Source organism: Thalassophryne amazonica, chromosome 10, assembly GCF_902500255.1.
Source record: "Thalassophryne amazonica chromosome 10, fThaAma1.1, whole genome shotgun sequence".
NCBI lineage: Eukaryota > Metazoa > Chordata > Actinopteri > Batrachoidiformes > Batrachoididae > Thalassophryne > Thalassophryne amazonica.
This window is the reverse complement of record NC_047112.1, coordinates 74,369,454-74,430,401: the sequence shown is the minus strand read 5'-3', so window position 1 is coordinate 74,430,401 and position 60,948 is coordinate 74,369,454. Positions and strand designations below refer to the sequence as shown.

At 40.7% G+C, this 60,948-nt stretch overlaps 1 protein-coding gene across 1 annotated transcript; it reads right to left on the bottom strand.

Annotated features, from left to right (window-relative positions):
- Positions 1-302: 302 nt before the first annotated feature.
- si:ch211-212d10.2 (uncharacterized protein LOC557710 homolog) lies at positions 303-12,988 on the bottom strand. Its single transcript, XM_034180281.1, has 3 exons — positions 12,710-12,988; positions 10,340-10,455; positions 303-3,848 (listed from the first exon to the last, which is right to left on the bottom strand). Exons 1-3 carry the CDS (start codon positions 12,897-12,899, stop codon positions 3,750-3,752), a joined length of 405 nt encoding a protein of 134 aa, XP_034036172.1. The 5' UTR covers positions 12,900-12,988; the 3' UTR covers positions 303-3,749.
- Positions 12,989-60,948: the final 47,960 nt, after the last annotated feature.

Below are 60,948 nucleotides of genomic sequence, written 5' to 3'. Positions count from 1 at the left end.
TGGTCTAAAAAAGTACCCCTTACTGACTGCCACAATTTTTTTTTTCCTGATTTCTTATAGTGTTTCTTAAATCCAGAAAGTTGTCATCTGAAATGCCTTTAGTTTTGTGTCATGTCTGTAATCTGCTTTTTTTCTACTAAATTAAACAACTGAATGAACATCCTCCGAAGCCGGTGATTCCATAATTTTTGCCAGGGGTTGTATTTCCACCCCCACAGTCTAACTGGCTTGTATTTCAGTCTGACATTTGCAATGAAATTCGAATATGGATTCTACGATGCTAATTTCTTTAAAAAAAAAAAAAAAAAAACACCAAACTATTTAAAGAATTCTTTCCTTTACCACAGAAGTGCAGTAGGTGTAAATAACACGAACCAGCTTGTTTTAACATCAGCAGAAAAGTTCTGAAATGCAACCCAGAACACACAAAGAAGTTACAGATTTCTTTTTTTCTATATACCGCAGCTGGTCTCAGAGAGATCATAATTTATTTAAGAGGTCATCCTTCATCTTTTCTACCACTTTCTGGAATGGAAGAACATTCATGCTGTATTAAAGGAATTACCTCGGTTTTTCCACTGTTGGTTAATAGAAGTAAAAAAAAAAAAAAAAAAGTACTGTTAATGCTTTGTAAACACTTTATTATTACAGTAATTAATGCATGGTGATCGATGCTTCTCTCTGTATTATTTTATGTGTAAATGGTGCAAAATCTATAACTGGACATGAAAGTGTAAATAAATGATTTGTATAAGATTTTGCAAATGTCATTCTCATTTGACTTTTGTATAAATGTGCAAATAAAAATGTATTTCTAATGCTAAGAAAATACACTTTTATGATTGAATAACTATATAACAGCAATACTGGAACAAAATATAATACATACAGAAAATAAAATGACAGTCAACAAAATGCAGGAAGTTTCAATGAAATGGTCCCAGTGTATAAAGTTTGCATTCTGCAGAATGATAAATATAGCATAGAAATTAAAATGGGTTGTAAACACAAAAGTACATTAAGAAAGCATTAGAGTAAGCCGATTATAGGAAAACACTCGACACGCAGTTGAAATTTAAAATGTAAAAACTTTCATTGCCCAAGCACAAATACTGTGTACTTTTCTGCGTGTCAGTGATGTGTGCATGTCATCCTGATGACTCCTAAAGCACACAGCAAGACATCTGAGGTGCACAACTGACACTTGCAGCCAATGAAAATTTTACTGTAATAAAGTTACACAACAGGGGGCAGCGCAGGAAGGAAAATGAAAGTGTTGAGCCTCACCGTCACCGACACCTCGACGGCCAAACTCTGCGTGTGCCAGAATGGCACACACCAAGTTACCGCTGTCACCAGTGAGGAACAAAGAAACACATACGTCAGCGGACACGTATAGAAAGCTACAAAAACACATTGAGCTGGTGGTGCATTTCAGGTCATGAACCATTCCACGGCGCCTCACTACACTGCCCTTTTCAGTCATTTGCATCAAAAGTAGACAAACGTGTCTCTGCACAAGCCAGGAATGGAGCGAGAGAGCCTGATGGATGCGGAGGCTGCCACCAATTACCAGCTGGAACTCACTCTGGGTTAAAACGGTCTGTAAGTACAGACGGTGAAAGGGCGTTTCTATTACGTGATGTCACTGGAATAAGTGCCTAAATTTATCCAAGGCCACAACTCAACAAATGTGACTGTGACTTTAACATTTTGAAGTTAACATTTGGAGGAACTGTATCATAATTTGCACATGCTTACATAAAGTTCTACCTTTGAAGATCAGTCAATGTTCAATGGACAAACAGAGGCTGGAATTCAGTTTGGTTTGTTCCAGGTTGCATCTGAATGAATCAGACTGTTGCAAGAGCTTTTACAAATAACCACGTTTTACTGAAAGGGCAAGTTCAGTTTTTAAGAAAGAAAGAAAAAACTTCAGTCATATTAAGACACTGTTACAAATCAAGCCTCTCAATCGAGTGTTGTACTTGTATTCAGCGATTGTGTTATTACATATTTCTTAAAGGTTTGAGTGAGAGTCAACTGGCATCCGTCTTACAGCTCCAAATAAACCCCCCCCAAGCACATTTTGTTCTGAACCTTCCACCTGCATGGTGTACTTAACATGTCCTAGTATTTTTCCTATAGGCTTTGGAAAAGTCTGGGCATGGACCTTGCAAATGGGTAAACCTTAAAACATGCAATACCACAATAATTTTATGGTGTTATTAAACATGGAAAATCTAACTGCAAAAAAGTCTTAAATTAACAAATTAAAAACTCCGTCTCTATGATTTTGGATAATAAATCAATAAATAAATAAAATGAAAATGCACTGCAAAACAAAACCTTCTTTGTCATCGGCTCTGCCCGTTTCCCTTCCTGGTCAGCGATGTGTGCTATGACCACTGTCACTTCATGCACAGTACGCACTAGAAAGGCTGCTAGGGCCCCTCAATCAAGTCCTCTGCTGATGTAGTTGTAAATTTCTGTGAAGGACCTTCAAACTCTTATCAGAAGTAACATCATCTGGAGGCACAGTGCCTACTTAACAGACTGGAAGGAATCTGCTGCTTTATTTCCATTTATATTGAGACTGCTGCATCATAAAATCATTTTGTTAGTGAAGGAATGCTTTTCATTAATATCTATTCAGTGTATTGCATTTTGTTGAGAAATAGTGACTATAAAACACTGCAACTGATACTTACTGGGCACAGAGCCTCCTCTGTTTTTACAGAAATAAGTTGACAGTGATTTTAGGCTGTGACATACTTTATTTTTGATTACAAACTTCAAAGGTGCTATGAACTCTTTTTTTTTTTTTGTAACTAGATATCTTACTTGCCCTGGACGTTACACCGCAAACAAAATTTCTCTCCTTGTCCACTCCTCCTCAAACTTCCATCCTCCACACAGAGCAGAACAATTGGCAGTTAAGAGCATTTTCACAGGTTTAACAGTGTTCTATATGGGACAGACGTATGTGAACTCAAGCCTGCCTGTGGTCTTAGTCAGGGGCAATTTTACACTATAAATGTTATTTTTGGATGTACTTGGTGAAAAGTAGCTTTAATAAGCCATCTAAAAAGGTTCAACAGCTATGTGTGACTACTCAGAGTACTGCTGGCTCTTTATTAATAGGGAGGAACAATAGTTGCACTAAAAGAGTGCATGTATAGCAAGACCGAGAATGTAAATGGGATGGAAAATCTCACAGCACAGAGGGAGTGTTGCTTCACTCTCTGTATAAGACACCATTAAGCTACGAAATATGATGGAAAATAGTTGTTGGCTCCTTCAATAATGTTTAAAATTCCATTCCTTACACCTTTACTATATTTTTATGACACCTGGTGACACAGTGTATGTTATAACCCATTTGAAATAAAACATGCTACCGGTTAGTTCAGTAACATGAGCTGAAAGTAAAATTTTGCGTAGATGGCAACAGCCTTGTATTTTATCGTGGTCAAGAGCACATCTGGAACTCGCTGTGAGGATCGTCTACCTGATAAGACACCAAGTCAAACCATCTGATGGTGTCATTTCCTCTTCAGACATCTCTCTTGATAACACCCTGGATTTGCAGTCGCCAAGGTGGAAAATGGTCTGTGAAAATGGCAGATAAGGCTTAGGAATGTTTCAGATGGCTTGGATTTGTGGAATAATGTTTTAAAAAAGCCCAAGTGAGGCAGGAGGCCCCATCACCAATCGGTCATCGCCCTCACGTAGGCTCTGGAGGATGTTCAGCTCTTCTTATCCACAAGAAAAGGCTGCAAGGAGAGACGACTGGAGTGCTTCACGTACACATTGCCGTCTTCCAGCTTAACTTCATACACCTGTTGCTAAAACAAAACAAAGAATGCAAAAGCAAAACAGTGAGATGATTCAAAACCCAGAGGAGTCCAACACAGCAGGTGAATGCATCAAAACATAACATTAACTTTTTAACCATACTATAAATTTCAGTTTTCACAAGACAACAATTAAACTAATTTTTCTGCTGAGCTTGATGTGAAACAGTAATGAGCACAGGTTTTTTTCCTCCTGATAATTCCCCTTTTGTTTGATCACTGACATCATCGTGCAGAACGGATTATAACAATGAGTAATGGAACAGGAGATGTTTATGAAAATTGAAACAGATTTTTCTTTTGAAAGAGTGAGACACTTGAATGTGTTTTTTGGTTCTTCCCTCTAAACAACACAACAGAAAATCAGATATGAACAAACAGAACACAGCATGATGACAATAAATCAAAGTGATGAGCTTTTATTTCTCTTTGTGCGCAAATCATTTGAACTTTTTGACAGAAATGAAAGTGGACAGTCCGCGATGTTGACATTAAAGTGTTCAGGTCAAACTTTATGAGAGGAAGTAACATAAATTAAACAATAAAAATGAAGATGACTGCGTAGACAGTGATAAATTATGTCTACTATCATATTCACATTATACAACCCCTGGCAAAAATTATGGAATAACCGGCTTCGGAGGATGTTCATTCAGTTGTTTAATGTTGTAGAAAAAAAAGCATATCACAGACATGACACAAAACTAAAGTCATTTCAAATGGCAACTTTCTGGCTTTAAGAAACACTAAGAAAAATCAGGAAAAAAAATTGTGGCAATCAGTAACTGTTACTTTTTTAAACCAAGCAGAGGGAAAAAAAATATGGAATCATGAAAAACAAAAGAACGCTCCAACACATCACTAGTATTTTGTTGCACCACCTCTGGCTTTTATAACAGCTTGCAGTCTCTGAGGCATGGACTTAATGAGTGACAAGCAGTACTCTTCATCAATCTGGCTCCAGCTTTCTCTGATTGCTGTTGCCAGATCAGCTTTGCAGGTTGGAGCCTTGTCATGGACCATTTTCTTCAACTTCCACCAAAGATTTTCAATTGGATTAAGATCCGGACTATTTGCAGGCCATGACATTGACCCTATGTGTCTTTTTGCAAGGAATGTTTTCACAGTTTTGCTCTATGGCAAGATGCATTATCATCTTGAAAAATGATGTCATCATCCCCAAACATCCTTTCAATTGATGGGATAAGAAAAGTGTCCAAAATATCAAAGTAAACTTGTGCATTTATTGATGATGTAATGACAGCCATCTCCCCAGTGCCTTTACCTGACACGCAGCCCCATATCATCAATGACTATGGAAATTTACATGTTCTCTTCAGGCAGTCATCTTTATAAATCTCATTGGAACGGCACCAAACAAAAGTTCCAGCATCATCACGTTGCCCAATGCAGATTCGAGATTCATCACTGAATATGACTTTCATTCAGTCATCCACAGTCCATGATTGCTTTTCCTTAGCCCATTGTAACCTTGTTTTTTCTGTTTAGGTGTTAATGATGGCTTTCGTTTAGCTTTTCTGTATGTAAATCCCATTTTCTTTAGGCGGTTTCTTACAGTTCGGTCACAGATGTTGACTCCAGTTTCCTCCCATTCGTTCCTGATTTGTTTTGTTGTGCATTTTCGATTTTTGAGACATATTGCTTTAAATTTTCTGTCTTGACGCTTTGATGTCTTCCTTGGTCTACCAGTATGTTTGCCTTTAACAACCTTCCCATGTTGTTTGTGGGTGATTCTTTAACTACGGGCACTATTCAAGGATTCAAAGGAATTTTATTGTCATATCAAATCAATTTTATTTATATAGCGCCAAATCACAACAAACAGTTGCCCCAAGGCGCTTTATATTGTAAGGCAAGGCCATACAATAATTACAGAAAAACCCCAACGGTCAAAACGACCCCCTGTGAGCAAGCACTTGGCAACAGTGGGAAGAAAAACTCCCTTTTAATAGGAAGAAACCTCCAGCAGAACCAGGCTCAGGGAGGGGCAGTCTTCTGCTGGGACTGGTTGGGACTGAGGGAGAGAACCAGGAAAAAGACATGCTGTGGAGGGCAGCAGAGATCAATCACTAATGATTAAATGCAGAGTGGTGCATACAGAGCAAAAAAAGAAACACTCAGTGCATCATGGGAACCCCCCAGCAGTCTACGTCTATAGCAGCATAACTAAGGGATGGTTCAGGGTCACCTGATCCAGCCCTAACTATAAGCTTTAGCAAAAAGGAAAGTTTTAAGCCTAATCTTAAAAGTAGAGAGGGTGTCTGTCTCCCTGATCTGAATTGGGAGCTGGTTCCACAGGAGAGGAGCCTGAAAGCTGAAGGCTCTGCCTCCCATTCGACTCTTACAAACCCTAGGAACTACAAGTAAGCCTGTAATCTGAGAGCGAAGCGCTCTATTGGGGTGATATGGTACTATGAGGTCCCTAAGATAAGATGGGACCTGATTATTCAAAACCTTATAAGTAAGAAGAAGAATTTTAAATTCTATTCTAGAATTAACAGGAAGCCCATGAAGAGAGGCCAATATGGGTGAGATATGCTCTCTCCCTCTAGTCCCTGTTAGTACTCTAGCTGCAGCATTTTGAATTAACTGAAGGCTTTTCAGGGAACTTTTAGGACAACCTGATAATAATGAATTACAATAGTCCAGCCTAGAGGAAATAAATGCATGAATTAGTTGCACAGAAGAACATGTTCCCTGCACAATGAAATGTGTCTACTGCATTTAACCCATCCTAATTGCCAGTAGGAGCAGAAGTCACCATTAGGCGCCCGGGGACCAGCTCCAGATGTACATCCCTGCCTTGGTCAACAGCAGGGCTGAGCAAACCAACACGACCCATAACAAACAACACACACACACAACACATAGGCCGGCCCGGTACATAAACATATATATGAAAAGCAAAACACGAAGGAAAAGGAGAAAAAAAAAACCCTCATAGCTGCTGCATTACACAGCAGCAATGAGGAAAAAAATCCCCATCAGCACAGAAAAACAATAATCACACAGACAAAAACAAGGACACAGGACGACAACCGAGATTTGAAAAGGTCCAGTTTATCAGAACACTCCGGAGGCAGCCTGTTTGGTGCCGTCAACGGCCTTGTCCGACAATCCTGGAGGGGGAGGGGCAGCCCTGAGCAGTCCTGAGCACAGTCAACGTCAGAGCTGGAGAAGCTAAGGGGAGGGGGGAAGACCAGGGAGCGAGGCTTAAGTGTTGATCTTCTGAGGAGGTTTTATCACAGCGACCTTGAAGTGCAGCTGTATTTGGGGAAGCCAAATGAATAGCCAGATTAGCAGACGCCTGAAAGATTCCACAGTTCTAAGAACAGAGTGGCTCTCAATGCATCTGAATGTAGAATGTGGTCTTCACAGACGGTCAGAGCGGGTTTCCAGGGCTGCGATTCTATTCGAGATGTTTTCCAATGCGCGGTTAACCCCCGCCGACTGCACAGCCACTGCCTTCCCAATCGAATCAATCATGTAGGACAGCCTGGAAGGACCAATCAAAGCTGCTTCCACTTTCTTGATTTCCTGTAAACCAGCATAGAGCCCGCTCCACACAGCAGAAAGCCGGTCACCACCAAGCCGAATATGTACACATCTTCGACGTCCTCCACAGAAAGCATGTAAAGGCACATGACCTGCCATCTCCTCCACGAGTCCATCACGTAACCCATCACATGCATCCCTGCAGGACAGGTCGGGTCCTCCGCCCCCGAATGTCTTGTAGAAAAAATAGTGTCAATTGCGTTCAGAGACCACTTTAACAGATCCATTTTTGGCGTTTTCTAGAAGAGCAAAGCTGCAGCCTCACAGACAACACGCCACAGAAGCAGGAAAGATAAGGAGGGAGGGAGAAAAGTGCGTCCGTCTCGGCCGAGTGCAAGCTGGCAAAAAAAAAAAAAAAAAAAAAAAAAAATTGGCCTTGTAAATGTAATTTCCACCACACCATTGCCTTACAATATAAAGCGCCTTGGGGCAACTGTTTGTTGTGATTTGGCGCTATATACATGTGCTCTGATGTCACTGTTTATCTCCATAGAAACTACCCAAACAATCTTTCATACAAACTGTTTAAAGGGACATTACAGTGTTGTGGTGGAAATTACGGCAATAGTGTGGGACAACTACATTTTGTTTAAAAAAATCACAACAGTTGTATGACACTGAATACCCCAATTATGTTTTGATTATTTTACTGATATTTTATTCAGAGATATTTTAAAACATTAGAAAAAAACGTTTCTTTACCATTTATTTTTATCATTGAAGATCAAAGGTCTGGGTGTGGGACAAGCACAAAACGGCAATATTTGCATATAATGATGCTGAAAAAAGGTGAAAAAGTCATCATAGACTACTAGAACAAATTTCATAACATACTTTCATTGTAAAGATAACTATAAAAGTGTGAAATTTCCCTTTTTCTGTTTTTCATACAATATGATCAAAGGACATAAGTGCCCGTAGTCTAAGAATCACCCTTGTATTTGGTCCAGAGTTTAGACACAGCTGACTGTGAACAACCAACATCTTTTGCAACATTGCCTGATGATTTACCCTCTTAAGAGTTTGATAATCCCCTCCTTTGTTTCAACTGACATCTCTCGTGTTGGAGCCATGATTCATGTCAGTCCACTTGGTGCAACAGCAATCCAAGGTGTGATCACTCCTTTTTAGATGCAGACTAATGAGCAGATCTGATTTGATGCAGGTGTTAGTTTTGGGGATGAAAATTTACAGGGTGATTCCATAATTTTTTCCTCAGAATTGAGCGAGTCCATATTTTTTCCCTATGCTTGGTCTAAAAAAGTAACAGTTACTGACTGCCACAATTATTTTTCCTGATTTCTTATAGTCTTTCTTAAAGCCAGAAAGTTGCCATTTGAAATGACTTTAGTTTTGTGTCATGTCTGTGATCTGCTTTTTTTCTACAAAATTAAACAACTGAATGAACATCCTCTGAGGCCGGTGATTCCATAATTTTTGCCAGGTCAGTCGGGTAATGTTAACGATAAATGGTAAACAGTATTTATCACTCCATTTTTCATTTCACATGCATTTTCATCTCCTCCATTGTTATCCTTTATTTTTTGTTACTTTCACCCCTCATAAACATCGAGATGCAATTAGCAAATGAAAATTCAGAACCACAGGGGAAATAAGATAGCAAGATATATTAAAAAAGGCAATCTCAGCAAAATTAAATGGTGGGTGTTTGCAGGAGCAACAAACAAGACAATATAGGTTCAGAATGACTTTGAATGAGAGGATTACTCATCCTGGGCAGAGGAATGGACCCTGAGGGCTCTTTAGTTTTATCATCGGTTTTATGTAGACCCCCGCCGATAAATCAGCAAGCCCATATCAATATTGTCAATATGAGCTACTTAAGGATAAATCTGTATCTGCATTGATAATGGCCAATAAATGACAAAAAGAAACAGAGAGACAGAACATCAACTACGGCATGTAGTGATTTATACTTTAGCGCAGCCCATGTCACTGATGCATTAATTATTAAAAGAGCTCTGAAACATGATAACGTACCTGTTTATTCCACAATATTAACCTAAAAGCATACCAATCCACATTTGTATGGAAATGCTGTACCCATATCCAGGCTGCCTTAGTGTCACCAGCAGCAGCACGTGATGCCTAAAGCCTCAGTCCCACTGAATAATAAGCCATAAATGAGTCACGCATGAGTGTGTAGTGATTATTCGAAGAATGACCCACGTTTTCATCTATCACATATCCACTAGTAAGGTGCCTCTATGTGCCTCTCTGCACCCCGCATGTGCCACGTAGCAACCTCTAGTGAGCCACGACCGACCGGTCATTAGAGCCTCGAATGGCTCTTATCAGCCACACTAAGCCACGTAGAGCCACGCAGTGCCATGTAGTGTGACATCGGTGCACAAACGCACGTTTGGTCCTACCCTCCGCCCCTCCCACACTTGTTTCCTCATGGAGCAGGAAAGAGAAAAAAAGTGTCCAGATGAAACAGTCTTCTGTGATTCCAGAAGCGATTAGAGGTGTTTTCAGCATCAAAGGTTTGGCAGAAAATGATTATAATCCACTAAAAAAATAATTATTTTATATACAGTGTCCTGAGCACAGAGCAGGAGGAATTGTGTGCACAAGAGGGCAGTTGCTCCAAAAATAGGCTCTCAGGTCCTGCGTAGCTGCCAGGCGCTCGGACAATGGGCTTTCAGCAGCCTTGTAAGCACCACGCGCATGCCTCAAAAATCCTTGTTAGTTTTTTGGGGCTGATCATGTCATCAGAAACATTAAGAAATCTCATCAAATCTCTATGTAAAGGACAAGCGGCATGGTTTTGGACCAACATTGTCCTACTTTTGTATATTTGACATCAATCTGAAGGTCTTCTGATAGCACAAAGGACAAAAAATTGCCTACAATCTTCAGCCTTATGAAATAAAATCACTTACCTGGAAAGAGGATCCTGACCTCCCAGTTTGAAGGTCAAAGTTGTAGTCATGCCAAGGACAAAAGACCTGGAGAACACCATCAGCCTCCTCAATGTCCCCCTCACAGAGGGGGCCACCTGCAGAACAAAAGATGAACTTGCATGTACTGTAGACCAAGATGTTGAGGAAGACTAACACCTGAAACAGAACATTAATTCTGTCCACTGATGCCCAGTAAAATTGTGTTTTCGATAGGAAACGGTGTGCAAGGAAACAGTGGAATCCTCATCACACCCACACTGTTTAAAAAATACAAAGCCGCAAAGGCGGCAGATTTTGAACTTGGATCGTCCTGAAACATACCTGGTGAAAACAGTTTTAAAGCTGTTTTTTATTTTATTTTTTTCTGCTGGCACAAAAAAATGCTGGCGCCCGCCTGTAGTAAATGCTGAGAGTCTTGATCAGGTCAAGTCCCAGCTGGCAGGGGTGATCATCCCAAACTAGTTCCAGAGATCTCCTTTGTACATAGTTCGTACAGTATTTGTGTTCTCGTTCAGTTGATGCTGTCACGATGCTGCAGCTATACTCTTAAAGGGTCCAGCACATAAACCGGAAGAAGAAAAAGAAGAAGAAGAGGTTGTAGTTTCCTCAGTTTATTTACAGCTGTTGTGGACGGCTTTTGATGTTTACATTAGCAGTAAGTTCTCAAAAATTTCAGCACAGTCTGACAACACCATGGTCGGGAACATGCTGTGATTGGTAGAGCGCAATGATGCCATCACGTGACCCACTTTAGCAGGTCACTGGGTTTTAATATTTTCGTGATGAGTTTTTTTTTTTTTTTGCTATTCTAACCCTGTCAACTCTATCCATAACTCCCCTCACCCTGTCACTCTTTCCTGCTCCCGTCACAGCGTGTCCCGGACAAATAGCGAAAGTAAGTCTTCTTCCAGTCCGGGAGAGGACTTATTTTGGCTATGTGTCCGGAACATGCTGTGATTGGTCGAGCGCGATGATGCCATCACGTGATCCACTGTAGCAGGTCTCTGGGTTTGAATATTTTCGTGATTTTTTTTTTTTTTTTGCCATTTCTAACCCTGTCAACTCTATCCATAACTCCCCTCACCCCGTCACTCTCTCCTCCTGCTCCCGTCACAGCGTGTTCCGGACAAATAGCCAAAGTAAGTCTTCTTCCAGTCCGGGAGAGGACTTATTTTGGCTATTTGTCCGGAACATGCTGTGATTAGTGAAACGCTTTTGGATGTTTACATTAGCAGTAAGTTCTCAAAAATTTCAGCACAGTCTGACAACACCACGATAATACTGAGAAAACCAGTCGCTATAACCGTGATATGAAATTTCCATACCGTTTGGGCAGTGGCTATTCTTCCATGACTGAAAGAGGATTTGCTTTGGATATCTGTCTGGAAGAAACTGTGATTAGTCTGGAACACACGGTGAATGGTCGGGAACATGCTGTGATTGGTCGAGCGTGATGATGCCATCATGTGACCCACTTTAGCAGGTCACTGGGTTTTAATGAGTGATGATGTGATGAGGTTTTTTTTTTTTGCCATTTCTAACCCTGTCAACTATATCCATAACTCCCCTCATCCCCCATCGCTCTCTCCTGCTCCTGTCACAGCGTGTCCCGGACAAATAGCCAAAGTAAGTCTTCTTCCAATCCGGGAGAGGACTTACTTTGACTATTTGCCCGGAACATGCTGTGATTGGTTGAACGCGATGATGTCATCATGTGACCCTCTTTATCAGGTCACTGGATTTTTAATATTTTTGTGATGCGTTTTTTTTTTTTTGCCATTTCTAGTAACTCTATCCATAACTCCCCTCATCCCCCATCGCTCTCTCCTGCTCCCGTCACAGCGTGTTCTGGACAAATAGCCAAAGTCTTCTTCCACACCGAGAGAGGACTTATTTTGACTATTTGTCCGGAACACATTCTGATTTGTCCAGAACATGTTGTGATTGGTTGAGTGCGATGATGTCATGTCATGCAATGTTTTTAATATTTTCCTGACTGTTTATATATATATATATATATATATATTGCTATTTCTAACCCTACCATGCATAAGCCCCCCCCTCCCCCCGTCACTTTATCCTGCTCCCGTCACAGCGTTTTCCGGACAAATAGCCAAATTAAATCCTCTTCCAGTGACGGAAGAATAACCACTTCCTACTGTTTTATGTCTCGAAAGCACAGGACGGGGTCAAAAGTGAAAATGAGAAGCGCTGTTTGATGTGTTTTCATTCGGTTCAAAGAACCACAGACGGGCAAAAAAACAAACAAAAAAACACAGATAGATAACGCGGTTGTTGTCGTCCTCTTGAGAAAACAAGGTGTTAATGCTGATAAAATGAGGTTTTTACCGGAGTGCGAACAGCGAGCGTCCATAGCGAAGAACTGTCCCTGCACGTAGAACAGGCAGACGTCAGAGTCGTAGCCGCGGGAGGAGAACATCAGGCGGCAGCGCTTCTGGGAAAGCTCCGAGGCCGCGCCGATCAGGCTCCACGAGCCTCCGGCCGCCTTTTCCTTTTCGTGCCCGCCGCCAGAAGCCATAAAGACGGCGAACGGCCACACACGCTGGCGCTGCTACATGGCTGTTTGTCCGCTGAAAAGTGTTTGTTCTGTGAGCGTCATCCAGGCTGCAGCCGGAATCAGACACGCTACTCCTAAATGATGCTGATTTTTAAGCCAGAAATCATAATACCGTGTAAAAGCCTACATTTTTCAGTGGCGGTGCAAACATTGGTCCAGGTAGGGCCGGTGCCCCCTTTGCACTTGCGCACCCCTTAAATTCTGAAAATTACAGTGATTGGATCTGTGTAGATATGAAATAATTTACTGCACTGTTAAAGGGTTGTAAATAATATCCTCACCAATTCAATCGTAATTCTACAGTTCCAATAAATTCATGCAGTAATTTAGCTGAAAACAGCTGGGAGAGGTGTGCACAACCTAAACACAATTCATATAGACACAATACTGTGCAAAAGATAAAGCAAAAATATTTTAAAGCTAATACTCGTATGAAAATTCAGTATATCTTCTATTATACATTCCAAATATAAGGTGGGACTCTACTAGTGTATACTAAGGTACTCCTAAATATAAAAAAAGAAAAAAGAGGAAGAAAGAAGAAGGGAGTCCAAAAATATGTTTAGCACACATGCCTTCGAAATTGAATATTTCATTTTAAATTTCTCCATTAATGAGACAAATGATTAATTTTACACACAAAAAGAAAAAGTTGCATATCACGAAAACTGCATTTTTCGTCTCATAACATTCAATGGTAAGAAGTCCTTTCAGCTTCTCCCTTGTTTCACTCAGGGTCGGTGCCGGTGTCCACCTTATTTTCAAAAGGTCCATTTAATCAGAAGGCCTGGTAGTTAGAAAATCAGCTGGGTTTCAGTAGGAAAATGCAACGGCGTTTAGGGCCACATAGAATTTTTTTTTTACTTCGAGAATAAATTCGTAATATTATGAGAAAAAAGTTGGAATATTAGGAGAATATAGTTGTAATTTTAAGACTTCGAGAAAAAAGTCATAATTTTACGAGAAAAAAGTCATAATATTATGAGGATAAAGTCGTAATATTACGAGAATAAAGTCTGAATTTTACAAGAACACAGTCGTAATATAAAGAGAATAAAGTCCTAATATAATATTTTGACTTTTTTCTTGTAATTTCCGACTTTTTTCTCGTAAAATTACAACTTTATTCTCATAATATTACGAGAAAAAAAGTCATAATATTACAACTTTATTCTTGAAGTACAAAAAAAAAAAAAAAGAAAAAAGAAATTCAATGTGGCCCTAAAACTCTGTCGTAGGAAAACCTCTGAGCAACAATGGTGAAAAGTAGAAAATATCTTCAGCTTTATTTAAAATATAATTCAAAAATAAAATGAATCACCAGCCTGCATGAATAGTATGCATATGAATACTTATCTCAACATTGCAAGCAGAGGAACTGCACAGATGTCTACAAACAAACTGTGAACACCAGCTACAGGATTTTAGGATTTTGGAACAGAAAGTGGAAGTGTTTAGGATTTCAAGCAATGCAAAAGAGCGAGGACGTGTACCCCCCAGTAAAAAGAAAATGTGTCTTTTGGGGTATTCCATACTGACTACTGGGCTTTCACAAACCAGGGCAGACCCCCTTGGGGTCACCATATTAGATCTGGCATGGATCTGCGTGTTGATTTGGCACAAGTTTTGCACCGAATGCTCTTTCGGACAGATCTCATTACATGGAGAATGGGAAGGGTTGGGCTTGACTCGCGAGCTTTGCGCCCTGCAAACAAGCACGCTTCACCGCTTGGCTGCCACCCTTCTTATAACTTTACTAAATTATCTCCATAACTGTTCCAGTAATCATGCTATGAGTCAAACAATGTGATTAATGAAGCAAGAATATAATTTTGCAAAAATGAAGTAAAAGGTACACACAGCAGCCAGAACAAACTTTCACAAAGCAGATTTGTCATTTTAAGATTTAGTTAAAAGCCCATAACAGAGGCGTTCGCCATTCATAAATGCAGATGTTTCATGATGTTTTCTCTAAGACTATAAACCTTCTGGCTGCTCTTTGATGAAGGTCGTGCTTGACATTACCTCATTCTGCTGCTTGTCAGAATCTGCAAATATGATTTTTCTGTGCTCTTTGTTGGTGGCCTGTTCATTTTATGGAACACACTTAAAAAAAAACACCCCCACAAAAGGACTGAAAATGTTGGCAAATTGCTTGATAAATGTGAAGTATTATATTTTATATTCTGGGCAAAGCCTTCGAAAGCATTTATTAAGCATCATTTCTGCTGCCTGTTACTGTTCTTTCCGTGCAGACTCCACCACGGTGGAACCCAGTGTGCTCCTTTCAGGTATTTGGCAGCATTTTCTTTTTCTGGTTGTTTTTTTTTTGTCTGGTGAAGTATCTTCATTACAAAATATTTGTGAAATTTAAGTCTCAGCCAGCTCTTTAGCTGTCACGCTTTCAAGTCATGTGCTGAATGTTGTCACTCACTGTGAAGACTGTGCTTTGTCTCCAGGACTTTCTTGGCTTGCTCAGATAATAGATAATACAGGTTTTACATCATAAAACAGAGTGAGGATAACTTTTGTGAACGCCTGGAAGTTTGACCTTGCCTTTTGCATGCATGAATAACTAACATTTCTAAGATAAATTAATTATCACCAGTGCATAAAATGTACTTTGTCAGAACCATTAGCATTATAGATTAAGTACATCATATTGCCAAGTGACAGACTGCAAAGATAGTAAAAAAAAGAGCATATCTCACATTGTTTCTTTCTTATTATCACTGTATTATTATTATTATTATTATTATTATTATTATTATTATTATTATTATTATTATTGTTGTCGTTGCTATTATTATTATTAGTATGCAGGGCTGGGCACTTAATTGAGTTGAATTTATGATTTTTGGCTTCCTGCAAGCAGTTCGGTGGCTTAGCGGTTTGCACTGTTGCCTCACAGCATGGGTTCAGTTCCCACCTGCGGCCTTTGCATGTGTGGAGTTTGCATGTTCTCCCCATGTTTGCATGGGTTCCATCCGGGTGCTCCAGCTTCCTCCCACATCCAAAGACATGCAGGTTAGGTGAATTGGAAACTTTAAATTGTCCATCTAGGTAGGTGTGAATGTGTTTGTCTATATTTGGTACTGTGATAGCCTGGCGTCCTGTCAGGGTGCACCCCACTGATCACCCTGTGACTGCTGGTATAGGCATCAGTTGTGAATTACAAATTCTGAGGTAAATGGAACACAGCATAACTATGTCCATAACTATTTAGACGGTGAAACAATTATGTGTAATTTGACCTCTGGACACCACCACTGTGGAGTTCAAATAAAGCTATCAAGATGTGCATGTGGTGTTGACTTTCAGCATTTAGGAATTAACGTGATATTTTTGCGAAATCCCTCCATTTTCACAGCCCATAAGTATTTGAACAAACTAAATTATGAAATGAGAAAAAGCAGTTCTGTGGCATCTTGTGAGTTTTTGGTTCTATCCTCATGAAGTTGTGGGATCCAACCCAGTGTGATAGTCGCAATTCCCAACAATGCCAAAATAAATTCCCTTTAAATATGAAAAACTAGTGTGTTGTCCATGGGCTTTAGATAGGGTAGTGTTTATAAAATAGGTAGTTGATATTTTTCAAGGGTGGTAATAAATTAAGCAAAGTTTGTATAATTATAACTTTTTTTTCATGCTCCCGTCACGAAATGATTCAAATTTTTGTGACTGTTTTTTTTAAACTCACTATTACTAACCCTACTCCTTCCCCCAACCCTAGCCCTGACCCCCCCCCCCCCCACTTCACTTTTAATTTTGTGCAGCAATCACGCAATGTATTAGAATGAATTTGTGCTGCCGTGATGAACATGAGGCGTTTTTGTCACAATATCACAAACCAATAGATTAATATATATTTCGTGCTGCTGAATCACGACTTGCCGTGAGACTGGGATGGATTTACCGCCTCCTGCTGGAATGTGAGTCCAGAATGTAGTTAGCAACATCTATTGTTCACTGTTGTTATCTAATAGCCATAGTTTCTCCAAAAATATTAGTCCTATCAATGTTCCGTTTTCGCAGCGTTTATCCTTGACCCAAAATACATAAGCATATGAAATGGCTCTCCCATTTGTCTATGATTGAAGTTATATGCATGCAGGCACGTATGCAGAGGTTTTTCTCTTTTCTGCATTCTCCCGCAAGCAGGTGCTTCTACTTTTACACACGCACAAACAGAGACGGTGGCAGAAGACATCAAACGCAGTACAGTTTTCACTCATGGTATCGACATGACACTTAACTCAGTGATGTAACGGAAACACGACACTCAACTAAACTGACTAAACCAACTGAACTGCAAAAACAGAATAAATCAATAACACTAACAACACTGTTGAAACAACATGAACCACAATAACAACATTTAAAACCCCCAAACCCCAAACTCCCATGGTACATTGCAGCACAATGTCCATTGTTCACTGTTGTTAGCTAATATCACCAATTTCTCCAAAAATATCAACTTTCTGTTTTTGCAGCATTCAGCTCTCCCCAGTTTGTGCATGATCGAAGCCATACGCACGCATGCACACACAGAGGCCACTTGTCTATTATAATATAGATACACTTTGAGATGTCATAAAGTAATGCTGCAGGTGCCAGAAACTCTTTTAAAGAGCTATTACTTTAACACAGTCAGAAGTGAATCACGTGAATTATATAATCTCAGGAATATTGTTCATTTGGACACTGTGGGCTGAATTAACAGAACATTTTACAGTGGACTCCAGTGTCAAATTGGAAAAATCACAAGATTTTATTTTTAACAGTGCTACCAGGGTCACAAGGGTCTTAAATGCGTTAGACAAGAACATCCTCGTGTGTCACCCATAATGTGTCAAACTGTACAACTCTCCCCACAAATCTGCTTTATCATGTGGAATGGTGAGAAATGGTGTGCTTTAATTTATTCAAATATGATCGAAATGATTTTAGTTTATAGAGAACAAAAACAGTTACATACATGAGAATGAGGTACTGTGGAAAAACAGAATCAGGCCGGATGGAAAAAAATAAACATCATTGCAGACAGCAAGAAACAGTCTAAAATGATCACATGCGTATAGCAGCGTCCGTAAATTTCATTTTTGCAGTGCTCCTACCATTGGACACTGTAGTTCCTTTGGACAAAACAAATTTTGATGTAGAAATGTTTGGCCGCCTCAGATGACAGACTGAGAGTAGAGCCCAAAAACATTCATCATTAGTCCTCTTTTGTTCACAACCCAGCAAGTACCCTCAAAAGTCTCTTAACTCATCTGCTCAGGACGGACAAGCTGTCCAAGCAACATGGTTTTCATTAGGTAAGCAAATTCACATGCCAGAACACACCAGGACATGTTGGCTTTGCTCCTTGCTCTTACTGATGTTGCACGTGAGTCCACCTTGGTGCAGTCTGTAATACGAGGACATCGCACACAGTACGTTAAGGGTGACATTGATGTTTGAATGGTATTTACTGTCTCGTAAAACAACAGCACATAAACAGATGTGTGATTGGTACAAAAAAGCCGGACTCAATTTTGATGTTCCTTTTTTATTGATTTATTTAATTATTTGAAACAGATATAACTGAAAAAATGCATACAGATGGACTCAGACCAAGAAGCTTTTGGATTTTTAGTCTTGTTTCACAGTGAAACCAGTAAGCACACAAGAGCTCTATGGACCCTTTTCCTAAGTACTGAATGCTGCAGATTTGTCTTGATTGTAATTATTAGTCACATTATTATAAAGGAATTGTAATAACAAAGGCATTCTCTAGCAGAGTTACTATTGTCAGAGTGCTGTTTAAATATAAAGTTCATCTATTTTCACGGTATTTTGGCTCCAGTGTCAGCTGACCTCATTTCACTTAGTAAGTCGACAGAGAGTGGACATCGATTTTCAGCCGCATTTTGAAATAAATCTGGTCAAAAAATCAACATATTTCAGTGATGTTCCAGTGGCAGCAGAAGTGTTTTTCTAATCGACTGATTTAGGATAAATTAAACCAGATTCTCTAAATCTGTGCACGTTATCCCTCATCTCATCACCTCGATCATCTCATATGTGTGGTGTTGGCGTGAGCAGGCTAGAGTTCCATAAGAACATAAAAAAACATATGGGTGCAGGATCTCCATGTACAGATTAATTTCCGTCAATTTATAATTGCTGTCTGTCAGAAACTGATTTACAGCTTGATATCTGAAGCATGCGTTAGCTGAGGCCAACTCTTACGAAGCACTGCTTCATATCTGCTTACACACCATGGAGTCACAGAGAGCTATCCATCACATTACGTTATTCTGGGTAAATGAAAATAAAATGCTCTCAACTTTGCAGATTGTTATTTTTGAGCCTTGACACCCTCTCACACTCAGATTAAATTTATACCTGCTGCCTACATGTGAACACTCTGTCCATTCACACATCAAACCAGCCCATCCTACAGAAAACAAGCTAACGTGGGGAAACGTCCATGAGATTATATGATTTCAGAATGTCAAATGACAAATGCAGCAAGCTAATTGTTTAAATATGGTTACCAATGTTGGGAAATTGGCTGCAGCTGTGAACATAAGCTTCTTATAACTTATGTTCATCTGTTACATACATTTTCAGAATGGAAGAGATGATCCTGGCTCAACTCACTTCTGTCAAATGAGAAATATTGCTGCAAGACCACAACTGGGTTGGCTATGAAATTCACTGTGACAGACAAATTGGTTCATCACTGTGTTGTATAATAGACCTTCACAGACATGATACCAGCACAACTTTAGTAGCCAAAGATCTGAAATAAGAATTGTGACTTAGGCACTCCTGAGTATCGTATTTTTCTGAGTATAGATTGTACCTCTAAAAAAATGTCTCTTGAAGAGGAAAAACTCATATATGAATTGCACTGGACTATAAGTCACACATTTTTCTGTATCATCAGCTCTTTTGGAGTTTTGTGCACTCTTTATTACTGACATTTATTCTTTTATTATATTAGAGTTTATTTTTAGTGCTTTGCTTCCTGTGAAAGTCCTTTATAAATAATCATTATAATTGTTGTTATCAATACTAGTGCGCTGCCCGTGAAAAGTGGGAGCTTTGTTGATGATCTTTGTCGAAGCTGGCCTGTGAGAACGTTCTGCCTTGTGCCAATAATGATGGTGACTTCAAAATAAAGGTTTTGACAATTAATCCCCAAAATTTTCATAATAAAGGATACACATCATCATGCCATGTACAAGCCATATCCATAAGCTGAAGCCGATCTGACAAACGGTCATAGAGATATGCCAGCCACACACACACACACACACACACACACACACACACACACACACACACACACACACACACACACACACACACACACACACACACACACTTTGCTTTATAGATAGATAGAAGTTCACTGTAAAAAGATGCCGTGAACTTTACATACATAAAAACAATGTAAAATCACTACAGAAAAGTATTGTAAACCCCCAAACACTTTTTTTGTTTCAATCACAGTGGACTTTTTTAAACTATTAAACAGAATGTTTTTGTTAGATGTACAACAACATGTGATTCTAATCAAATGTATTTGTTGAAACTACAACTATTTGTAAAAAAAAACTGAGAAATACTGTAATACTCATTACAAAACAGTTGTGTTAAATTGACATGCAAACATTGTAAAACCTCTAGTTTTAGTCAGTTGTTTATAAAAATACAATGCACCAGGGTATAAGTCGCAGGACCTCCTTATCTAGTAAAAGTAAAAAGCCACTTATACTCTAGAAAATACATTGTAGTGTTTATGAGTGAACTCAGTTGCTGGAATAAAAATAAATAGGTGTTAGGATTTTACATTTTCTGCTGTGTTTCCATCCCCCGTGTGTGTCTGTTTGATTTGTGAAACTAGGCTGGGCATGACTAACATTTTTGACATCTCATACCTGTAATCAGTGATCCACTCCTGCACAGTTTAAAAGATCGGTTCATTCTCCCACTCATTGTCAGTTTCCGGACTATCGTCATGTAGTACACTTGGCTCTCGTTCGTGCATTGCAGTGCTTCATGCTCCACTGATGTGCGCCCATTTTTGAAGCAGTTGTACCATTCCTATTTGCATTATGCTCATGGCATCATCGCCAAAAGTCTGCTGATTCTTGAGAATGGTTTCCACTTGGGTATCACCAAGCTTTTGCAAAAAACTGGATGCAATAACTTTGCTCAAGTTGTTCCGTCATGTTGCAGCAAATGAGAATCCGAGTGTGCTTATAGTACACACGTTCACTCTGACTGCTAGCAACTGATGCACTCTGCGGTTTGGAAAAAATTCACACATGCATGAGATTGTTCCCTACACCTCCCCACCAAACAACAACTTGCACGGCTTTATTTCTGAGGGATAAAATAAGGTTGGACACTTTATGAATTCACCACCCTATTAGAGGTGGGCGATACCGGGAATTTTGGTATTGATCCGATACCAAGTATATACAGGCCCAGTATCGCCAATATCAATACCAATACAGATACTTTTTCATATTTAAGCTTCATAGAGCCAAAGGATCCAAAAGACCTAGGATAAAATTTCGGCAAACATTGTATGTGACAACAAAATACTTTATTATCATAATCAACATTTTTGTTTAAAAAAAATATCACTCAACACAACTTAAAACAAAATCTCCTGAGGTAGAGGGCTGACAAACCACAATACAAGGGTGCGCTGCTCGGTGTTGTGTGACACAGCGCAGTGCTGCTCTTACAGACAGAGAGTAGACTTTGATGAATCTGCGTGCACAGCAATCAGTGCATGCGGGAGAGGAAAAAAGCTTGATTATCAATCTTTTTACACGAGGATCATTCAGTATCAATACCAGCATTGGTTTTATCAATATTAGGATCGATCCGCCCACCTCTACACCCTATATTTTCAAACACAATGCCCTGGGTGTTCCGATGTCCGGGTACAGTATTTCTCTCTCACTTGAGCCCTGCTTTGGCCACATGTGAGACATCCTGTGCACCACTGTACACAGTGTTCATCCTTCGCTGTGTGGATGGTCTTGTGGAATTTTGTGATGATGTCAGCATTAAATGAGACAGGTGACAAAGGCGCATTCAGGAGACAGACGTACCGATGCAGAGATTTATTTTTGGTCGAAACACATGCACCTGGGGAAGTTTGAAGTGACCACATGCAATGTACCCACTGAGCCTTCTGACTTTCTAAAATCATAAAACAAACATAGGCTTTAGCCAGTCAGGGCCATGATTAGATATTTTAGTCATGAAATTGGAGAAACACATTGTGTTATATCAACACAGACGAATGCAAGCATGGGATGACCCTGGTTCTGTACTTTCTGTCTCAAAAACATGAGGAAAACAGCAATTTTTTCTCCACAGATAGGCGCACAGCATAGTGTGTGCGAGTGGTTTACTTATCCTGCCGTCACACAGATACAATGGATCAGTGGATAAGCAAACAATATGTCAACAGTGCCATTAAATAAGAAGCAGCTTTAAATCTCAGAAGGAAGTTACAGCTTTACTAAAGGTTTGTAGGAGGGAAAGCATTGATTTGCTTCGAGGAGAGGATATCTGCTTGTTAAAGTGATGGAGTAGGACATCAACTCCACACTCCAAAAACACATAGTGTTTTATTGATGCTTAAATCTTGTTGCTGTTCTATCTGGTGTGCATGAATCCGTGCTTTGATTTGTTTCACAGCATGCAGGGCTCATAAGGATGTCGGAAAATCGGATCACCGTGAGGAACCGCTCGGGCCTGTCAAATGGTCTCCTTCATTGGCTGTTAAAATGTAGGACAGTAATCAGATGTAATGACACGAGATGCTTGCTCACACCATTACACATCCACAAAATTAAGCAGTTGGAAGCATTCACTGCAGACTCAAGACATCCTTTACTTTTTCCAAACATAAATTGTTTGAACATAGGAAAAAAGGCTGAAAGACGAGAAGCCTCTTCAGTCATATTTTTGGCTGGAATTTTGGAAAGTCGCAGAAAACATTAAAATCAGAATACCTCTTGCTCCTAATTGGCAATCACTGTGAAGCAGAGTCAGTTGTTGCTGTGATTTTGTAGCTGCAAGGTCAGGATTTGTTTTTTGTTTTTTTGCATGTTGTTTTTTTTTTCCCACCTCTATATATCAAAATTAAGACAACTTATGTAGATCGGCGTTGAAATAACAGGGAGCACGCAGTCTGAAATGCTAAATAATGGCCTTGTTTTTTCTGATGGACTTTGTTGCCAAATTGTGTGGGTAAATTTATTAAGTCAAGGTGTTGAAATGTGAGTGAACACAGACACTTCCTACTTTCCTCTCTCTCTTTCTCTCTATTTTTTCTGTCTGCAGATTCAACTCTTTCTTATGATGTCGTTTGTCAAACATCACCATTGTTAGTGTTCACATGAATGTGTCTTGTTTTTGCAATCTGATGGATAACGAGAGCTGCTGATATAAACGGACTGCATTTATATCGCACCCTCGTGGTTAAAGTGCATTACAGTGATGTATCTCTCTCTCTCTCTCTCTCTCTCTCACACACACACACACACACACACACACACACACACACACACACACACACACACACACACACACACACACACACACACACACACTGACATGCTAGGAACTCATCACACACCAGGAGCAATTTAGGATTAAGAATTACAAACTTTGCCCAAGTGTCCTGAGTGATTTTCCAGTCTAATGGGGGTTTGGACTTTCACTGTAAGCCTGACCTCTGTCTCAACATGGTGGCACAGTGGCTTAGTGGTTAGCACTGTTGCCTCACAGCAAGAAGGTCATGGGTTTGATTCTGTGGCATTTGTGTGGAGTTTGCATGTTCTCCCCATGTTTTAATGGGTTTCCTCTGGGTGCTCCAATTTCCTCCCACATTTAGAGACATGCAGGTGGATTGGAAACATTAGAATTGTCCAGGTCTCCCTTGTAAAAGAGGTCTCAATCTCAATGGGACTAACCTGGTTAAATAAAGGTTAAATTAATACAAAATAAAACATACATGATGTGACAAATAAACTTGAAACTTGATCCAAGGATCCTCTGGTCACAGGCACTTCACTTTAACCACTAACCATCATTTCCCCTCACAAATGTCGAAAATGTGTACAAACTGAGATCTAAATTAATGAGGAGGACACTGTCGCACACTACGCACAAAAAAGTAAGCATGCACCTATTCACAGCACTTTTCCCCCACCCACACAGATTTCTTTTCAATGAAGCTGCTTTTACACAATTATATATATATATATATATATATATATATATATATATATATATATATATATAAACAGTTGTATGTAAAAGTTTGGGCACCCCTGATGATTTCCATGATTTTCCTTTCTAAATCATTGGTTGTTTGGATCAGCAATTTCAGTTAAATATATCTTATAGCAGACAAACACAGTGATATTTTAGAAGTGAAACAAAGTTTAATAGGATTTACAGAAAGTGTGCAATAATTCTTTAAACAAAATTAGGCAGGTGCATAAATTTGGGCACCCCAACAGAAAAAAAATACATCAATATTTAGTAGATCTTCCTTTTGCAGATATAACAGCTTCTTTCAATGAGAGTCTGGATTCTGGCTGAAGGTATTTTGGAACATTCTTGTTTACAAAACATCTCAGGTTTGTTGGTTTCCGAGCATGGACAGCCCGCTTAAAATCACACCACAGATTTTCAATAATATTCAGGTCTGGGAACTGAGATGACCATTCCAGAACATTGTACTTGTTCATCTGCATGAATGTCTTAGTAGATTTTGAGCATTGTTTAGGGTCGGTGTCTTGTTGGCGCAACTTCAACTTTGTCACTGGTTCATGACGATTGATCTCAAGAATCTGCTGATATTGACTGGAATCCATGTGACCCTCAACTCTAACAAGATTCCCAGTACCTGCACTGGCCACACAGCCACACAGCATAATGGAACCACCTCCAAATTTTACTGTAGATAGCAAGCATTTTTCTTGGAATGCTGTGTTCTTTATCAGCCATGCATACCGCCCCTTGTTATGTCCAAATAAGTCAATTTTAGTTTCATCAGTCCACAGCACCTTATTCTAAAATGAAGCTGGCTTGTCTAAATGTGGTTTAGCATACCTCAAGTGACTCTGTTTGTGGTGTGTATGCAGAAAAGGCTTCCTCTGCATTATAGCATCATACAGCATCTCTTTGTGCAAAGTGCACTGTATAGTTGAATGCTGCACAGCGACACTATCTGCAGCAAGATCATGTTGTAGGTCTTTGGAGCCGGTCTGTGGGTTGACTATGACTGTTCTCACCATCCTTTGGTTCAGCTTATCTGAGATTTTTCTTGGCCTGCCACTTCGGGCCTTAACTATTACTGTGGCTATGGTCTTCCATTTCCTAACTATGTTCCTCACAGTGGAAATTGACAGCTGAAATCTCTGGGATAGCTTTTTGTATCCTTCCCCTAAACCATGATGTTGAACAATCTTTGTTTTCAGGTCATTTGAGAGTTGTTTAGAGGCTCCCATGTTGCCACTCATTAGAAGAGATGCAAAGAGGGGAAACAGTTGCAAATGGCCACCTTAAATACCCTTTCTCATGATTGGATACACCTGTGTAAGGAGTTCAAGGGTCAATGAGCTTACTAAACTAAGTATGTGTTCCAGTAATTAGTGTATTCAAATCAATAAAATGACAAGGGTGCCCAAATTTATGCACCTGCCTAATTTTGTTTCAATAATTATTGCACACTTTCTGTAAATACTAGAAACTTTATTTCACTTCTCAAATATCAGTGCGTTCATCTGCTATATGATATATTTAACAGAAATTTCTGATCCAGACAACCAATGATTTATAAAGAAAATCATGAAAATGATCAGGAGTGCCCAAACGTTTGCATACAACACACACAAATGAGTGCAACCATTGATTGCTAAGTATTGCTGTGAAATTGCCAGTTATGGCGAATACCCAAAGTATCGACGAGTCCCAACAAACTGTCCCATTGCACAAAGGTGTGTTTCCACAGTGCTACTTCATTCTGTTGCAGTTGAGCATGAGAAGGAAGATTCTGGTCAGACAGCTGTCGGTCCCACTCGCTGCATATTGTGTCCGCATGTCCACCGTCACCTACTTTTCCAAAATATTTTGCACAAATTACACTCAATTGTTCAAACATTTTGTGACACCAGGATCCAAAAGCAGGGAACATGTTCAACAATTTTCCAATTGCTCAAAATGTTCTACAGTGCTACTTTTATCACCTGTTGGACTTGATATCAGGCTGCGATTCGAGAACCAGTTATGTTTTGCACCAAAAATGTTGCCATTCAATCCTCATAAATCAGCAATGTGGGACCAGCCTCGGTTTAAAAATGAGGTATGAGAGGTGTGGTGCTGGTGTGTTAATTTCGTCAGGCAGTTGCACCATAGACCAGCAAAAACCTGGTCTAAAATCCAGTGCAGTGTACTGTATGCAAATTGTATATTATAATGCAATGCTAAAATACACTCGGTCATATGAGCATAACATAGGAAATAGAATGTGACCTTTTGTCCTCTTAAAATAGGTCAGGGGTAGCCATCTTTGAACTTGTCCAAGTCAAAGTCTTTGCAATACCCAATGGCCATATTTCCATCATGCTATCCATCAAAATGGATTGTATGTTAATGTAAGAAAACAACAGTACCATGCACCTGTCACCTTGTGATTATTCAGCAATACTTCAGTATTCTCCAAAAGCTTTGCCTTTGCTGTACATGGAGGTACAAGCCGTCAGTATGGGTTTTATTTGTGTACTTTGTACATATCAATGCACGTGAAAATTCAGTAAGGTATATCTTATATATTATATTCCAATTCTAAGGTGGAACTATGCTAGTATATAAAGATACATCTAAATATCTAAAAAGGAAGAGTAAAATAGGAGAGTAGAAAAGAGTAGAGTAGAGCCACTTAGGTGCCTGGTCTTGAGAACCAGGGATGGTAGGTTAAAAAGCTTTTTTATCTCATGGGAACTCTCCCTACCCACCCAAGCAGCTCAAGAAAAACGTATATATAATATAATAAATAATAAGACATAAGAAGGATAAGACATCTCAGGAGAAGATTGTAGTATAGGTAATTAGTATGTAGACTAGTAGTAAAATCAAATGTCCATCTTCAGAAGATTGTGTTTTAAAGCCTGAAATGGCAAAACTGAGTGATAAAGAGCAGCACTTGCAGGCTTCTCTTCATTAGTGTGGACATACTCAAAGACAGTCTGGCAGAAGGAAGAGCACTTATTATGTTTCACTTTAAGTGATGTGTTGAGGAAAGACACATTTTAATTCCACACCGTTCAGATCATCGAGCTGCTGACTCTGCGTAATGTCTGCTGCCGTCTGTGTCCTTCATCTTCAGCTTTACTGCAGAGATGTCTGCAGGACAGATCAGACTGTCCACGATCCCTTCCTTCGTGTCTTCATTCCTGCTTATATCCAGACATGATGCATCTTGTTCTTCAAAGTTCCAGCAATACAGTGTGTCTGTGGGTGGAAGTATGACGAATGAACACAGGAGTTTCTGGGAAAAAAACAACATGTAGTCCTGTGTCTATTATTGTGGTGAAACATATGGTTTATGCTACGTTTGCTTGTGTGTTACCTGGAATAAATGGGTTCATTACAGTCAGGTCCATAAGTAGTTGGACACTGACACTTGTTTTTGTAATTTTGCCTCTTTACACCACTACAATATTGTTAAAATGAAACAATCAAGATGTGGTTGTAGTGTCGACGTTCAGATTTAATTGAAGGAGTTTATCAAAAATGTCACTTTTGGAATTACAGACATTTTCATACACAGTACCTCCATGTTCAGAGGACTTAAGTAACATGATAAAGTAAATATAAGCATTATTTTTGAGTGATGGTGCAAGAAAGAGACAAGTGAGGGAAGCCACCAAGACACTAATGACAATGATGATGGATTTATAGGCTTCTGTGGCTGTGATTTGACAAATTACACAACTTTTATCTATTGAACCAGTTACATGCCATCATTTTTATACACAGTACCTCCATTTTCAGAGGACCTAAGTAACGTCACAAACTAAAAAGACAAGTGAGTGAAGTCACCAAGACACTGATGACAATGATGATGGATTTCTAGGCTTCTGTGGCTGTGATTTGACAAATTACACAACTTTTATCTATTGAACCAGTTACATGCCATCATTTTTATACACAGTACCTCCATTTTCAGAGGACCTAAGTAACGTCACAAACTAAAAAGACAAGTGAGTGAAGTCACCAAGACACTGATGACAATGATGATGGATTTCTAGGCTTCTGTGGCTGTGATTTAACAAATTACACAACTTTTATCTATTGAACCAGCTACATGCCATCATTGTGGAGTGGAAGAGATAAAGAATTTCTTAAGATGTGAAATTTCAGCTACAGTTTGCCAGAAGGTACATGGGAGAATCAAGTCAAGAGTTGATCTATTTTCTTTGATGAAAATCCTTTTTTCTACCACTCCACCATGAAGCTTTGAATAAGTTACAGGCTTCTGTGACTGTGCATAGTGCAACTTTTGTTGTACCACCGGTCAGAGTTGCCATTGGTGTCTTGGTGGCTTCCCTCAATTCTCTTTCTTGCACAGTCATTCAGTTTTTGGAGAACTGCCTACTCCAGGCATATTTACCACACAGTACCATACTGTTTGTATTCGTTAATGATTGATGTAAACATAGTCCACAACATATTCAGTAATTTGGAAATGTTCATGTATCCTTCCCCTGACTTGTCAAAAGAGCAGTGGCTATAAAGGTGATGATTTTTACCAACAATTATTGTTATGTTTACCTTGTCCAGTTACTTTATGGGCTCTGAAAATGGAGGGACTCTGTATACAAATAGGCATAATTCCGAAATAGTGAATGTGATATCTTTGTTAAAGCCCTTGAATTAAAGCTAAAAGCACATTTGAGTATATCATTACAACTTTATTGCGATGGTGTACAGAGGGAAAATTTTAAGAACTGCTCATGTCCAAATATTTATGAGCCTCAATGTATGTTTAATTAATAATGCACAGTCTACGTATGTGAATATTATTTTAAAAGGTGAAACCAATGTGATTCTGGTCTTACTGTGGCTGTGCTGGGTGCTGATCAGTGACCGATATGGCTGTCAGGCGACTTGAGTACAGCTTTAATGAATCAGCTTGGGACTCCGACGAGGGTGGTCGCATCTCTTCCACTCTCCCTTATCTCTCTGCCTTTAACCTTCAAGTCCCTACTTCACCAGACTGTGAATTCCTCAAAACTATATTGGATTCTGGATCTATTGGACTACTATTGGATTAACCATGGAATTGATCAGCTGGTCTCTGAATGCTATTGACACCATTTTTTCTACAAGTAGGTCAGGACCGGGGGATCCTACCTGCCAGATGGAACGTATCCTTTGGGCTATGTCCTCGACTCCTGGGGGTCTTGGCATATTGCATGCTTGGCGCCTTTTTCCGTTGAGGACGTCGAGGATTTATTAATTTTTGGTCTCATGGCAGCAGGGCTGGTACTTTTTGGCTTATGTGCTGCCCTGATCTACCAGAAAATTGGCAAGACGGCGGCATCAAGAACCATGGTCCCTCGCTTGTCCTTCATGATTAACGAGGTTGGCAAGGCAGTGCATTCTCAGACTGCGATGACTCTTGAACTCAGACGCAAATTGGATGACATGTTGGAGATGATGCGTGCCTTGCAGTTGAAGCTGAAGGTTTTGGAGGCCGGTGAATATTCTTAATTGATAATTGGGAATATTCTAAATTCATAATTGGGATTTGGCTGTTCAAGTGGAACTGTTAAAAGTGTATTTCCCAGCTCAGCTACAACACTCTAGGCTTATCTAGCCTCAAGGATAAATTGCCCACTGTTTACCTCCAGAGGAATTTATTCAGGCCTTGGTGAGATTATTCAGCTCCATTCTTATCTCAACCCACAAAGACAATAAACTGACAGACTTACACATGGACTGAAGCATGCTCCAGCTTTTCCCTTTCACCTCCCTTCCTGCCCCCCCGCGGCAGACCCCCGTTCTTCCCAAGCTGGCAGGCGGCGCGACTCCCATTGCAGCGGCTACCACACACTCACATCGCCTCAATTTGGAAAATGGACTGTTTCAAGTTTAGTGTACATAAACAATGACAAATGTATATGTTGTCTTAATTCGGATGTGTGCCATTATTACGGTAAACAAGTAATAATTGTGGATTAATTGCTGTTTGTCTGTGGAATGTGAGTGTGGCAATCTCGTTGTTGTAATGACAATGATAATAAAGTTATCCATCTATCCATCCGGAATGACTTTATGCCTACACACTTGAAGGAGGTGTGTGACTTGGATCGTAAGGGAATGTCGGTTATGACATTATGCTATGGAGCAGGGGTAGGCAACCTGTTCCAGAAAGAGCCATGAGGGTGCAGGTTTTCTTTGCAGCCACTGACTCCACCAGGTGATTTCACTGATTAACTGATTGCATCTGCTCAAAGTGATATTAATTTGAGACAGGTGATAAACCTGTCTGTGACAGATACATGGCTCTGTTTTGGAGGTATAGTGTTGAGATAGGGATGGTTCAATGGGGTGGTTGATATAGCAACACACACCACCAGCTCATACTCCCAGACCTGATCTGACCTCAGAGTAAAATTGTCAACAAAACCATAAAAATAGCATAAATGTATCTTACGGCAGGTAGCAGTGGGTGAAACACTGTAAAATAAGATACATGATGTTCACATTCCAAAACACAGAGCTACATTTGGATCAAACCCATGGACTGAGTGCTGGGAGAGAAAAAGGGTGACGACTGCTGTGTTTTTGAAAGCAGCCCCTGGAGACGCATGAAACCTGGTCCTGTCTGTTGGTACCAGCAGGATGGACTGTTCCTGCAGATTCCCTTCCACATCCTAGTCACCCTCCAAGGAGCACTTCAAGCCTCAATAAACAGCATTGTAGTTCTCATAAAAGAACATCTTTCTTGACTCTGAAACACACTGGATGGTTTATAGTCTTCGGCAAGACAGATCTCTTTTATTTGGGAAACATCAAAGTTCATTTGGTGAGAGATACTGCAGTGTTTCCCTTTAATACATTATACCTTCTTGTCATTATGTTGCTCAAGAGATGAACAGAAGCCATGAAATAAAGCCTCATTTCAATTACGGCATGAGTTGAGATCCGTTTTGCCAGGTTTACAGGAAAGACTGCGCAATACCAGATAGATCGCCAGTAATATGCAAGCTGGAGAACAAAGTCACAGCAGTTTGTGGCATGATCAATTCTAGAAGAGTAGGGTATTGCTTGATAGACCATGTAAAGGAAGATGAAATTTTCATTAGTCTGTGTTCTTACCACATCACAGCAAAGGGCCGCAAAGCGCCTCAGCAGTCGGACCTCATCAGTGATGATTTGAGCATATTGTAGTCATGGGGAAGGACTGTCCATCTGGGAAAGGCAACATTCAGAAAAAGAATTGCTCACAGGGAGAAAAAATCATTATGACAGCTGTTTTGTACTAAAGATGAAGTTAAAAAATCAATTTACAAAGAAGGTTGTTTGATTGAACGTTGCTGTCCACAGTGAATAACAAAAGGAAAATGATGAAATATCTTCTGTTTTCAGGTCAGCATTAAAGGCACACAAAGGCCTCATAAACTCAACCTATCACACACTCAGATTCTGAGCTTGATTATCTATGATGCGCTGATGATCTTTGATGCACTGTCTACAGCACATATAGTGTAAGTGCATTTGGGATGTGATGACGTTCACAGTAATGTTTTAACAGTGTGAAGTACGGAGTAGCACGCAAAGGGGTTGGGTGTCCTTTGTCACTTAATTAGTCATGGGCATGTTTTGGGTGTAATATTAAATAAACCAATCAGCTTGTGCTTGTCAACATCATACAGGTCTCTGGGTCCTCAGCCTTTGAGATCAAGAGGCACCTGGGAAGAGCTTGTAGAGTCATGAGGTCACTGGACAGAGGTGTTTGGAGAAGCCGATATCTTTGCAGGCAAATAAAGGTTCAAGTCTTAAGGGTCCTGGTGCTACCTGTCTTGCTGTATGGTTGTGAGACTTGGATGCTAACTAGTGACCTAAGGTGACAAAAGGATGTCTTTGGTACTAGGTGTCTTCAAAGGATCCTTGTGCTGGAATGACTTTGTTTCAAATAAGCAGTTACTAAGAGGGACTAAAATGAGGAGGATCATGTGCATTGTGAGGAAGTGTCATCGACAACTTTTTGGCATTTTGCTCTTTTTTCTGTGCATGATCTACTAGCATGCAGGTGCCTGAGTGTTGAGGACTCAAGTAGTTGGAGAAGGCCAAGGGAGATGGTTATTTTCGAGATGTGGGAATGGACTGGTTGTTTGCCTGAGTGGTTCCCATCCAGGATCCAAGGCGGTTTGGTGGTGTTGTGGATGTAGCAAAGCACAGCACCAGCACATGTTCCCAGACTTGAATTGCTTGTCATCTGTCATTGCCTTTAAGACACACATTTGCCCATGCCTGGCATGGTGCTATCCAAAGGATGAACTCACAAGTGATAGCTTTTCTGGCAAGGACCTGCCTGCACACACAAAGTTTATGAGGAGAACTTGCAGAAAGAAAAGACATGTGCAACACAAAAACAAGTGTCAAAGTCTGACAAAATGCTGGAGGTGATGCCAGGTGTGGTGTTTGCTGTTAGACCTGGATTAACACTTTTAGTGCAGCAGATAACTGACAAAAAGCTTCAAATGGTGATGCAAGCACCAAATTTGGCACATGTACCCCTTAGACAATACTCTTTTGTAAAAGCACATTAGCCACCTAAATTTTCAATAGGCAGCCAGGTAGGGGTCAATTGAAGAATTACACAGGGGTCAAAATTTAAAAATGCTCCAGTCATGTTGAAAGGTATTCCATATTATTTGTCTGATCATAAAGATTCCAAAAAGGTATAGTTTGGACTATCTGTGAATGAATGTTATGGAGTTATGGGGTAAAAACAGCAAGAATGGTGACAAAGGTCAGTTTCAATTTGTACAGGGGTCAAAAGTTAAAGTTGCTCAAATTTTTGTAAAAGGTGATGCAAATTATTAGTTGAGTGAATATGGTTTTAAAAAGGAATAGTTTGCATCATGTATCATGTTTACTTCTCATGTTACAGGGTAGCATATGTCACATGTCATAGAATCCAATGGATGCCGACATTGTTTATCCTTCACTTTGCAAACCAAGCATGCAACACAGTCAAAACTATTCCATTTATTAATCCTATTAGCTCAACCAGTAATTTGCACCACTTTTTTTTTTTTTTTACCAAAATTGGAGCAACTTTAACTTTTAACCCCTCTACAAACTGAAATTGACCTTTCTCAGTGTTTTTGCTGTTTTTACCTCATAACTCCATAACATTCATTCACAGATAGTCCAAACTATACCTTTTTAGAATCTTTATGATCAGACAAATAATATGGAATACCTTTCAACATGACTGGAACATTTTTAAATTTTGACCCCTGTGTAATTCTTCAACTGACCCCTACCTGGCTGCCTATTGAAAATGTAGGTGGCTAATGTGCTTTTACAAAAGAGTATTGTCTAAGGAGTACGTGTGCCAAATTTGGTGCTTGCATCACCATTTGAATGATCCCTCAGTAAATATTAATTTATCTGCTGCACTATTTGGGCAGCCACCATAATGTCTCAAAGTTAATTTGCAGGACTCAGAATAAGATCAACTTTATTTATCCCGAAGGAAATAATTTTGCCAGAGTACCGAAACAGTGACAGTAAATAGTGAACAATATTTTTTAAGACATTTGCACAAGATGTTCGACAATATTGCACATAGTAAGTCCCTTCGGCTGCTCCCTTGTTTGCACTCGGGGTCACCACAGCAAATCCAAGGTGGATCTGCATGTTGAATTGGCACAGGTTTTACGCCGGATGCCCTTCCTGACGCAACTCCACATTACATCGAGAAATGTGGCAGGGGTGGGATTTGAACCCGGATCATTCTGCACTGAAACCAAGTGCATTAACCACTTGGCCACCACCCCTACTTCGACAATATTGCACATAACTCTGAATAACTGAATAACTCTGTTCATTATGTATTCAGCCTGCAGAGCAGGGAGGAATTACGGTCTGATTGCCACAGGTAGGAAAGACCTCCTGTGGCGTTCTGTGCAGCACCTCGGTGGTCTTAGTCTATGGCTGAAGGTGCTCTGACAGGACGTCAATGTGGCATGCACAGGGTGGGAGGTGTTGTCCAGGATACTGAGCAGTTTCCTCAACATCCTCCTCTCTGACACCTCTGCCACAGGCTCCAGCTCAACCCTTAGGACAGAGCCAGCTCTCCTGATGAGCATGTTGAGTCTGCTCATGTCAGCTGCATTCAGCCTGCTGCTCCAGCACACTACCATGTAGAAGATAATGCTGGAGACCACTGGGTGATAAAACATCTGCAACATATTTCTGCAGACACTGAAAGATCTGAGCCTCCTGAGGAAGTACAGTCGGCTTTGACATTTCTTGTACACAGCATCTGTGTTTGCAGTCCAGTCCAGTTTGTTGTCTATGTGGACATCCAGGTACGTGTAGAATAACCTGAAGCAGATGAACTGACAGGGCCTGACCTTCCTCCATCTTCCTCATAGACGTCACTGCTAGCATTAAGGTTGTCTTATGAGAAAGTCTTGTTTTCTTCAGGACCCCTTTCAGGAATGGTATAAAAGTATAACCGTCCTCCAAAAATCTGTTTGCACACACTTGGACAGCCTTAATTATCACCACAAACCCTCTTGCTGTGGTTGATGTCTGAAGACGTCCCTGCCTCAAGCTACTTCAACAAGAACTGCAAAACGTCATGGCCACACGATGTGCTGAAAAGGTGTATCTCACTCCAAGATGAGAATATGGTCCAGCAATAAGAGTAATCTGCCCTCGTGATTATAACCTGAGCTCCGTGACAGATGTTAGGGTGATGGGAAAGGAGGGTGCCAGCTTGACAGAGTAACTAGCAAATTATTTCCTGTTTGCTTTCTTAGAAGCATGGAAGGGACATGATAAGATATTGAGCGTCTTTGCGGTCTTAGATATGGAGTGACATGCGGTGAGTATTTAAAAATAAATATAGAAGGCAGCTCAATGATGGACAAGCAGGAGGTGAGATTTTTAGAGAGGAAGTGGTGAATGATAATCTAAATGTGTGTGTGCAGTTGCACACGCCAGTCAATTCAGGTTTTGCTGAACTTGCTTCTCATGTATGTGGTTTGAAACAAATAAATGCAACTGCAGTTTTGACACGTCACACAGTTTCATACATGGTTATTTTGGCTTTTTTGGAAGAATTGTGGTGCATAAGGTGTGGAAGGACAGTGTTGGGAAAGTGTAAGTACACGGACCCACAACAGGGGGCGCAAATGAACGGACAATGGAATAGGTCAAATAACACACTTTACTGTTGTGAATACGCACAACAAGGACAACAGATCACAATAAAGGACAAAGTCAAATTCACACAGGTGTCGTGTGGGCAGGCTCGAAGATAGGAGACGCCTCTGCAAAGTAGAACCGGAACCACACGGTTTCCTCCGCCACCACATACTGGAGCTGCCAAGTCCCGAACTCCCAGGTGGCCACTGCCTCCGTGTGTCGGACCTGGTACTGCTGGCGAGGAATAAAGAACAGTTAAAGGAGGGCGCGTTCGCACCCAGGAATCCGAACGACAGGTAAGCTACCTCCACCTCTCGTTGGGAAGCTCTCTCAGAGTAATGCACAAGTTACAAAGATCATTGTCAATCAGCTAGCAGAGTACGTTACCTTCTCGGTAGAAACGATATCTCGGCAAAGAGGTGGAGACGTCGTCCTGCTGATATACTCCTGCCGATCGGATGATTGGTAACAGCTGTTGCAGGTGATGCGTGACAGCTGTCACCCTGGCTGCTCCTGTGAGGCGGCTGCGCCCTCTGGTGCCTGGAGCCCGCACTCCAGACAGGGCGCCCTCTGGTGGTGGGCCAGCAGTACCTCCTCTTCTGGCGGCCCACACAACAGGACAGAAGAAGAACAGATGTAAAAAAGACTGAAATTACTTGAACAAATGGACGACTAGGAAGTATCCACTTCCTCCAAGTTGAAAATGAAATTGTATATAAGCATGCTGTATCTGTGCTCAGTTGTTTGAAATCAGTCACGCATATTTTTAAAGTCCAAGTTCAGTTCAAGAATTTATCTCCACTACTTTGATCCCAAATTCTTTCCTACAGGTTGTTATTTCCTACAGGCAGTTAAACTCATCCTGCACCAGTGCTACAAATCAATATTCTTTATTAGAATTTTTTTTTAATTAATTATGTTGTTCATAATGTGGAAAAAGGGGCAGCGACGGTGGCTTAGTGGTTTGCAGTGTTGCCTCACATTGACAAGGTCTTGGGTTCTAATCCATCACTGTAAACCCGAACAAGTTAGAAGAACTAAAAAATATTGAGGCAATCAGTTGCCACAAAATTTTTGAGTCCATAAACTTAAAAGTCAATTGTTCCCAGAACTTAAAGTTTCAATTAAATGCTATGTGTACTTCATGATTACAATTAAATTAAAGTGTCACTCAGTAAAAGTAAGTCCTTTCGGCTGCTTCCTTGTTTTTCACTTGGGGTTGCCAGCAGATGTGAGGTGGATCTGTTATGTCGAGCTGGCACAAGTTTTACACGATACCCTTCCTGATGCAACTCCACATGACATGGAGAAATGTGGCAGGGGTGGGAGTTGAACCATCAACCTACTGCACTGAAACCAAGCACACTAACCACTTGGCCACCACCCCTGCTAAAGGGTTCATTATATCACCTCAGATATTTTAATATATAATTACTGAATTATTTTAAGTTGTGTTTAAGTTATGCTTTGAAGTTATGCTTACTTAATAAGCATACTTACTAAAAAGCAAGACCATGTTACAGAAACTTGAAATATTTAAGTAGAATGTGTTCTTCAAAATTTGAGTTTACACAACTTAATTTTTTTAATTAATTTGAACATTCAGGATTACAGTGAACCTGGTCCTTTCTGTGTAGAGTTTGCATGTTCTCCCCGTGTTTATGTGGGTGTCCTCTGTGTGCTCTGGCTTCCTCCCACATCCAAAGACATGCAGGTTAGGTGAATTGGTGATTTTAAAATGACTGTAGGTGTGAATGTGTTTGTCTCTATGTGTCAGCTCTTTGATAGTTTGGGGGCCTGTACAGGTTGTAACACCCCCCCCCATGATTGCTGGGATAGGATCCAGATCTCCATTAAACTGGAATAAGCGAGTTGTGAAAATGGATTGGATGGATGTGCAAAAGTTTGCACTTAAGTGAGGGTAAACTATTTTAGAGTGTTGATCAACTGTATGACCTAATAGGAAATTCTCTCACAGTGACAAACTGCAGAATTCTGTCTAAAGTTGAGACTGATAAATGGACAGTTTTTAAATTTTCATATAACACTGCTGTTCAAAGTCATCCAAGTAACATTTTCCCAGAGCATGAGTAATAGGTAATATGAAAACACTTATATGTCTATGATCGAAGACCAGACGTTTGTGATGTGAATCACTGGCAGACAAACGTACTTGTCATCCTTTAAGCATGCAAAAACTTAAACAAGTTGAACAGAGAATGTTGCTTTTTTCAAGATAATATCTGAAGGTGTGTCAAACAACACAGGAATTTCCAGCTATGGCATAATATGACCTCAAAACAGCAATCAGACTTTGCATACAGTGCATCTAGACATACACAGCGCTTCACTTTTTCCACATTTTTTTATGTTACATCTTTATTCCAAAATGGAGTAAATTCACCCACCCCCCCAAAAAAATACTCACAACACCCCATAATGACAACATGAAAAAAGTTTTTTATGTTCGCAAATTTATTAAAAATAAAAACCTAAGAAATCACACGTACATAAGTATTCAGAGACTTTGCTCAGTACTTTGTTGACGCATATTTGGCAGCAATTATTATTTGGGCAGTTTAACCCATTCCTCTTTGCAACACCTCTCAACCTTCATCGGGTTGGGCTGGGGAGTGTCGGTGCACAGCCATTTACAGTGCATCCAGAAAGTATTCACAGCCATTCACTTTTTCCACATTTTTCTGTTCTTTATCACCATCTGTTTTTCTCTGTCAGAGACACTCTTGTAGCAGATGATCTTCAGGAGCAATCTTTTTTATGTATTTGTGGATGCTCCTCGTCTCATCCTGGATTGTGGTTCTGACTCTCACTAGTTCTCGCCGTCCCTCATTATGTTGCTCATAGTCTTAGGGTGCTGCATTCGGGATGGAAATGTTTGTGCGTTGTGAGGCATTTATTTGTCTTGACATCAGTGGTATCTATTTCCTCATGTGGCCAATTTATAATTCCAACTGCCTGATGACTGGTAGGTTGTATGCAGTGATTGCTCAGATCTTATTCCAACTGTTGAGCTGGCTTCTCAGCACCTGTCGTACCTTCTGGAGATATTTGACTGTGGCTGACCTTTTTGCATCTTCATCTTGATTTCTGTTGGCTTGTGGGATTCCCAGGTAATTGGTAGATGTCTTGTACCCGCTATACTGTCTTCTGGCAATTCCTCCCCCTAGTCCGGATCACATTCCCTGTGTTTACCATGATTCTGCCACACCTATCCAGACTGAGTTAAATCCCAGTGTCCTCACTGCAGATCCCGGGGAGATGGATCAGTGACTCAACATCTCGCTCACTCTTGGCCAACAGCTTGATGTCATCCTTGTATAGGAGGTGACTGATGGTTACTCCACTCCTGCATTGATATTGGTATCTACTCTTTCTGAGGAGTTGGCTGAGGCCTATGCAGAACAGCGGGGGAGTAATATCACCATGATATATTCCACACTTGATAGTGACTTGTGTGATTGCCTTGGAGTTGGCCTCCAGTGATGTATCCCACAGTCCCACTGAGTTCCTGATGAAGGTTATCAGTACACTGTTAGTCTTGTATAGTGCCAAGCACTCCAATATACGTGTGGGGTATTGAGTCACTGGCTTTCTTGCAGTCAGTCCAGGCTGTGCTCAGGTTGGTCTGCCTGGTGTTAGGGTCCTGGTGTACTGCTCTGTCAACCAGTAGCTGGAGCTTTGACCCCTGGTATTGTTTCCAATGCCCGTCTGACCTGTGCTCTTGTGTTGATTCATTCCTACTCAACATGGTTGCTATGATGCCTGAGATGAGCTTCCATATTGTGGAGAGGCAGGTACAGTAATTGGCTGGTAGTTTGAGGGTGTTGTCCCCTTGTTTGAATCTGTCATGATCAGGATTGCTCTGCCGTGTGTAGCCAGTCTGGGTGGGTACCTGCTGTTAGTAGTCCACTTATTTGTGCTGCCAGGTCCTCATGGAGTGGTGTTAGCTTCTTCAGCCAGTGGGTGTGGATCATATCTGGTCCTGGTGCTGTCCAGGTCTTCAGTCCTGAAACCTGTTGGATGTCTACCTTCATGGTATTGTTTGGTTCTTGTTCTAGGAGGTTGCTGTGATGTGCTCTGAGGTCCACCAGCCACTTTGCACTCTTTCTCGCAGATAGTCTTCCAGTGTTGTCCAGTCTCAGCTTTGGGTAGGTCTGTCCTTATACTGCAGGAAATCTCCACATTTTAGACATATTTTTGCATCCATATGCACAACATCCCAATATTTAAATTATTTTTTTTTGGTTAGTAAAACCATGCATCCAACAATGTTCAACCTGATAAACTTTTTTTTTTTTTTTTTTGTGCAAATATTTGCTCATTTTGAAATGGATGCCTGCAACACATTTCAAAAAAGCTGGGACAGTGGTATGTTTACCACTGTGTTACATCACCTTTCCTTCTAACAACACTCAATAAGCGTTTGAGAATTGAGGACACTAATTATTGAAGCTTTGTAGGTGGAATTCTTTCCCATTCTTGCTTGATGTACGACCTCAGTTATTCAACAGTCCAGGGTCTCTGTTGTCATATTTTGCGCTTCATAATACACCACACATTTTCATTGGGTGACAGGTCTGGACTGCAGGCAGGCCAGTATAATACCTGCACTCTTTCACTACGAAGCCACGCTGTTGTAACACGTGCAGAATGTGGCTTGGCATTGTCTTGCTGAAATAAGCAGGGATGTCCCTGAAAAAGACGTTGCTTGGATGGCAGCATGTGTTGCTCCAAAACCTGGATGTACCTTTCAGCATTGATGGTGCCATCACAGATGTGTAAGTTGTCCATTCCATGGGCACTAACACACCCCCATACAATCACAGATGCTGGCTTTTGAATTTTGCGCTGGTAACAATCTGGATGGTCTTTTTCCTCTTTTGTCCAGAGGACACGATGTCCATGATTTCCAAAAACAATTTGAAATGTGGACTCATCAGACCACAGCATGCTTTTCCACTTTGCGTCTGTCCATTTCAATTGAGCTTGGGCCCAGAGAAGGTGCCAGTGTTTCTGGATGTTGTTGATGTATGGCTTTCACTTTGCATGGTAGAGTTTTAACTTGCACTTGTCGATGTAGCAACAAACTGTGTTAACTGACAATGGTTTTCCGAAGTGTTCCTGAGCCCACGCGGTAAGATCCTTTACACAATGATGTCAGTTTTTAATGCAGTGCCGCCTGAGGGATCGAAGGTCATGGGCATGTTGGTTTTCGGCCTTGCCGCTTATGTGTAGAAAGTTCTCCAGATTCTCTGAATTTTCTGATTATATTATGGACTGTAGATGATGGAATCCCTAAATTCCTTGCAATTGAACGTTGAGAAACATTGTTCTTAAACTGTTGGACTATTTTTTCACACAGCTGTTCACAAAGTGGTGATCCTTGCCCCATCTTTGCTTGTGAACGGCTGAGACTTTTGGAGATGCTCCTTTTATACCCAGTCATGACACTCACAATTAGTGTCTTCAGTTCCCAAACGCTTATTGAGTGTTGTTAGAAGGAAAGGTGATATAACACAGTGGTATACATACCACTGTCCCAGCTTTTTTGAAATGTGTTGCAGGCATCCATTTCAAAATGAGCAAATATTTGCACAAAAAGAATAAAGTTTATCAGTTTGAACATGAAATATTTTGTCTTTGTGGTGTATTCAATTTGAATATAAGTTGAAGAGGATTTGCAAATCAGTGTATTCTGTTTTTATTTACATTTTACAAAACATCCCAACTTCATTGGAATTAGGGCTGCAGTCAGGGCTTAATATTTTAGGAACAACTAAGATCTAAGTGTCAACCGCTTACATGTAAATCCATCTGCCTACTTACTGAGAATGGCAACACTCAGTGTCTCAGGGTGTTACAATTCTTTTCTTTTGAATAAGTTTAAATATTTGCAGTCAACTGTGGTGTGAAAGGGAGCATTTACAAGGTGGTAGTGAGAGGAACTATATTGTATGGCTTAGAGACAGAAGCATTGCCAAAAAAAAAAAAAAAAAACAGTACGTGGAGCTATAAATAACAGAGCTGAAGATGATGCTATACCTGGTATACCTTTTGAAGAAAAAGTGCCAGAAGTGAGCTTGAGAGATGGTGTGGGCATGGTAGAGCTGCAAGGTGTAGTGGGAGAAGGATGCTGAGGATGGATCCTCTAGGTGTGGTAAAATGAAGTCCAGCAAGGTTTACGGATGTGGTGATGGATGACATGTCGGTGGTTGGTGTGACAGAAGAAGATGCAGAGATCAGGGTAAGATGAAATCACATCATCTGCAGTTTTGACCCCTAATGGAAGCAGCCGAATGAAGAAACACAAGAAGTCTGAGATAATGAAAAATAATTTTGTTTCCCAATCTTTACTCATTTCTTTTTAAGTACAACTTTCAATCAAACATCCTTGTTCTTATTTGCAACAGGAAAGGTAATTTAAGGTCGAACACGAGTTTGTCTTACTTACAAAATAACCCATTAAGACGCTGCACACACAGGTGTGTATATCTACATCATGTGTACAGAGGAGTCCTTCATGGCCTGTATAGCAATGTGCAGGATTTCTGTTAATGTTCTGAAGCAATGATTTTTATTTCCTTCTCTTCTATCCCAGCTGTCAGGGATCATCAGATAAGAAGTGCTCATCTGTTTCCCCCATAGACAAAATCTCCTTTAATGATAAATGCAGACTCTCTGTCTCCTCTTCTACCCCAGGAAAGGGTCTGCAGCAAACAACACTCGATTGGTCTTATTCTCATCCACTTTGTCCACCACCCATTTTGACCACTTTGTATCAAATACTTCCAAATACCTGCCATTTTTGTCTTCCACTGACTGCCAAATACCTAGAATACCAGTGTTCTTTTCCATGAGGTGGAGCCAAGGGTTCCGCTTAAAGGTGAATTCTAGGGGACTGGACTCTGCAGGTGCTGCTGCTTTTCAAACGTACAGCCCTTTTCCCTCTAAATAGTAAATATCTTTTTATAAATGTCCTCTGGAAGGAGGAGTTAAAATTCTTTGTTCAGTACCTTTTCTTCATCAAGATCCCTCCCGGAAGACTAAGTGATGGCTTTTGCATCACAAAGGGCTGATTAGATCGAGAAAGACCGTCCTTGTGTCTTATAATCTATAGTTTAGGTGTTTTATTTTGTCATGACTTGACTGGACTTTTGGTGGTGCTGTAATGTAACACCAATGGACCATCTTCAAGTTGCACCACCATCTTGAAACCAAGACTCCCGGTTAGGGGGCCTCTCGCTTGCGTGTTTGCTGTCATTAGAAATGACAGCTTGTTATGATGCCTCACGGAGCGGCTGACCGATTGGATGGTATGACGCCTCACGTATAATGTAATTATAATGTCATTTACAGAGGTGGGATGAAGTCACCAGTAAGCCATTCTCAAGTCATGAATCGCCATGTCTCAAGTCTCAAGTCAAGTCTCAAGTCATAATGACCACCAATTCTTTGCAAGCTGACTTGAGACTTGACTTGAGACCTACTGATTCATGACTTGAGAATGACTTGACGGTGACTTTGTCCCACCTCTGGTCATTTATAATCAAATAGAATCATAAAATAACATAGTAAATACAACCCCAATTCCAGTGAAGTTGGGACATTGTGTAAAATGTAAACAAAAACAGAATACAATGATTTGCAAATCCTCTTCAACCTATATTCAATTGAATACACCACAAAGACAAGATATTTAATGTTCAAACTGATAGACTTTATTGTTTTTGTGCACATATTTGCTCATTTTGAAATGGATGCCTGCAACATGTTTCAAAAAGCTGAGACAGTGGTAAAGGTGTTACATCACCTTTCCTTCTAACAACACTCAATAAGCGTTTGGGAACTGAGGACACTAATTGTGAGTGTCAGGATTGGGTATAAAAGGAGCATCCCCAAAAGGCTCAGCTGTTCACAAGCAAAGATGGGGTGAGGATCACCACTTTGTGAACAACTGTGTTAAAAAAAATAGTCCAACAGTTTAAGAACAATGTTTCTCAACGTTCAGTTGCATGAATTTAGGGATTCCATCATCTACAGTCCATAATAGAATTAGAATATTCAGAGAATCTGGAGAACTTACTACAAGTAAGCGACAAGACCGAAAACAAACATTGACTGCCCGTGACCTTCGATCCCTCAGACGGCACTGCATTAACAACTGACATCATTGTGTAAAGGATCTTACCATGTGGGCTCAGGAACACTTCAGAAAACCATTGCCAGTTAACACAGTTCGTCGCTACATCTACAAGTGCAAGTTAAAACTCTACCATGCAAAGTGAAAGTCATACATCAACAAAATCCAGAAATGCCACCGCCGCCTTCTCTGGGCCCGAGCTCATTTGAAATGGACAGATGCCAAGTGGAAAAGTGTGCTGTGGTCTGATGAGTCCACATTTCAAATTGTTTTAGGAAATCATAGATGCTGTGTCCTCTGGACAAAAGAGGAAAAAGACCATCTAAATTGTTACCAGTGCAAAGTTCAAAAGCCAGCATCTGTGATGCTATGGGGGTGTGTTAGTGCCCATGGCATGGGCAACTTACACATCTGTGATGGCACTATCAGTGCTGAAAGGTACATCCAGGTTTTGCAGCAACACATGTTGCCATCCAAGCAACGTCTTTTTCAGGGACATCCCTGCTTATTTCAGCAAGACAATGCCAAGCCACATTCTGCATGTGTTACAACAGTGTGGCTTCGGAGTAAAAGAGTGCGGGTACTAGACTGGCCTGCCTGCAGTCCAGACCTGTCACCAATTGAAAATGTGTGGCGCATTATGAAGCGCAAAATACGACAACGGAGACCCCGAACTGTTGAACAACTGAAGTCATACATCAAGCAAGAATGGGTAAGAATTCGACCTGCAAAGCTTCAATAATTAGTGTCCTCAGTTCCAAAACTCTTATTGAGTGTTGTTAGAAGGAAAGGTGATGTAACACAGTGGTAAACATATCACCATCCCTGTTATGTGTCGACGCGGGTTGAGGAGCGGACCTGCGTCTGACTGAACCCAGCGCCAAAATAACCAGAAAGCGGTTCCAGTAACAAAACAATTTATTTTCCCCCTTTTGTGCAATACTCGGTGTACAAACATAAAACGCGTCTGTCTGGCGGAGGGAAGGACGGCGCGCTCTCCAGCGCCCAAAGGGATCGAAACCCGGCGCCTCTGGACTCACGTTCACCGCCAAACACCCCCCAGGTGGACACGACAAACCGACTCTGTGAAGGATAGAAAAGGTGAGGTAAGTCAGCAGCTACAACTAATATCCTTCAAAGGCACACACGATCAGCAACACATTCAGGTCTGAATTTAAGCTTTATGTAAATGAGTAGCTTCGCACAACAGGTGGAGGATCATTTGTCCGCACGCCACGGCCGTGAAAAGCAAGCTGCACAACTCTCATCAATATTCACATATACTGCGTAACAAAATACCAAATTACTGTTAACAATTATTCAATCAAATCACCTCTGATGTGTGCTGACAGCATGTGTCCCTCACCCGTCCTCCTTCACAGGCACGATGTGTCAAACCCAGGCGCAGTCCTCAGCGTCTCACAAACGAACATCACAAGGTCGAGTTCCCGGCAATTCTGCTTGAATCACACATGGCTTAAGGGCAGAACGCCATCTCATTATCTGCTTCAGCTGAAAGTCTTTAAGGTTGCACGTGAGCATCATCCACAGGTGCTGCATATCACGTTGATGAGGGTGAAGGACTCTTCTGCCAGCACCTTCTCCACAGACAATAAATCAGTTTGCATACCACCTGGAGAGCAAAGAAAAGAAAAGAACACCCAAAAGTCCAGCCAAACCCCCCAACACACAACAGTCCCAGCTTTTTTGAAAGGTGTTGCAGGCATCCATTTCAAAATGAGCAAATATTTGTACAAAAACAACAAGGTTTATCAGTTTGAACATTAACTATCTTGTCTTTGTGGTGTATTCAATTGAATATAGGTTGAAGAGGATTTGCAAATCGTATTCTGTGTTTATTTACATTTTACACAATGTCCCAACTTCATTGGAATTGGGGTTCTGTTAACTGTATTTAATGATGTAAAATTACATGTGGCTAGCATGCTTGCCTAGGTCCCAAGTCCAAGACCACTCGTGCCCATTGTCCACATAAGCCTGCAGCTGTTTCTTGAATAGCAGTCAGCATAAAACATGCAGCTTCACATGTTGTGCCAAATACAAGCCAAACGAGAAAAGCCAAATGAAATACACGGCACCAGAGAGCTAATGCATATATCCTGTGCGAGCTTCACACTGAAATATATGTTCCTATTCTGAGTAGTTACTGTCAGCAGTACATGCAGACACCTCTGACGGGCCACACGTAGTCTAGAATGGTTTTATTTTTGTATATATGATTTCATCATGAAGTCACTTCTACCAATTGATTACAATAAGATATTTTGTTCACACACACACACACACACACACACACACACACACACACACACACACACACACACACACACACACACACACACACACACACACACACACACACACACACACACACACACAGGATATCCTGATACCCAGCCTGGCAACACACAAGCTAATTCGTTTTGTATAGACGCTATTTTAAAAACTCTTGAAAGTGGCTCATCATTTTTATTTTATTTTTCTGTCACTCTTTGTCCAATAAACTCCCTCATAAGCAATTAAACTAAATCAACAGATAATTTAACCTTTGCATCACTCTGTCTCCCATTTGAGATGTTTCAGAAATCACCTGTTATGTGCCAAACTAAGCGACCCCCAATGGGACGGTGATACAGGTGATATGTCCCAGCTCTCACAAGTGAAGTAAATAATAAACAAAACACTCTTAATCTCTCCATGTGACTGCTGTAATAGTGCCATTTTTGTATCAGTCTTTTTACTCAAGTATAACAGAGTAGTTCTACCACAAGACTCAGCTGCTTCGAGAAAATGAATTTATTCCAATAAATTGTAAATTGTTGTACAATTCAGTGTTTTGTTTGGCCTTGGACCCCGTCATGGCAGGGGGGTGAGCAGAGTGTCTTCAATCCTGCCAATGAGGGAGGCGGGTGGGGGGCTCATTCCCCACGGTGGACATGGACCAACTGGTGGTGGTGGGGTGGAGGAGGGACTTTTGGGTGGCAAGCTGCATACAGAAAGAGGTTAGTAACATGCAACAGGACATGCAACACACATTGGTAGTCACTAGCGGTTTCTTACCATTTCCTCATTTTTGACAGGTTTTCTTCAGAGACCTGAAAATGGCACTACTAAAGACTCAAAGGTTTTCAGCTATTGTATCATCTTTCATCCAAAATATGAGGTCTAACTGCCTTGTTGGAAAAGTTTAATTCCTCAACGAAAATGAAAAAGAGTGAAAAGAAGAAAATTCCCATCCTCTTAAAATACGGCTTTGAATCTGATACTTCTAAATATGAATCCCATGTCTGAAGCAGATAGACACCATATGTTTTTTGGATTGAAATGATTCAAGCAGAACAGAAAAACACGCCTAGAGCTGACATAATTTATATCTTTCAAGGCTCAGTCAAATAATTTGTCTCGTTTCTCTTTCCTGTCTTGTTACTTGAGCACTGGCTTGATTTTAGTGAAACAGCAACTGTGTTGCTCTTAGTTAACCTTCTAATGGTTATTAACTGTATGATGATTAACACGTTTAATATTATTGATCGATATTAGCAAAGATGTGTCAAGAGGTGCAGTAGCTGGCTGCAATATAACTGAGCACAGGAAATGAAAAATGTGGCTGTGCGATTGTCTGTGGTTGAGATTTACAGGAAGTGTCACTTTGAGATAAAGATGATTACAAGTGATCCAAACAGAAGGAGCTCATGTACATTCAAAATTATAAATTAAGTGGGGTGGTAGAAGCTTTGATGTCCTTCTGAAGTTTTGCTTGGTGCCTGTTCAACTGGAATCCAAAGCCTACGTCTGAAAGCAGCAGGGAGAGTCACTTTTCCTTGGTTCTCTTCGGTTCTGTGTGATGTATCCAACTCACACATACACACGCGATTTTGTTTCATGACCTTTACAAAGAACCTTAAATAAGCAGCCTTGGTGGCCACCGGTCCTAGACATTGGAAATGGAAGAAACTGACAAACAAGGTAAAGTCAAGCTGTTCAAAACCACACATCCATTGAGAGCAAAGGAAGAAAATGGTAAATGGGCTTCATTTATATAGTGCTTTTCCATCTGCATCAGACGCTCAAAGCACTTTACAATAATGCCTCACATTCACCCCGATATGAGAATGTTGCCATACAAGCTACTTATTACACACCGGCAGCAACTAGGGGATTAAAAACCTTGCCCAAGGTCCCTTAGTGATTCTCCGTTCAGGCTGGGTAGAAGCTTCTGTTTTGGTGGCTTGCAGAGTTGTGTAGACTTGTGACTGTGCTATTTGCCTTTTAGGACAAAATTGCTGGTAAACAAAATATTGGTTTATTTCTGTCTGTGTATTTGACCACTGCTCAACCATCTCCATTGTTTTTTCTTATTTGCACCACTAAATTTATACAAAATCCTTTGGGCAGGGTTGTGCGGTTTTCTGATCACATTATTTGAGTTTTAAAATAACAATAAACTTACAGCAGGTTAACAATAAAACATGGAGGTGGATCTGCTCATTTGGGAGATGCCAAGGAGAAGAAGTGGGTTTTTAGAGAGGATTTAAAAGATTCTAGGGTCAGGGACAATCTAATAGGGAAGGGGAGTCTGTTTCAAAGCCTGGGGCAGCCACCGCAAAGGCTCTGTAACCTCTAGTGTTTAGTCTGATTTTTGGCACCTCCAACAACAGTTGGTCATAAGACCTTAGGGCTCTGGTTGGGGTGTAATGGAGCAGGAGCTCAGAGAGGTACACAGGTGCCAGACCATTCAGGGCTTTTAAAAACAATTAGGAGAAGTTTAAAATCAACGCAATATGGGACCGGAGCCAGTGGAGGGAGGCCAAGGCTGGCGAGATGTGATTGCACTTTTTCTTTCCCAAGACCAGACGAGCAGCAGCATTTTGAATTAGCTGAAGGTGGTTAAGAGAGGACTGGTCCAAGCCATCATGCAGGGAGTTACAATTATCCAACCTGCTTGTAACAAAGGCATGGATAATCTTCTCAAGGTTGTTCCTAGGAAAACAGGACTTGGTCTTGGCTAAAAGTTAAAGTTGGAAAACATTTGTTTTAACAACAGATCACTGATCTGCTTATCAAATTTAAAATGGCTGTCAAAAATAACCCAGAGGTTTCTTACACAGGACCGAATGTTGCAACCCAGGACATCAGCAGAGCAGGTTGTGGAGGTGTTTCCTCCAAAAAGAATAATCTCCATCTTTGATCCATTAAGATTTAGCAAATTAGTACTCATTCATGATTTCACCTCACTCAAACAATCAAATAATGGCTGCATTGAGTCAATGCCTAACAACCTTAGTGACAGGTAAATCATAGTTAGCAAAGCAGTGAAAATAAATTTGATATTTTCTAAAAACAACACCAAGGGGCAACATATACAAAAGAAAAAGAATAGGGCCTAAAATGGAGCCTTGAGGGACTCCACAGGTCAATGGGGCCACATCTGAAGTGTGTAAGGTCAGACCTGAACCAGCTGACAGTACAGCCTGTAATACCCACACACTGCGGCTCGAGACGATGCAGCAGGATCGTGTCGTCCATTGTGCCAAAAGCAGCTGACAAGATTGAAAATATCAGGACAGCAGGACTACCTGAGTCAGCAGCTAAAATCAGATCTTTAAAAACTCTCTGCAGGACAGTGTCTCGCAAGGCAGTTGACATTTAAAAAAGGCAAATATTTGTATAACTCACTCACAGCTACAGCACTTTGAGTAGCATTTTTTTTTTTAAATGTAATTGAACATAAACAGACACATTTCAAAAAGCTTTTTGCTGAAGGCTCAGGTTTGTTTTCAAAATTCTGAAGAAACGTATCTGGTGCTTGTCAGCATAAATGCAGCTGCTTATCAGACCTCTGCATCGAGAAACAGGAAATGTTCACATTGTGATTGTATCAAACAATGAACGCTACAAAATATTTTATCTTGTATGTTCAACAGTTTCCCTTTTAGTTAAATGCTACTTACTGTGTAGACAGAAAGGCTCACAGGGGAGGGTCCACTCATCCTACGGTCCACTGGTCATTACCTCTTTATATTTTTTGGTGGTGTATATTACATTCCCAAACTGATTTTACAGTTCACCCTAACCCCTAACCCTGATTTGTACCCACGACCAAAGTATGGTCATCAGGTATTGCGAAGACTTTGCATCTGTCCGTCCATCTGTCTCTCCATCTGTGCTCAAAATAAGTGCTTATGGTCTTCTAGTGGCAAACTTTGTATCAGCATGTTCACTGTAAAAATATGCTTTTGTGTTTAACTTAAATAAGATGAAATCCAATTGGCCATAAAATTTTAAGTTGAGTGAAACTGAGAATATGTCGACATCACTTTTATGCGCAAGGCGGGGCATATAGCATCTGGGTTGTCCATCTGTCCGTCCTTCCGTTAGTTCGTCTGTCTGTCTGTCCGGCTGCAAATCCTTCGCCGCAACATAGCTTCACATCTATTGCTCACAGAAACTTAATATTTGGTGGGTACATGCCTTGGAGGAGTACTTCGCATAGGTTTGAAGGCCAGTGACCTTGACATACTTTTCAAGGTCACTAATGGTCACAACTGTCAAATCCTTCACCGCAACGTAGCTTCGCACCTATTGCTCACAGAAACTTCATATTTGGTGGGTACATGCCTTTGGAGGAGTACTTCGCATGAGTTCAAAGGCCAGTGACCTTGACCTACTTTTGAAGGTTACCAGTAGTCACAACTGTCAAATCTTTCGTTGCAACATAGCATAGCACTTATTGCTCGCAGAAACTTCATATTTGGTGGGTACATACCTTGGAGGAGTACTTCGCATGGGTTCGAAGGCCAGTGATCTTGACAAACTTTTCAAGGTCAAGGTCACTGGCTTCAACCAAATCCCCAACCCATACAAGTACATATTACTGCACTTTGCATGGAAAATAGTATTGTGCACTGGGCATTTCGTGATGAATGTCTCTAGTTTATAATTATTCAAAACAAACATGTTTTCTCAGCCTCAGTGTGGACACTTAAAACAATCGCAGCAAATTTTAATAATGAGTGATCAGTTTGGCAACAGTGTCAGATATCACAGCATCTAAATAAAGCTTGAATTATGTCTGCATCAATAGTATCATCAAATATATTTGGCAGCAGGTGCTATGTTATCTGTCCAAGACATTCATGTCTACATTGAGTAATTGTCTGTATTTTGATCATATTGTATTCATTATTTTTATTTTTACAGAGTTTTTATTTGGTCTACAAAGCTCTTAGTATACCTGTGATCACAGGTGTGCACACACTAATCACGAGCATGAATGACGTGGCAAATGGACTCACAGTGATTTCTTTTAACTTTTTATTTTCTGGGGCAGAATGATTGTACAATATACATCTTATGGGGAAAAAAGAGTCCACACTTTTTTTTTAATTAATTTTTTGTTTTCTGAAAACACAGAGCCAAAATTATAAGTATAGGATCATATATATATGACACTAAAATTATATTGATTTTCCTTTGCTACTTTCACTCTGATTAGATGTTTGTAGTAGCCACTGACAAACTTCTGGCAGAATTCTGTTTGGATATTTGACCACTCTTCTTGGCAGAAGTGTTAGATGCCAGTTAAATGTATTGGGTTTTTAGCAGGTACATTACTTTTAAGCACAATCCAGATAGTTTGGACAGGGCTGAGGTGAAGACTTTTGGAAGGCCATTCCAAAAGCTTAATGTTACTCTGCTTTATCCATTCCGCATCCAGATTTGATGTGTGTGATGGGGTCATTATTCTGTTAGAACACCCACCTGTGTCCAAGTTTCAGCTGTCTAAAAGATGGTTTGAGGTTTTGCTGAAGACGTCTAAGGTAGTCCTCCTTCTTTATTATACAACTACAAATCAGAAAGAATTGGGGCATGATGGAAAATGCAAACAAAGACACAAACTAGAGACATTCATCACGAAATGCCCCGCACGCAATATTTTCCATGCAAAGTGCAGTAATATGTACTTCTGCAAGCAATAAGTGCCAAGCTACGTTGCGGCGAAGGATTTGACAGTTGTGACCACTGGTGACCTACAAAAGTAGGTCAAGGTCACTGGCCTTCGAACCCATGCGGAGTACTCCTCCAAGTTTCTGTGAGCAATAGGTGCCGAGCTGCGTTGCGGCGAACGAATTGCGTAGCAGATTAATCATTTTCTCTCTCTCTCTGTTGAAAATGCCTGTAACTGCTTCTAGAATCACAGAGGACTGTTCCAGCTGCCACTTTTTTCCCCAGTCTCTCTCGTGCGCTTAATGAGGTGGAGAACACTTTTGGAACCATGTAAAAAGGTAATTATTTGTCATGTTTACATTGTAATAGCTTGGTAAAACAGTTGCATGTTCATTCCTTCTTGTGAGTAGCTGTAAAAGTATGTTTATAATATATTTAACATTTTCTTATAATTGTTCAGATGAGCTGCACTCTGATGTGGTGCACTGATGCAGTCAATTGCACTCACACGCAGTGTTTTTGAATTGTTTGTGTAATGTTCACGGAAAGTTCATGTAATTAATGCATGTCCAAGATTTTGAATATTTCAAAATTTTCTTTGTGCACGTGCACGAAACCGCGCACAGTTTAAAATGGTTTACAATGAGTTTGCGGCGAGTTTACTCGCCTGCATGGCAGAGTGCATGCAAGTGTGGAGATCAAAGTCATGCAAGTGTCAGGGCACCTAAACCAAGATATGTCAGGTTTTGTGTGGTCACCTTCATTTCGTCAACTTCATTTCATTTGTTCATGTCCATCCATTTTAATTCAGGTTAACAACACAGTCCAAGAACAAAGTTGGGATGCTAAAGCATTCATCACTTTGTAATGTCATTCCTTCTCAGAACACCTAAGACATTTTGACATAGAAGATACAAGCGATAAAGAATTTCAGATGCTAATTTGTCTTGTTCCTCCTGCACACTTGTCTTAATTATATGGGGTCATTTAATTTCAAAATACACCACACATTCTCTATTAGGGACAGGTCAGGACTGCAGGCAAGCCAGTCCAGTATCTGTAATTAAGTTTTCTGAATGCAATCTTCTTCTTTAGAATGTGTGCAGAATATGGTTTTACCTTGTCATGTTGAAAAATGCAAGGAAGTCCCTAGAAAAGATGTCATCTTGAAGGCACAATATGATTCTCTAAAATCTTAAGGTATTGTTCAGCATTATCCCTGCCATCACAAAAGTGTAAATTACCTTTGCCAAGGGTACTGACACAATCCCATACCATGGCAGACCCTGGCTTTTGGACTTGTTGCTGATAACAGCCTAGATGGTCGCTTTTATCTTTGGTCCAGAACACATGGCTTTCATTTCTCCCACAAACATCTGGAATACTGATTGGTCTAATCACAATAAAGGCTTTGACTGTGTGATGGTCAAACCCAGATGCCTCAGAGCCCAGAGAAGTCAACCCTGCTTCTGGATATACTGGGGTAGCATAGCAAATAAAAAAGGAATCATAAATGGAATTAATAAATGGAAGAGTTTTGACTGTTTTGAATGGTTGGTCTCCAAAGTAAAGGTCAAACAAGGTTGGCGTTCATTGGATTCTAGGACATATGACATGTTACCCTGTAATGTGAAAACTACCATATTTTTTGGACTATAAGTTGCACTTTTTTAAATGTTTTGGCGGGGGTGCGACCTATACTCCAGAGCAACTTATAAATGAAAAATATATAGGTAGATTTTCAATTAATTTACCGTAATAAAACAATTTTACGTGACCGAGTCGCTCTATGTTTTAAAATGGCCACTGGAAACGGAAATGCAATGCATCATGGGCACTGTAGTATGGCGGCCGCCCTATAGGTCACGCTGGTCACGATAACCAATCAGAGAACAGAACATTGGACGCGTATTCCTCACCTCACCCAGACAATGATTGTGAAACAGCGTGTGAAGGAGACGAACACGGTGCTTGCTGTTATTCCGGGAGGGCTAACAAAACAGCTTCAACTCTTGGATATCAGTGTGAGCAGAGTGTTTAAATTGATGCTGAGAGCTGCGTGGGAGCACTGGGTGAGCAAAGGTGGAGGATTAGCGTCTGCACTTGGAAGGAGCTGGCGTTGACACCACTGGGAGGTCATGAGCTGCGCAGGTAGGTGCTGCACGAACATCGGCAGCTGACACCTGGTGTGTACTATGGTCCACAGCGGGTAATATGTCAGAAAAGGACTGTTCAGCGATGGTGCAGGTTATGGTTCGGCTCGCAATGTTGTCCGCAAAATACAAACATATCCGTAGGTAAAATGCAGCTCATGAGAGGGCGCTCAAGGCTTGTGTGACTGTTCCTGCGACTTCTGACTACCATAGAAAAATAAAAATTTCAACATTACTGATAGCTTAACAAGACAACAGAGAAGGTCCGAAAAAATGCCACCAAAAAGAAAATCATACTCTGCAGATTACAAGTCGCGACTGGTGAAATATGCATCCGAAAACGGTAGCGTCACAATATTATCATCTGAACTTTTCATGTTAAGTTAACATACCTGTATGTCCATGCGACTTATAGTCCAGTGCGACTTATTTATGGTTTATTTTTCTTTATAATGGATAAAGTGGCTGGTGAGACTTATACTCCGGTGAGACTTATAGTCCGGAAAATACGTTAAGCATGGCAGATGGTGTAAGCTATTCCTTTTTCAAACCCTATTAAGTAAATCAATAATTTGCATCACTTGTTACCAAAATTCAAGCAACTTAAACTTTTGACCTCTGTGTAATGGAGGCCAGCAGGTGTCGCTGTGCATAAGTTAGTAAACTTCACTCCCAGCAGCTCAAAAGGATTCTCTGGTCACAAGGCCAGAGCCGTGGGTTTTAGCTTTCTGATTAGAGAGTCCAACTGCCATGCAAAGGCTCGTGAGTTCACGTTCTGAGGGAAGCGAATAGGCAGAGTCATAACAACACAATGCAGAGTGTAGTCGCTACAGTGGTTTGTACATCTGTACAAACTGAAAGGGACCTTTATCATCCTTTTTGCTGTTTTTATCCCATGAATCCATAACATTCACTTGAAGATAGCCAAACTGTACCTTTTGGAATCTTTCCAATTAGACCAGTCATGTGGTATATTTGTTCTATACGACTGGAGCATTTTTCAGTACTGAAAATTTTTGAAACACGGTTGCCATAGCAACCATGTTGAAAATTCATGATGGCTCAATATACAATTTTATTTTAAATGTCTTTGGCTACATCTGTGCCAGATTTGGTGCTTTTATTGTTATGTGTCGGACGCAGCCCGGAGAACCGACCAGCGTTTGAAGGACCCAGTATAAAATAAGCAGAGCACGGTACAAAGGATAACAAAATTTAATGACATAACAGTGATGTGAAAAAAAGACAACAAATGAGTGCGCGGTCTGGCGTGGTGGATTTACGGTGCGCTCCCAGCTGCACAAACGGTCCGGAGCCAGAAACAGTTCGGACCCAAGGACCCCGCCGACACCCCCCAGGTGGCTGCGACAAACCGAGTCTGTGAAAGAAGAAACCATCATGTGAGTCCACACTCCACACACAGAGAGACCGCTCAAAGGTGTACATAAACAGCAAACACTTCCTGGCTTAATCACTAATCAGCTTCCCTCTCTGCAGGCATGGGACACCCAGTTCACATTACTCAACTGCAGTGGAAGCTGATTAAACGACTAACATAACAGCTCAATATAATAAGGTGTGAGGGACACCACATTTACTGACTGTACAAATGTTAGTCACAAAACCTAATGTACCTCAGGAAGTGTGCTGACGAGCGTGAGACCTCACCCCCTCCTCTTTCACAGACCATGGCATCAAACCTGGACGTTCTCTGCATCCATAATGATGAGATGGCTCTCAAGACGACGATCTCACCCGTCTGGTCAAAAGGTCGAGTCTCTGGCAAATACACACTGTGTACTCCAGACTTAAATGCCACCATGCTCCAATCCGTGTAGATGCACCACAGCTGTGAGTCCTGACGAGCTGCACATGATCAGCCTCAGTTGATCAGGGTGAGGTCCTGATAACTCAGCCACACAGCCACTCAGTCCTAAACGTGTGCCACCTGGAAGGAAAAACAAAAGACAGCACAGAAGACAGAAACAAAAGGCAGCCAGGCCCCCCCAGCCATACAACATTTATCACAAAATGTATAATTCTTATAGAAATTTTAGCTTAGGTGCACCACTAATAAGGTTAAAATAGGTATTGTCTTTTGCATAGGGATGTTTTAAGTGGCATTTGTGAATGTAATTCCACATTGCATAGCTTGACAAAGGTTTCTCGCAAGATTCCCTTGCCCATCTGGTTATATCAGCTATTGATGAATAACAAGCCTTGACGCAGTGCAGTCTGAGGAATTGGAGCTCATGGGGGATCATCTTAAGCTTGTGCCCTTGCCCTTTATGCACTGAAATTCCTCCAGATTCCTGGAATAGTTTAATGATATTATGCAAGGCTTATGACAAATGTGGGTGTAGAATCCATTAGCTTAGCAGGGAATTTAGTGCAGAAAATCCACTATGGTGATAGTGCAGTTTATTTGCCAGGGAGGGAATTTCATCAAGTTGAGACTGTGGCCTGCTTCCGTAGTCGTGTCCATAAAAATCATAGAGGGATATGCTTTCCAAACTTAATACCCATTACTATATTGGATGATGTTGAAATTGAGGATGGCCCAGTGGTTGTTCCAGCAATAGCAAAGATTTTGTGTCTGCTACCTACAATGCGCGTGGAATGTCTCAAACCTAAACCTACTTCTAGGCATCTTATATATGCTACTCTGGAACCACCCCTAAACCCAAACAGTTCAACTGTCAACCCCACTAAGGTCCTTAGACTGGGTCTCATTAACATAAGATCACTGTCCTCAAAATCATTGTTGATCAGTGATCTAATTATTGATCATCACTTAGCTATGATTGGGGTATGTGAAACCTGGATTAAACCTACAGCTGTCATCCCCTTAAATGAGGCCTGCCCACCAGCATATACATTTAGTCACGTCCCTCGTGATGAGAAGCAAGGCGGGGGTGTTGCTCTTATTTATAAATCTAGGTTCAGATTATTAGCTGTTGGGGGTTACAAATATCACTCGTTTGAGCATCTGATTCTCCGCTCTGCTCAGGATATTACACATTGCCAAGGTCAGAAAAATAAAAATCAGTCGTATTACTTTGTCACTGTATATAGGCCTCCTGGCCCATATTCTGAATTCTTAGATGAATTTGGTGCGTTCATCTCTAACTTGTCAACTAGTGTAGATAACATTCTGATCATTGGTGACTTTAACATTAATATAAATAAGCCTTCTGATCCCCTCTGCAAATCATTTATGGAAATTGTGGATGCATTATGATTTCGGCAATGCATTCAGGATTCAACGCACATTAGTGGAAATACCCAGGATCTGGTTCTCGCACGTGGTATTGCTGTCATGAATATTGACATCATGCCTCTTACATCAGTGGTGTCTGATCACTCACTTTTTAAGTTTACAGTTTCGCTGCCCTGTTTAGTGAAACAACGACCTTATATATCATTACAGTGATGCATCAACGCCTCAACTAAGACTGAACTCGAAGCTAGACTGCCTGATGTCTTAGCTTCACATTTGACAAATACCCAGTCAGTCGACAGACTTGTGGATAGTTTAAACTCAGTGCTCAAAACTACACTCAACATGATTGCACCACCTGTGTTAAAACCGCGCTCCCCCAAATCACAGTCACCTTGGTTCAATGATTATCTACATGACCTCAAGCATAAAGCAAGAGGTCTAGAACGGAAATGGCGTCATTCAAAATTAGAAGTATTTCACCTTGTGTGGCGTGATGCTATAAGTATGCATTATTGGCTACAAAGCAGACTTACTGCTCTGATTTGATCAACAAAAACAAGCATAACTCAAAGTTCTTGTTCAACATGGTGGCAACACTTATGCATGGACAACCACCTGTAGTTTGCTCTCTTTTACAGCACAAGATTTCCTGGATTACTTTGGGAAGAAAAAGACATCAGGTTAAACATATCCCGGCATGCCTTAACCTAGCCACTACACCCTGCTATTGAAGTGGGCGCCACTACTGAGGTATTACCTAGATGTACAGAATTTGATAGTATCTCACTAGGCATGCTGACAAAACTCGTAATGTCAACAAAAAGCACAACCTGTTTATTTGATCCTATACCAACATAACTGTTTAAGGACCTGTGGCCCGCTCTTGGGCCGACTGTGCTGGAAATGATTAATCTTTCTTTAACTTCTGGATCTGTTCCTAAATATTTCAAATCTGCAGTGATTAAACCATTACTTAAGAAACCTAATCTTGACCCTAGTGTATTGAAAAACTATCGGCCGATATAAAATCTATAATTTTTCTCTAAAATTCTGTAAAAAGTGGTGTCATGGCAGCTCATAGACTATCTTACTGAGAATAATCTCTTTGAGCCACTGCAGTCTGCTTTTAGAAAATATCATTCCACAGAGACGGCTCTCACTAAAGTGGTGAATGATCTTCTGCTTACAATGGATTCGGACACTACTACGGTTCTGTTGCTGTTAGATCTCAGTGCTGCATTTGATACAGTGGATCATTATATTCTACTTGATGGGCTGGAAAATCATTTTGGGATTACTGGGAGTGCCCTTGCATGGTTGACGTCATACTTGACCAGTCATTCTCACTGTGTTTTGTACAGTAACACTACCTCTAACCTTAGTGACATGAAATTTGGGGTTCCACAGGGGTCTGTCTTAGGCCCCCTGCTTTTCTCCCTTTATATAGCACCCCTTGGGCACATATTGCAGCGTTATGGGATTACCTTTCACTGCTATGCAGATGATACTCAGTTATACATCAAATCAAGTCAATTTTATTTATATAGTGCCAAATCACAACAAACAGTTGCCCCAAGGCGCTTTATATTGTAAGGCAACAGCCGTACAATAATTACAGAAAAACCCCAATGGTCAAAACGACCCCCTGTGAGCAAGCACTTGGCGACAGTGGGAAGGAAAAACTACCTTTTAACAGGAAGAAACCTCCAGCAGAACCAGGCTCGGGGAGGGGCAGTCTTCTGCTGGGACTGGTTGGGGCTGAGGGGAGAGAATCAGGAAAAGACATGCTGTGGAAGAGAGCCGAGATCAATCACTAATGATTAAATGCAGAGTGGTGCATACAGAGCAAAAAGAGAAAGAAACACTCAGTGCATCATGGGAACCCCCCAGCAGTCTAAAGCCTGGTTCACACAACAGGATTTTAAAATTATCTTTAGGTTTCCAAAACCTGAGAGACCACACACGTGAAGATAAAAAATCATGGATCTAACAGGTTTGGTCGTACAGTGTGTGGTGTCCAGCCACACAGTAATAACAACACCACACAGGAACAGATTTCACACACGAACATTTACAGTTCAGACAGGAAATCTCGCAAAAATCTCTCAAGATTAAACGTGACTTCAGAGTAAACAAACGGAGGTACTTTGTGGACTATTTAAAACAGAGTGAATAAACGATACAAACAGAAAAAGACAAGGCGTTCTTTAAAGAAGTGGAGACAGCGTGAGCACCGGACCTTATGGTAAGTCAGAACAGCTGTTTTGATTTTATTTTCCACTCCGTATGTCCGTCACCTCGCTTTCTGATTGGCTGCACGTCACATTCAGCAGGCTGCGTGCTCGTTTGTGGTCGGAGGACACAACATATGCTGCGATATCGGGCCAAAAAAAACCAACATGTTGAATATCCCCGATTTGCAATCGGAGCGCTCCTGACGCCCTTCCGAGCAGATCAGAGCGCTCTGAACACACCACACACGGCAGGAATATCTGATAAGATTATCTTTGACGTCATCAGGATTGTCGGGGCGTCCTTAAGATTGTCGGAAGGGGAAGATCGGGTCCGATATCGGCCTAATTATCCTGCCGTGTGAACCCGGCATAAGTCTATAGCAGCATAACTAAGGGATGGTCAGGGTCACCTGATCCAGCCCTAACTATAAGCTTTAGCAAAAAGGAAAGTTTTAAGATTAATCTTAAAAGTAGAGAGGGTGTCTGTCTCCCTAATCCGAATTGGGAGCTGGTTCCACAGGAGAGGAGCCTGAAAGCTGAAGGCTCTGCCTCCCATTCTACTCTTACAAACCCTAGGAACTACAAGAAAGCCTGCAGTCTGACAGCGAAGCACTCTATTGGGGTGATATGGTACTATGAGGTCCCTAAGATAAGTTGGGACCTGATTATTCAAAACCTTATAAGTAAGAAGAAGAATTTTAAATTCTATTCTGGAATTAACAGGGAGGCAATGAAGAGAAGCCAATATGGGTGAAATATGCTCTCTCCTTCTAGTCCCTGTCAGTGCTCTAGCTGCAGCATTTTGAATTAACTGAAGGCTTTTCAGGGAACTTTTAGGACAACCTGATAATAATGAATTACAATAGTCCAGCCTAGAAGAAATAAATGCATGAATTAGCTTTTCAGCATCACTCTGAGACAAGACCTTTCTAATTTTAGAGGTATATTGCGCAAATGCAAAAAAGCAGTCCTACATATTTGCTTAATATGCGCATTGAAGGACATATCCTGATCAAATATGACTCCAAGATTTCTCACAGTATTACTAGAGGTCAGGGTAATGCCATCCAGAGTAAGGATCTGGTTAGACACCATGTTTCTAAGATTTGTGGGGCCAAGTACAATAACTTCAGTTTTATTTGAATTTAAAAGCAGGAAATTAGAGGTCATCCATGTCTTTATGTCTGTAAGACATTCCTGCAGTTTAACTAATTGGTGTGTGTCCTCTGGCTTCATGGATAGATAAAGCTGGGTATCATCTGCGTAACAATGAAAATTTAAGCAATGCTTTCTAATAATACTGCCTAAGGGAAGCATGTATAAAGTGAATAAAATTGGTCCTAGCACAGAACCTTGTGGAACTCCATAATTAACCTTAGTCTGTGAAGAAGACTCCCCATTTACATGAACACATTGTAATCTATTAGATAAATATGATTCAAACCACTGCAGCGCAGTGCCTTTAATACCTATGGCATGCTCTAATCTCTGTAACAAAATTTTATGGTCAACAGTATCAAAAGCTGCACTAAGGTCTAACAGGACAAGCACAGAGATGAGTCCACTGTCTGAGGCCACAAAAAGATCATTTGTAACCTTCACTAATGCTGTTTCTGTACTATGATGAATTGTGAAACCTGACTGAAACTCTTCAAATAGACTATTCCTCTGCAGATGATCAGTTAGCTGTTTTACAACTACCCTTTCAAGAATTTTTGAGAGAAAAGGAAGGTTGGAGATTGGCCTATAAGTAGCTAAGATAGCTGGGCCAAATGAT

Coding starts and splice junctions, on each gene's coding strand:
- si:ch211-212d10.2 (XM_034180281.1), bottom strand. CDS start 12,899: ATGGCTTCTGGCGGCGGGCACGAAAAGGAAAAGGCGGCCGGAGGCTCG. Junction 10,456..12,709: donor CGCTCGCTGTTCGCACTCCG/GTAAAAACCTCA, acceptor TTTGTTCTGCAG/GTGGCCCCCTCTGTGAGGGG. Junction 3,849..10,339: donor GGTCAGGATCCTCTTTCCAG/GTAAGTGATTTT, acceptor GTTTTGTTTTAG/CAACAGGTGTATGAAGTTAA.